The sequence below is a fragment of the Canis lupus genome, chromosome 8 (assembly GCF_003254725.2).
Source record: "Canis lupus dingo isolate Sandy chromosome 8, ASM325472v2, whole genome shotgun sequence".
Lineage (NCBI taxonomy): Eukaryota > Metazoa > Chordata > Mammalia > Carnivora > Canidae > Canis > Canis lupus.
This window is the reverse complement of record NC_064250.1, coordinates 5,735,500-5,807,588: the sequence shown is the minus strand read 5'-3', so window position 1 is coordinate 5,807,588 and position 72,089 is coordinate 5,735,500. Positions and strand designations below refer to the sequence as shown.

The following is a 72,089-nucleotide window of genomic DNA, read 5'->3' as shown; positions in this document are numbered from 1 at the left end:
AAAGGACATTGTGATTTCCAAAAATGGAATATTTTGCCAGGAAGCACTTTTTTTCTTCAGACATCTAATGGACCTAGACAGTCATTTTAGGTAAAGCTGTTCTATTCTTATACCAATTACATGGCCACAGTTCCAGAGTCTTTTGGAAGGCTCTTGAGGGAATCACCTTGCAGTTCCGTGGAACTGGCACGTAGTTTTAGTAACATTTTTCTTTTTTAAAAAACAAAAACCAGAATAAATTTTTACCCTGTAAACTTGCTTCCTTTTTTAAAAACAAAAATTATTTATTTATTTGAGAGAGAGAGAAAGAAAGAGAGCGAGCATACACAGAGGGTGAGAGAATGAGAGGGAGAAGCAGATTTCCTGCTGAGAAGGGAGCTCAATGCAGGTCTTGATCCCAGGACCCTGGGATCATGACCTGAGCCCACGGCAGACGCTTGACCAACTGAGCCACCCAGATATCCCTTCCTTCTTTATTTTTATGTTTAATTGTAGTAAAACCATACATAACATAAAATTTACCATCTTAACCACTTTTATGTGCATAGTTCAGTAGAAGTACATTTACATTGCTGTACAGCCAATCTCCAGAATTCTTTTTATCTTGCAAAAATGAAACTCTATACCCATTAAACAGTTCCCCATTCCCTTCTGCCCCCAGCCCCTGTGAACCATCATCTTCCTTTCCATCTCCATAAATTTGACTACTTCTGGATATCTTGCATAAGTGGGATCATAAAATATTTGTACTTCTGTAACTGGCATATTTCACTTCGCATCAGTCAGCATAATTAACACTAACCATTGCAGCAGACAAACCAGAAACCTTCACTGCCTGACATAAGACAGTTACTTTCTCACTCATTTAGAGAGACCAGTATGAGTCAGAGGATCCTCCTATGTCTTATGGTTATGCCCTTTAGAAGACATGGACTTTAAAGTGATTGGGCGGGAGGTTGGGGAGTGGGGTGGTGGAAATGAAGAATGGAGTAGGCATCAAGACTCCTAAGTGCTCTGGCTGGCCCTGAAGCAACCCCTGGCATACCTTCTTATAGTCCAGTGGCTTACCTTAGTTACATAGCACTAATCCATCTGGAGTGCAAGTTGGGAAATATAGAGGAACCCATGGAATCTGGGAGGCACTGACTCATGAGAAATGTTTAATGAACTTGTCACAATAGTGACTATTGAGATTTTGCTAATGTTTATTAAGTGGAGCACCAGATGCTGGCTGGTAAGTTGCAGTTCAGACCACAGGAGGTCCTGGAGGAAGGACAACTGTGAGGGGCTGCCTAGAACAGCCCCTGGAACATCATGGAAGAGCGCAGAGGGAAAGCAGGACCTGGGGCTCATGTCTTCATTAGGGTGAGTGTGTCCTTTGGGGTTTCCCCAGCTGGGTCTGGATTGACCAGTTCAAACTGAAGAGTTGGGTTTTGGTAAGCTTCATGGTGGTATTATTATAAGGCACATGGGTGCTGGGAGGTAGGGAAGACTGTTGAAATCACATCAGAACCTTACGTTTGCTTGTGACTGACGCTGCTATCCAGGACAGGAGCTCGAAGGAGAGGCTAATGTCAGTTTCAAGTCCCCGCAGACTGCTTGGCCAAACAGAATGCATGTCGAGGCAGCAATATCATGGATTAGTTTAGCTCTACTCTCAACACTAACTGTATTTAAAAAAAATAGTGTGCATGAGACTTATGTGTGCATGACTTATTTAGTCCACAAAACTGGTGGACATAGGAATTCATAAACCTCTTGCGATAACTGTAAGGTGTGCACCAGGATTTTGTGGACAAGATGGTCTAGTGTTTATCATTAATCAGGACAATACTGTGATTTTTAAAAAGCAGATGATTAGAAGCATGGATCTTATGACAATATAATTTCTAGATAAGAGCAGCCCTGAATTCAACAGATGAATGTATTTATTGTTTTTAAAATTCTCCAGAGAGAACATTAATGGTGACATTTTCTCCCATAACCACTCCTGTGATAAGCTTAATTTCAGTTATTTTGATATGGGATTTTGGAATTATTCTTTACTGTGTATTCTTCTTTGCCTCTATTGTGCAATAAATTAAGCTTACCATTTCGATTTGAAATTGCCATGTTGATAATAGTTGTCTTGACTAATTGATCATGCTTTAAGTGTTTTTTTTTTTATTAAAAGGATATTCATTAATTCTTGTATATACAACTCACTCAAATTCAGATGAGATGGGCAGCCTGGGTGGCCCAGCAGTTTAGCGCCGCCTTCAGCCCAGGGTGTGGTCCTGGAGACCTGGGATGGAGTCCCACGTCAGGGTCCGTGCATGGAATGGAGCCTGCTTCTCCCTCTGCCTATGTCTGTGCCTCTCTCTTTGTGTCTCTCCTGAATAAATAAATAAAGTCTTTAAAAAACTTCGGTTGAAAAGCCTATGACATATTAAGTATTCAATAACGTATGCTTTATACCTTATGTTTGACTGTCCACAGTAATTACATGAAGACTGCCTGCATTATACCCAAAAACTCAATTAAAAAGTGCTAAGGCTGTGAAACTGTTTAGCATCACACATATAGACAAAGTAAAAAAAAAAAAAAAAAGTTGTTTGACTCTAACTTATAAAAACTACTGAATTCCATCAAAACACATTATATATTGAAACATAGTGACAGCGCATAACAGTATTGCCTTATGCTTTATTACGGTGGCTAATTTTAGCCCCTAACATGGTTTCTGGTGGCCTTGTCTAACACATTTGAGAAAAATAGATATTACTTTCCACCTTGCTGTGAACTCACTTGGGAAGCCTCAACTTCTTTTTCAAAAATAGAGCCAATAACCAGTTATTTCAAAAATATATTTTTTGCAATGACTGGAATTTATTGAAATTCTATTTCTACAGCAACTGTGAGGATCATCTTGCATTATCAGGGGTTCTTATGCATTTTGAACATACTTAAACTTATATGTAATATTTAATTAATACTAGATCAGATCTTTATAAAGTTGTAATCCAGAGTTATGATTTACAAATCACTCTTTTGATATTAAACTTGGAGAATGAATATCTGTAATGGATGAGATGTGTGTAGGGTTAATCACAGAAGATTTGCATAGATGTAAAGATGTCTAGAAGATTCTCCAACATAAGGGAATATGGGGATCCAGAGTTCCTAGGAGAAAACGGGAATAATAAAATCATAGTTTGAAGGAAAGAACTGAGTTCTATTATATGATCTTCAGGGGTTCTAATTACAATATGAAAGCTCTGTAGCTCTCATAGATTATTTTAGAAATGCATTTCTCAGCCAAAACTAAGTATTTTGGTTTCTGGTAGATTCATTCATTTTCTTTCAGTTAGACTGGCTCACACTCATTTATTCACTTTCATCATTAAAGAAAACAGAGCAGTGGCTCAGTTGGTTAAGCATCCAACTCTTGGTTTCATGATCTTTCAGTCATGGGATGAAGCCCCACATTGGACTCCTTGCTCTATGCAGAGTCTGCTTCAGATTCTGTCTCCCTCCACTATACCCCTTCCTGCTTGCACCCCCCCCCCAAATAAATAAATAAAATCTTAAAAAAATAGAGCAAAATGATATCTCTCAGTTCATGCGAGTCAGTGGTAGAAAAACAATACTAAGATCCTTAGTCTGCTAGCTTTCAGTTTGGGTCATAGCATGCAGAAGTACTCTATGTCCTTTAAATCAAGTTATTTAAAATTCTTCCATGATGTTTTTCCTTAGTAATATGTTGTTTTCCCAATACATTTTTTTTTGCTAGAGAAAAATATGAATTAATTTCTTACCAGTTCTGTGCATCATTCCACTTTCATTTATATTAAATGCATTCTATAAATCCTGCAGGTTTGTTTTGGATTGTTTATAGAAATATACTGGGAAGGAAAGGATGATTGCTAAGCTGGATTTCAGTAATGGAGTAATCAGAGACTTTCATAGAGTTCATTTTATTCCTTATTTATGATTTATAGTTGTTTCTTTAACTGCCTGCAAGGTACATGAAGAAGCATAAGCCAGAAAACTATGAAAACATACATAAATATTTATTCAAATGTGTTATCTTTTTGCCTGATAACAATGCTTTTTTTTTTTTTTAAGTTTTCTCTATTGGAGCATATTTTTCAGAGCAACTCACTCAAGTTTCTTCTGTTTTGTTTTGCTTTTATTTGTTTTTGCAAATTATTAGGGAAGAGTCAAGTTTTATTCTCCCAAAAGAAATTGCACTCACTGCAACTTTATCACACCCTAAGTTGAAAAGCATGAGAATGTGATAATGATGCTGTTACCATTGTTTCCCAAGGAGCACAGGTGAGAGGCAAAGCAAGTAGACAATCAGGTCACACTCCCAGTCTCACCTTCTACATAATCTGAAGCATAAAAGGAGCTTTGCCCAGATCCAGAATTTATAATACCATTCTCATCTGTGTGTAGGGATGTGTGTGTGTGTGTGTGTGTGTGTGCACACGTGCCCACCTTTCATTCCTTAGCAATCTCTCTAGGGATGTTAATATTGTGCCTAAACAATGGATTGGAAAGTAAAACATTCAAACAGCTGCAAACACTGAATAACTGTTTTGACTCCAGTGTACCAATTTTACTGGATTCATCATTGTTTTAATGTTGCTAGAAAGAGCCAGAATAAGGAAATCTATGGGCCTAATGATAAGCCCGAACATCCCTTTCTCATTAATATCAAGTGCAGACACTATGAAAAGTATATTTGTAACACTTATTCCAGATATCAGCTGGATGGCTGTGTTAACAATAGTGGCAAAGTGCTTGGGTTCTACAATCAGAATGCTGTGCTTCACGTTATGGCTCTGCTCCTCTCCAGCTGTAATCCTATGTGAGTTACTTAACCTTTTGGGACTCAATTTCCTCCTCTGTAAAATGTGCGTATTCTACCCTAGTTTTGCTATTGGGATTATATGTACTAAATCATTCAACAACTATAAAATGTGTTAAAGATCTCAGTACAATGCCAGACACTTGGTACTTGGTAAAATTAGCTAACCTTCGGTATGTAACGTCTCACTGAAGATTCTACAGTTGACTGACATTGTCATCAGAGAATATTAGTTGGGTATCGAATAATTATGTCTAGAAGAAGAGTGAGTCCATTCATTTTGAAGACACATTGAAGATGTTTTAAAGGTGATAGGATACAAAACAACCCTCTTCGTGATTGAAGAAAAGATCTCTATTGGCACACTAAAGCAAAAAAAGGAAAACAGCATATGATTTACAGAAGGAGATAAAATTGATAGGCGTTAGGATTGTTTAACAATCTCTGATTTTCAGTGGAAGAAAAATATTACCTTATCTAAGGCAGAAACAACTTGGCTCAGAGCAGACTCATTACATAGGACAGACTGCTTATGAAATCTTTGTGACAGGAATCTCAAATTATGCATCAATTCATTTAACAGCCAGAATTCTGGAGGGAATGGAATTTATTGGTTTGTTTTTTGTTTTTGTTTTTGTTTTTAGAATGTTAAATGTATAATGCTTGAGTACACATTGCTTAGTATTTGCTATTTGGCCTTGAATGATGTATTTAATGGATGCCCATTTTCATGGAAGCATGATCTGAGAGTATATATTTCGACACCAATAACAGCAGCAGAAGCAACAAAACAGTCCCACAGAGAGTTTGTATTCCTAAATACATGTGGATGTCAATAGCTTCATTATTTATTTGTTTATTCATTCATTCATTTGCTCATTCATTTATTTATTTATGCATGCATATAAGCAAACAATCTGGTCAAAGTTATTCTGTATTTTATGATGGTTGAGATTATAATCAGATAATAGTAATAGTATTTCATGGTAATAGTTAACACTAAAACTTAGAGCGGCATCTATTTTCTATGATAAAGACAGTAAACATTTTTGAACATGCAAGAACTCAGATAATGTAGTTACCATGAGACCTTCTTGAAGACACTACTGGAGGCTGATATTCAGGCAATTTAGAGATGAACAGAAAAGCTATGGAGAGAGGTTGGTATAGAACATTAGGAGAGTAGGGCTAAGACACCAGAATTTAAGATTATGATGGAAGGGCTGCCATCGAAAGACTAAGTATTAAGATTTCAGGATTAGTAGGCAGACCAATGTGAGAATTATGGTTTCAGAACACAATACAACTGTCATAAATCTTGATAATGAATAATTCATGTAATTAGGAAAAGTTGGGAAGAAAGGGTAAGTGTGTACATGAAAAGGAAGAGTAAGTGCGGTTGTTTCTTTATATTTTACAACAATGGATCAAAATATATACTTAGAACTGATAAATCTAGTAACAGGAGTATAAAGCCATTTAACAGATAAAAGCTAAATGTTAAGGATTTTTTAATCTGCAAAAATTGATGGTAAAGGAAGAGAGGAAATGGGATAGCAGAAAATCATTCTATATACTAACTTAATTACTGCTCACATAACATTTTGAAAGGAGCTATATAAATAAATAAGCAGATAATTTTAATAAACCACTGCATTGATAACTGTTGGGAAATGGTATAAATTATAATTTATATAAGGGGCAAAACAGTGATATATAGCAAAGATTTAAAAATACACATATTCCTTGATTTAAAATTCCATTCAAAAATGTATCCTGTAAACTCCAACATGGGTGAAATGATGTATATACAGTTATCATCATTTGTAAGTGAAAGATTAAAAACACCAAAATAGGATGCCTGGGTGGCTCAGCAATTGGGTGTATCTGCCTTTGGCTCAGGGCTTGATCCTGGAGTATGGGGATCGAGTCCCACGTCGGGTTCCCTGCATGGAGCCTGCTTCTCCCTCTGCCTGTGCCTCTGCCTCTCTGTGTGTGTCTCATTAATGAATAAATAAAATCTTAAAAAAAAATTAAAACACCAAAATGTCCATCAGTAGGGGACCAATGAAATAAAAATTTAAAAGTACACAGTAGAGAGGTAAAGAAGGATAGGAAATTTTATGTGCTGATATGGAGTGATATCCAAGGTATAATAAGTGAAAAAAAAAATGAGAAGGGTGCATACTACCATTTTTAAAAAATGTAAAAAAAATGCTTATATGTTTATTAAATATCTCTATCTATTTACCTAAAAATTTCATAGCATTTTAAAGGGGAGATCTGAGAGGTGGGGGGGAATTCATTTTAGATCTTCTTTACTCATTTTTAAATGTTGTAGCATTAGTATTCATTCAAAAATGAATTAAAAATGTAAATTAAAGAAAAACAAGAAGTATTCATCTGGGTCATTTGTGACCTCAGTGAAAATGGCTCTTTGGAATGGTTTGAACGGAGTAAGTTGAGAGGAAAATGAGGGTTGAGAAATTGTAGAAAGGACAATAAACACATAGACATATTTTCAATAAGTTCACTTGTGTTTGTAGTTATAGATGAGGGCAATAGAGTTATAGGTAATAGATATAGATAGACCATAAGATAAATATAGATAATGGAAAAGATTGACAATACTTCAATATATTTGCATGGTAGTGAGGGGGATGATCCAGTATCTAGGATGTAAATTTTACCCAAAGTAATGACTTTCATTTTAAAACATTAGATTTTTTTTTTTTTTTTTCTGATAGGAACTATATCCCAGGACTTGCTATTAAGGCCGCCTTCCTTGGTGGCAATAGGTACATTTTATCTCTATTTCTGTGATAAAAGGAGGCAGAGAGGATAATTGAGTAGATGGAACAGAGTCACATGATCATGGGAAAAGGCAGTCCTGCTGGGGCTGGCAGGCAGCATAGTATACTATCTCCACCTTGCTGGTCTTGCTACTTTCAGATTCCACCATTATTAGTATGTGCTGCTTGGGAGAGTTGAAGGGAGGAGCAAGTGACAGGACATTTTGGTCTAGCCCTACAAAACAAATGGAATACAGTTATTGTGTGAAAAAGAGAGATGGAGAAAAGTTATGAAATATTTCTATTTCAAGATCTACAGTTCTGTAGAGATTTATTTTGCTTTCCATTCCAACATATATTCTACTTTTGTAGTTTATCTGTAATTTTGGGGAAAATGTATTTTGTTTATTGTGTCTGCCTCTCACCTCCCGCTCATCCTGCAGTTCACACCCAATCCAAGCCATGGCCACCTACACCCAAATGTCTTCTCTCTTCCTATTCTTTTCTGATGTACTCTTCTATGGCTTTCTATTTCTATCATGTGGAAACGATTCCACTTTCTCACCAATGGGCTCTCCCCCTTATTCTGCTCTAACTTCATTTTTTGAAGCTCTCTATTGACAATACAGACAAGTAGGTGGAGTTATTGCATATTGTTTTGGTAGATGAGTGAGTAGAAATTCTAGCACCTACAACGGGGGCCTGTGAATTGAACACAGGGTCAGTCAATGTTAATTAAATTAATAGCGCTTGCTTTCGCAGCACATACACTAAAATTGGAATGGCACAAAGGAAATTAGCATGGCCCCTGTGCAAGGATGGTGTCTACAGTAACAAATAATACACTTTCAAGAGAAGTGGACTGGTTTAATTGAAGGCAGCTCTGTTAACAGGACTGTCCAACAAGAAACGGGACCAGACTTTTCTTTCAAAGTATGCCAAGTTTTCATTATGATCACCTAACTCCCAATTTGTTATAGTGGAATTTCTTCATTAGATAGGCAGTTGGGTCTGAAGATGTCTAAAATCTTTCCAAATCTTAATAATTGATGATCATTGGATTCATTCTCTACTTTTCATCAAAGCTCATACTTGTGTCTGCATTGCTTGTGAAGAAGTCAACTTACTTATTGTAAAGTGATTCACTTTTTAATAAGATCTTAGTTCTGTATAAAATTGAAAATAATTGTATATTAAAAAAAATATCAACCTGCCTAGATACTCAATCAGCTTTTGCCAGAGGGCTTTTTTTGAAATGAGCTGAGACAGAGGCACATGACTGCACAGGCCTCTAGCACAGTGAGGGCAACCAAGTTGAGAGACAACTTGCTCAGCTGTTCAAAAGAAGGGAAAGGTACTGGTTCCAGACCTGCTCCAGAGAGAAGCTCAAAGGTACTCAGCACTGGCAGAACAAAGAACCCTAGGAGGGAAGCTTCGCTCCAAAAAGGAGGCTTTTGCTTCAGGAGAAGACTGTTCCAGGAAAAAGAGACTGGCTGTTTCAAACTCAAAAAAAAAAAAAAAAAAAAAAACAAAAACAAAAACAAAACAGTAGCAGCTGATCTCATGGCTCTTAACAAAATAGTGAGTAGAAAAGAAATATTAACTTGAATCCAGCTGAGAGAAGTGGATCAAAGTAAACCTACTGCATACCTAGGAAGAGAAATGACTGTTTCTTGTATTTAGCTTTGGCTTTCTTTTCATAAACAGATTTTGTATTTTTCTATTATTTGTGACTGACAAATGTGCTTTGAAACTATAAGCTCTTTTTGTTTGTTTTCTCCATATCATTCATATTTAATTCTAGGGACATTTATGGATTGACTCTTATAGAGCAGACAGTATGTAAGGTGATGCAGTTTAAAAATAATAGGACATGGTTCCTTACCATATAGGAGTCTGGTGAGATAGCCGTACAACTCATGGTGATAGCAGGGAGTGGCTAAAAAAGTATAGGTTTTGGAATAAGATGGGATGAAATTTAAATTCTGATTCTATCATTTCTTATCTATAAGGACAAAGAAAAGTAAAATGAATTCTAATCTTCAGTTCCCTTATCTTTAAAATGTGGATATATCTCATGGGTTGTTGTGAAAATTAGATGAGGTTATGTATATTATTGACTAAATTGGATCCCTCCCCAATTTATATGTGGAAGCTCTAATGCCCAATGTGACTGCATTTGAAGATAAGGGTTGAAGGATTAATCCATTTATTTGTGGGGAGAACGGCAGAAGTATTTCTAGCAAAAACATGAGGAAACATACTTGGGAGATTTCATTCACTAAACTGAATGCTAGAAGATGTGGTTGGAAAGATCCAGATCTCAGCTGTAAATGTTAAGCTGCACGGATATCTCATTTCCCTCTGGCTTCATTCTTTACTTTTTCCTGTCTTTCTGGCTACCTCAGAGTTGACCTGTAAGGACTGTAAATAGAGGTTCTCATGTATTCTGGCTTTTCCTGCTAGTAGAAAATACCAGAGGGAAGTATAGACAGAGATCAAGATATCTATCACTCTGGTTCTTTCTCTGGGGGGTAGTCTCCAACTGACTGTGTCCACTGATTGATAATCACTACCACATATAAGTTGACCAGTTCTAAGTCTCTTTCTTTCTAGGTTCTAGGAACCTCTCCTTTACTTTGTTGCTTTATGCCTAAGGAGGGCAATGAATCTTCCTTTGAGACTTCTGGATTCTTGCATTTTCCCTTTGTAATTTTCCATATAGCATTGTGATTCATTGTTTTAGGACAACAAACAAATGGGGCACTTGGGTGGGTCAGTGGTTAAGCATCTGCCTTTGGCTCAGGTTGTGATCCCAGAGTCCTGGGATTGAGTCCCATATCTAGTTCCCTGCAGGGAGCCTGCTTCTCCCTCTGCCTATGTTTCTGCCTCTCTGTGTCTCTCATGAATAAATAAATAAAATCTTTTTTAAAAGAAAAACAAATGAAAACTATCCTAGAGTTTTCCTGATTTAAGTATAATCTGTTTCCTGTTAGAACTTTACTGATGAGTATTGGTTTCTGTATTAAGACTTTACTCATTAATTCATTTATTGTATCATAGACATTAGTTGAATGCTTATAAGGGTACTGCTGCTGAATGCTATGTCTGGTCTCATGAGCTTAAAGTCAGGTGTGAGATATATACAAATAAAGAGCAATAACAGAATAGCATAATAGGTGTTAAAATGAAGAAAGTTTACGGTGCTTTGGACTACATTGCAATGATACCTGACCTGAACAGGGTTTGAGTAATAGTATGCAATGTGAGATTGGCACAGTGGAAGATAAGAATACAGAAATTTAGTACATAACAAGATGGTACTACATTCTGGGAATGAAAATGGATGATGGGGCAAAACATTGTAGATCTAGCTGTATATAGTTTGTCTAAAGAATTAGTCACAGAAGCACTATGGTGAGAATGGTCCATAGCCTTGGCCTGGACTGATCTGGATGTGGTCTTGTGTTAGGAAGATTTAGGGATAATCTGACCTCATTAGATGACATCAATTTTGGTCCTTTATAAAAAAAATTGAGGTAAAATTGACATACAAAATTATATTAGCTTCAGGTATATGACATAATGATTTAAAACTTGTATATATTGTGAAATGATCACCACAATAATTCTGGTTAACATCCATCATACTGCATTACAGAATTTTTTTCTTATAAACGTTTAAAATTTATTCTCTTAGCAACTTTCAAATATGCAATATAGTATTCTTACCTATAGTTGTCATGCAGCACATTACATCTCCATGACTTACTGATTTTATAACTGAAACTTTATACCTTTGACTTCCTTGACCCACTTTGCACACCATAATCCCCACCTCTGGCAACCATGAATCCTATAAGCTTTTTTTTTTTAGATCCCACATATAATGAGATCATATAGTATGTGTCTTTCTCTGACTTATTCCACTTAGCATAATGCCTTAAGTTCTATCCATGTTGTTGCAAATGACAAGATTCTATTCCTTTTTTATGGCTGAATAAATATTCCAGTGTGTGTGTGTGTGTGTGTGTGTGCGTGTGTATCACCTCTTCTTTATCCATTCATTAATGGATACTTAAGGTGTCCCATTAATGGACACTTAAGTTGTCCCATGTCTTAGCTATTGTAAATAACACAGCTATGAGTATGGGGATACCTGTATCTTTTCAAGTTGGTGTTTTCATTTTCTTCAGATAGATACCCAAATGTGGAATTGTTGGATCATATCGGAATTTGATTTTTAGTTTTTTGAGAAAATACTGTACTGTTTTCCATAGTGGCTATATTGATTTACATTCAACAGTGCACAAGGATTCTTTTTTCCACATCTTTGCCAACACATTTCTTAGTTTTTCAACAATAGCCATTCAAACAGGTATGAGATGATATCTCATTGTGATTTTGATTTTAATTTACTGGGTGATTAGTGATGTTGATTGTCTTTTCATGCACCTGTTGGCTCTGTGTATGTCTTCTTTGGAAAAATATCTGTTGAGATCCTCTGCCCATTTTAAAATCAGATTGTTACTGAGATGCATGAGTTCCTTATATAGTTTGCATATTAATTTCTTATCAGATATATGATTTGCAAATATTTTTCACATTCATCAGGTTGCCTTTTCATTTTGCTGATAATTTCTTTTGCTGTGAAGAAGCTTTTTAGTTTGATGTAGTCCCACTTGTCTGTTTTTGCTTTTGTTGCCTTTGCCTTGGTGTCAAGTTTAAAAAATCATTATCAAGACTAATGTCAAGGAGCTTACCACCTATGTTTTCTAAGAGTTTTACAGTTTCAGGCCTTATGTTCAAGACTATAATCCATTTAGACTAAATTTTGAGCGAATATTTGTGTATGGTGTAAAGTAGTGGTCCAGTTTTTTTTTCTTTTTTCTTTTTCTTTTTCTTTTTCTTTTTCTTTTCTTTCTTCTTTTTTTTTTTTTTTTTTTTTTTTTTGCGTGTAGCTGTCCAGGTTTCCCAACACCATTTATTAAAAAGACTATCTTTTTCCTGTTGTATATTCTTGTCTCCATTGTCATAGAGATTAAGCAGCCATTTGAGTGTAGGTTTATTTCTGGGCTTTCTATTCTGTTTTACAGATCTGTGTGTCTATTTTTGTGCCAGTACCATACTGCTTTCATTACTACGGATTTGTGGTATATTTTGAAATATGGGATTGTGAGACCTCCAGTTTTGTTCTTCTTCCTAAGACTGCTTTGACTATTCAAGGTCTTTTATTGTTCCATACAAATTTTAAGGTTGTTCTATCTCTGTGAAAAATTCCATTGGATTTTTGACAGGGATAACATTGAATCTGATGATTGCTTTGGGTAGTATGGACATTTTAACTATGAATCATTCCAATCTATGAGCATAGAATATCTTTAATTTTTTGCATCATCTTCAATGTCTTTCATCAGTCTCTTATAGTTTTCAGTGTACAGGTCTTTCCCCTCCTTGGTATTTATTCCTAGGTATTTTATTATTTTTGATGCAATTGTAAATGGGATTGTTTTCTTAATTTCTCTTACTGATTGTTCATTACTAGTGTATAGAAATGAAACAGATTTCTGTATATTGATTTTGTATCCTGAAAAACTTTACTGAATTTATTAGTTTTAACAGTTTTTTAGTGGTGGTCTACATATAACATCATGCCATGTGCAAAAAGTGATAGTTTTAATTCTTCCTTCGTTCTTCCTTCCAATTTGAATGATTCTTATTTCTCTTGCCTAAGTGTTCTGGGTTGGACTTCCAATACTATATTGAATAAAAGTGGCAAGAGTGGGCATCTCTTGTTCCTGATCTTAGAGATATAATGCCTGACAGAGTGAAACATAATGACACTAGATACACACAATTTGTTTAAAGAATTATGATGAGAATGGTCCATAACCTTGGAACTTATCTGGATATGGTCCTTGTCATGGAAGGATTTGTGGATAATCTGACCTCATTTACTGAAGTAATTTTTGGTTCTCAATTGTTGATGGAAGTTTAGGTAACAGTGTGTATTTGCAATATGCAACTGGAAGTCATCTTGCTCTCAAATTTGTCTTCTATACCTCAGAAATAATATTTTGATTTCCCCCAGACACAAGGCTGGTTCAACACTCGTGAAACAATCAATGTGATTCATCATATCAGCAAGAGAAAAACCAAGAACCGTATGATCCTCTTATTAGATGCAGAGAAAGCATTTGACAAAATACAGCATCCATTCCTGATCAAAACTCTTCAGAGTGTAGGGATAGAGGGAACATTCCTCAACATCTTAAAAGCCATCTATGAAAAGCCCACAGCAAATATCATTCTCAATGGGGAAGCACTGGGATCCTTTCCCCTAAGATCAGGAACAAGACAGGGATGTCCACTCTCACCACTGCTGTTCAACATAGTACTGGAAGTCCTAGCCTCAGCAATCAGACAACAAAAAGACATTAAAGGCATTCAAATTGGCAAAAAAGAAGTCAAACTCTCCCTCTTCGCCGATGACATGATACTCTACTTAGAAAACCCAAAAGCCTCCACCCCAAGATTGCTAGAACTCATACAGCAATTTGGTAGCGTGGCAGGATACAAAATCAATGCCCAGAAATCAATGGCATTTCTATACACTAACAATGAGACTGAAGAAAGAGAAATTAAGGAGTCAATCCCATTTACAATTGCACCCAAAAGCATAAGATACCTAGGAATAAACCTAACCAAAGAGGTAAAGGATCTATACCCTAAAAACTATAGAACACTTCTGAAAGAAATTGAGGAAGACACAAAGAGACGGAAAAATATTCCATACTCATGGATTGGCAGAATTAATATTGTGAAAATGTCAATGTTACCCAGGGCAATATACACGTTTAATGCAATCCCTATCAAAATACTATGGACTTTCTTCAGAGAGTTAGAACAAATTATTTTAAGATTTGTGTGGAATCAGAAAAGACCCCGAATAGCCAGGGGAATTTAAAAAAAAAAAAAACATATCTGGGGGCATCACAATGCCAGATTTCAGGTTGTACTACAAAGCTGTGGTCATCAAGACAGTGTGGTACTGGCACAAAAACAGACACATAGATCAATGGAACAGAATAGAGAACCCAGAAGTGGACCCTGAACTTTATGGTCAACTAATATTCGATAAAGAAGGAAAGACTATCCACTGGAAGAAAGACAGTCTCTTCAATAAATGGTGCTGGGAAAAGTGGACATCCACATGCAGAAGAATGAAACTAGACCACTCTCTTGCACCATACACAAAGATAAACTCAAAATGGATGAAAGATCTAAATGTGAGACAAGATTCCATCAAAATCCTAGAGGAGAACACAGGCAACACCCTTTTTGAACTCAGCCACAGTAACTTCTTGCAAGATACATCCACGAAGGCAAAAGAAACAAAAGCAAAAATGAACTATTGGGACTTCATCAAGATAAGAAGCTTTTGCACAGCAAAGGATACACTCAACAAAACTCAAAGACAACCTACAGAATGGGAGAAGATATTTGCAAATGACGTATCAGATAAAGGGCTAGTTTCCAAGATCTATAAAGAACTTCTTAAACTCAACACCAAAGAAACAAACAATCCAATCATGAAATGGGCAAAAGACATGAAGAGAAATCTCACAGAGGAAGACATAGACATGGCCAACACGCACATGAGAAAATGCTCTGCATCACTTGCCATCAGGGAAATACAAATCAAAACCACAATGAGATACCACCTCACACCAGTGAGAATGGGGGAAATGATTTCCTATTTCTCATTGTTTTTCTTTTTCATCTAAAGATTTCTGAAATGGGTAATGCTCATATTAGGGGTGTGTGTGTGTGTGTGTGTGTGTGTATTTTGAGAAATAGAACCAATAAGACGTAGATATAGATTCTTATTTTAAGAAATTTGCTCATATATTGGGCCAAGGGGAGGGGGATTAGTACATCTAAAATCCAGAGGGCAGACCCAACAGCCTGGAGTCCTAGGGAAGAATTACTGTTTCAATCTAGAGACTAAAGGCAGACCAGAAACAGAATTTTTCTTCCTTAAGAGACTTCAGTCTTTTCTTTTAAGGCCTTTGGCTGATTAGATAAGGCTTACTTATATTAAGAGAGATAACCTGATTCACTGAAAGCCTACTGATTTAAACATTAACTATAACTAAAAAAATACCCTCACAGCAGCAAGTAGACATGTGTCTGACCAATAGCTGAGTACCATCACCTTGTGTGATGGCCAATCATTATGTGATTACCATGTGTGGTAGCCATCACAATCAATGTACATGACCTCCATATCTTCTCCCCCTGTTCCCTGGCTCAGCCTTTAGTAACCCACATTCTAATCCATTACTAACCTGAAGCACAGCTTTCTCAAAGGGCATACAGGATTTTCTCATTAGTAAGTCTAGTGGCTTTTTGACTGCTTTTGACCTTTTGGTAACATTTGTTGTGCATGGTCACCTCTACCCTCATGGAACCTCTCCTTTCTTTTGACTTCTACACAATATCAGATCTTTCTTCCTGTTTCACTGGTTGTGAGCATTCCCCAAGGCTTAGTTCTTTGTCTTGGATTTCCTTCTTCTAATTCTCATTCTTGGAGATCACATTTATTATACTCATTTCATTGCACAGGTTTGTGTCTAGGGCTTCTGAATTTCCTTATGATGTGATAGTTCAGCTAGGAGGTGTCTTTGCTTTATTACACTTCTTCAATTACTAATGAAATTATCTCAGTTTGTCCCTATAGCTTCTGGCTGTCTCCTCTATCTCGTAACATGCTGTTAGACCATTCCATATTAAAAATTTTGATTATATAGCTCTTCTGATCCAAAATCACCATCACTCTTACTTTAAATATAAGCTACCCTACCTGCTTCCTAAGGACTTTCATAGTTTTGTCAACTGTTTGATCATTTATCCTTTACTTTCCAACATGTTCTGATTAGGCAAATATATTCATGGTCATCAAATTCATTTTATCCTGTCTCACTTAGGTAATCAGTTTGTGCTGGATTCTTGGAATACAAAAACAAACAAACAAAAAATACAAGGCATGTCCCTGTCCTTCATATATGGAGATCAGTACCACAAATTCAGGAAGTAGGTGGAGAACTTATCTGCACACAACTCATGCTAATATAATTCAGCCCATGACTAAGTATTAGTTGTATTAGTCAGTTTTAGTGGACAAATGACTTACTTGATGAGGGAGTAGGGTATAATATGAAGGTCAATAGAAGCCAAGAATCAATGTGTGACCATAAAAAATAAACATAGGTTTCTCTCTTTCTCATTCAAAATCTCAGTCTTCACTAGCCCCATGTTGTTTTAATGGGTTAAAGAGAGCAGCTTTGCAATAGCTCTAGAGAGATTAAGCTGAACTTCAGGGGTGACAGTTTATGGATGGCTATTCAAAATTGTGTAGCTCCATATCTGCAATGATACTCAAGTCAGAGAAAGTGCTGCTCTGCCTCATCTGTTTTCAGTAAGGATTCCCTCATTTGGAATCCTTTACTTCTGCCAAGCATGTAAATTTAAATTATCCTTTATGCTTCAGCTCAAGAATGTTTTCTTTAGTGAAGCATTTTCATCTGTTATTTATTTCTTGATTAGTCTAGCTGTCATTGATCTTCTCCTATAATCATACATTTAATATTATTCAATAACTTTGTTACTATTTGCAACTGTTTTATGTATGTTAGTCCTATTCAAACTAGGTGGTCAAATACTCTTTAGGGAAGGGATCATGTCTTGTATTTATTTTCTGACATTGCTAGCATAATGGTTAGAAGGTAGCAGATGCCCAACAAACTCTTATTAGCTAATTTTCTTCTGTTTGGAAGAAGTTGGGAGAAGCATAGGGCAAACACTTACTACATATCTAATGTTGTAGGCACAGTGCTAGCACAAACACACTATATTTATATATATATGTATATATACTATATATAGTATAATTATACTGTATGCATATAATATATGTATATAGTATAGTTATACTATATATGTGTATGTAGTATAATATAATTATCATAAAATTGCTGTAAGGAAGATATTCTTATTTTCCAGTTTTTATAATAAGAAGCAGAGACTTCTAGAGGTAAAATAATTTGGCCAAGATTACAATAATTTGTCATTGTCTGATACAATCTTTGAATTTAGGTCTGTCTGAATTTAAAGCCCATGTAATCCCTAATCCACTGTACTATCTCCTTATTACACACAGTTCCTGTAGTGGATGCTGTGATACAGTGTGCTGATTCCTCATCCAGGACTGAGGCACTTGTTCTTCCAGGAGCTGGGAGTATTGGTGGCTGAGAGCAGAGTGTTAGCTGTACTCTTCTGTGAGACTTGTCCCCAGCTGAAGAAAGCAGCCCCACCTAAGAGGATGCCTCATTTCCAGGAGCAGTCTGTATCCAGTTACGGGTCCCTGTTGGGACTACTCTGAGCAGCATTACAATTCAAGAGCTCTCAAAAGGAATGGCTAAGGCAGGACTACATTATAGTTCAACTTCTTCCTCTCCCAATCCTACTTTCTTTACTATGCCATCCCTTATGTTTATCTCAAGACCTCCCCTTTAATAAAATTATGCCATGCAAATCTCTGCTCCCCAAGTAACTGACATGGCAACCTGTTTCATATCACAAGCTACATGGTTATCAGAAGAGTGTGACCTGTTCTCATCTGTTACTCATGAAGCAAACCAAAAATTCTTTCACAGAAGACTTCCAATATAGACTATAAGTGACAAAGTTTGCAGTAAGGTATTACTACTACTGTGTCTTCCTCCCTCCTTGCTTCTAATTCCAAGCCAAAAAGTTTTTACCATGAACAAGGAAGCATAGATTTTGTTATCCTCCTATAAAGCAACTCTCTTAAACTCATGCAAATTGTACAACTGTTAAGGTTGACAATATCCATGAGCATTTTTTTTTCAGAAAATGGAAGTTTGATTCTACTTCAAATAATTTGAGACTGCCCAGAACACATGAGAGAAACTATTTTGACTTACTGCAGTTATAAAATATACTTACACTGGTCCTAAATGTACCTTTCATGTGGCAAATTATAAAAGCAATCTCTAAGTCATTCCTTGTGAATCTAACAACCCTTTGATTTCAGCTCTTTCATGCTTTTGTTATATCAGAGTAATAGAACACTCTCATTGTACCTGAATACTGCTGTGCATATGTGGCCACTGTTTGGACTATGATTGGAATATTACTAAAAGCAGGCAAGTCATTTTTGGTTTTTAGTCACTATGTAAAGCACAGCTTACTGATAGAAGTTAGCTGGTGACTATTAAGGCACCAAAATTTAAACACAAGGGAAAGCAGAAATGTGTACTGAGATATTACTTTCTCGATTCTTAGGGAGCAGTGTACTCTGCCCAGACACAGCCTCTCTCTCGGGAAAATGTGGGGCAAGAAAAAAGACTGATGTAACTGGGGAGTGAGAAACAACCTTCCACCTATAGCAACTCAACTCAACTGGACAAATAACAGGAATACAGTGAAGATGGATAGAGAAGGCAGCAAAAAGTTAACATAAGTGTATGTGTTTCTATAGTTATTGATTCTGTTTACTATATTCTCCATGTAGTTAAGTGTAGCTGAAGAAGCTGATGAAAAATTTCCCTCCCATTGCCCATTTCTATTTAATCTGGGAGCTTCTGATATCTAACTGGTAACTTGATGATCCCAGGACCTTAGGTTTCATTTTGCCAAGTCTTGGGGTTACATAGTCTTTTCTCTTGCAATTTCCCTTCTTCCAGCCATCCTACAGGAGCTCACAGCTGCACTGCCATCCCCTGATACTGCAACACCAGCCATCACAGCCAAACTGTAATACATAGCAACCCCATTCCATGTAGCATAATTGGTAATCAGATTCAGTATCAGTGAAGGGAAAATAATAGAGGGGCTCATTGTGCATTATTATATGCCAGACAACATAGAACAAAGGGTACCTCTCTGGCTTGGTTATTGTCGCTAGAGCTCATAGCTCTAAAACTTTCAGCACCTTGTTCGGAAGTGAGAAAAGAGCCCACAGAAGCTCTGGGAAGCAGATGGGGGTAACAAGCATTAATAGTGCCATTATCTCGAGATAATGCTAAACTGATAAAATATTTGGCCATAGCCTAGGCTTTTATTTCCCATGGAAATATGGGTTCCAAATACCACAATCTATCACAGAATCTCAAGGGGACTGCACATTTTGTAATGTATTAAATTCATGTAAACTGCCACCATGAAGACAGGAAATCTAATTTAGAAGAAAATATTCTGGCATAATAAGGAGGCTAAACTGAGGTGGCCACATTAGGGACAAACTGGCTTTCTGGCTGACTATTTTCTTAATCAAAGAACATGTCAGTGGGAAGGCCACCAAAAATGATGTGGGATTCAGAGCTGTCAGTTATTAGATGCACACAACAGGTAAATTAATATTTGCTGATAAGCTTCTGGTGCTTGGGGCTTGACAGCTTATGCAATGCCACTTTGGCACTCCAAATAAGGGGAGATCAGATTCTTTGTCATAGTCAACCAAATATCACTATTCTCAGGCTGTCACTAGGCTGTTTAAGAATCTACGTTAACTCTTTCAAGCTGTTTTTTAACAGCTTCTTTAGAATTTTTTTTTTTTAGAAATTAATCAATTACTGTGAGAATTAGTTGAAATAGCTATTGGCCTGTATTATATAATCAGGACCCTGGGCTGGAAGAAACCACATGGACTGTCTTGTCTGACTCCCCCTTCTCTCCACCTGCTTAGAGAGGTAAGAAATTGCCTCAGATCAAACTTCTCACCAGTGGCAGAGTAGAAAGCAGAATTCATTTCTCTTCCATCAATGTGATTTACTAAAAAACAAAAACAATTTGTGAAATACTTTGATATACACACTCTACTTTGGGTGTAATCAAACTGTGAGCAAAGTGAGGAAATAAGGACCCAGCAGCAAAGTGACTTACTTGCCTAACATCAGGAAGAGTTGTAATTGTTACCTGGTTCCAGGGATTCCAGGCTTTGTGCTCTCCTCACCATATCATATACTGCTTGTATTAAAACCAAGATAGTTTGCTGATAAAAGTTTCCCTTTGATTAATACAGTTCCCTTATTCATCTCTTTTCCAAATTTAAAAAATATTAATGTTTCCAATTTTTTTCCACAAAAATCCTGGTGTGATGCAACTTAAGTTTAAATACAGGTTTAGGTCAGCCCAGGTGGCTCAGCGGTTTAGTGCTGCCTTCAGCCCAGGGCGTGATCCTGGAGTCCCAGGATTGAATCCCACATCGGGGCTCCCTGCATGGAGCCTGCTTCTCCCTCTGCCTGTGTCTCTGCCTCTCTCTCTCTGTGTCTCTCATGAATAAATAAATGAATAATTAAAAAAAAAAAGAAAAATAAATAAATACAGGTTTAAGGCGCCTGGGTGGATCAGTTGGTTAAGTGTCAGGACTAGGCTTGGGTCATGATTCCAGCTGGGGTCCTGGGATCCAGCCTCACATCGGGCTCCCTGCTCAGTAAGAAGTCTGCTGTTTCCTCTCCTTCTGCCCCTCCTCCTGCTCATGCTCTCTCTCTCTCACTTTTTCTCTCAAATAAATAAATAAAATATTTGAAAAAAAAGCAACACAGTCTTCACCAAGTTCTTCTCTTCCTCCCTCCCCAGTGACTCCTCACTCCTCCTCCTCCCTCCACTCTTCCACCTCCTCTTCCATCTTTTTATAAGGGAAAGGGAAAACAATACTTCCTACAGATTAACTTGTCCATTTTGTGCTTACTTCCTGCATCATTCCTTTTGGAATGTATATATAGTCTTCGTTCTTTATTCGCACATCATTTAATGTCTATTAACTTCTAAAGGTTATTGAGTCTTACAGACTGTTCTTTAATAATCATTGTTCAGGTCAAATGCAAATGTGGTTGTTATTTTTGCAGCCATCCAGAAAAAGTAAAAATGAAAAATTACCATTTTTATTTTTTATTATAAATGAGTGACATCGCTTACCATAACTGTCAGGAGCCCTGTAGTACACACTATCAGATTACACCACAAAGAGGCCAGAACGCTCATATTAAGCTCTAGTTCACTGAATTCTATCAGTCATCAGTTATGAAGGGACAATTTCCCCACAAGGGCCTGTTTAGAAAATGAACCCTTTCCTATTTAGAAGCTCTAGCTTAGACTACATTACCATCAAGGCCACTAATGATAAGATTTAATGGACACTTAAAAAAAATTTGCTTAGATAAAAGCTCCTGTAATTGTTTTTAGACAATTCAAGTGAATTCAAGCCTGGCGGCATCTTTTTTTTTTTTTTTTTTTTAAGTGAGAAATCTCTGATACAGAAAGTATTCTATGAAGATAGCACTGTGTCATATTGTATTTTGAATAGGATTGGGCAAATTTGAAAGGATGAAGCAAGCCAGGCGCTTTATTTGTAAGATTGAGAATGTTCTGGTCTCTTCCAAATTAAATTTTCAGGTGTGTTACCACCCACTCGCCCTACCTCAGCTCCAAGTTCTAGAAGATTAACCAAAGCTCAGGCAGGTAGCTATAACGTTGATGGAGTTTCCTAGGTTGTTGCTATTCCTAGGGTCCCCAAGGAAGCATCTAACTGCAGCAGCAACAAAACCATTCCTAGGACACACTGGTGTTTGTTTGAGTCTCAGCAGGTGGAACAGTGGGGGCCACCATAAGAAGAAGTTTAGAAAATATTCTTAGGCTTGATAAGTTTGAATAAACATTAGGCACTGTCTATGTGCTTCAGAAACAAATACCAGATTGAAAAACAGTCTATACGAAAGTCTGACCACTAAAGTGACCAAAGCGAATCCATCATGGTGGGGTTGCATTCACACAGCATAATAACTCTACATGCTCAGTTAAAGGCAATGGGAGTGCATTCATGCACTTGATATAGGAATTCTACTTGATGTAGGAATGCCCCTATGGGAGTGTGCCACGAGAACATAGTCCCCATAGCCTTCTCCTCATGCAAGTATCTCATGTTATGAGTGTGCTTCTTGTGAATGAAAAGCATATTCCTATTAACAGGGCCTTAACTTAAAAATGCATGTGAATTATTACATCTGATGCCCAGACAAGGAAACAGAGATCTATTGTTATAGTGAAAGAAACATTGGCTGTGCTGGACTTCTGAGAGAGGGTATAATGCTAGCACTTTGTAGGTGAGTGAAGAGATTCTCAAAGGTAAATATCACATTGGAACCCTAATTCCATCTAAGACATTACTCTGATGATGCTCACTCCACATACTTAACTATGATGTTCAGGAATTGCTTATTAAAGCAAATACAAGAACGCCACTGAAAAATACTTAATCCATAGGTCACATTAGATATATACTATTACACTGCCAAGGCAAAATAGTAAAAAAAAGTAAAATGCAAAATATGGGTACTATTTACTTCAAATTCTCCTGGACTGATACCTATAGAGTTCATTTGCCTGATATTAATAGGGTATTTCTTTTTTTTTTTTTTTTTTTTTAAGATTTATTTCAGGGAGCCCGACATGGGACTCGATCCTGAGTTTCCAGGATCACGCCCTGGGCTGAAGGCGGCGCTAAACTGCTGAGCCCCCCGGGCCGCTCTAATAGGGTATTTCTGTCTCTTAAATCCTTACACACTAAAACACATAAACATACACACCATACCTTAACTAAATAGTTGTGTCTCAAATTAACTTAGAAAATGTTTAAAATAATTAAGTAATTCGAAAAATAAGCATGTACTCAAAAGAATTATTGCTGGAATTCTTTCCTATGGAATTATTCTATAAGGAGAGTTGTGAGCCAGAGATCAATTTTGAGTGGCTCACATGAGTTTCTTTGGCTGGTTTCATAAAATAAGTAGAAGTAGCATAAGTAGAAACAGGTAACACAGGACTCTCTGGAAGATGAACTCTCCTTGTTTGCATAATTCTAGCACCAGAACCTTCACTTCAATAATCAGGAGTCCCTGCCAGTCCAGGTAGCTGTAGTATTTCAATGCAAACAGTGAAATGATCCATTGGAACGGCTTAATCCATACTATAGAATAATATAAATGTTTCATTGTTCACTCAAGCAGAGTCACAGGTAGCAGATTAGAAAACATATATTTATTTTTCTATCATTCTTTATTTAAAAATTGGAGAAAACCATTAGATAATTCTGTTCAAGTGAGTGAGCTCAATGTGAGTTCAGTCTGGATGCCTCCTGTCTTTGCAATACCTAAATTCTGCTCATCTTTCTCTGTCCATCTCTATACCACTTCTTGCATCACACATATCTGTGCTTGGGCATCACTTTTGTCTACTAGGACCATTATGGCTATTGGCACATTTTTAACATCCATTTGCAGCCACTGAAAGTTTGCTTCAAATATCCAGTATTTACTGATTATTTTGTTAAAAGGAAGTTTTGTTTCTTCTAAAGAAATTCTAGAATCTTGTCAGTCCCTACTACCCTGCTTGCTTCGTCCTGTGCCTTTCTCAAACACAAGTTTTATGCCCTTTCATTTTCCAATACTATGTTTTTGGCCCCATTTCAGGATGGGGGCGAGATTATATTCTATCCTATTGACCAAAAGAGAAACTTCTGTATAACTACGTAAGTATCCTGTCTCAAGCAACTTGAGAGAAAATAGGTTACCCATCTCATAGCATTGTGTGAGTTGTTGCTACATTCACAACAGAGGAATGCACCAAAAGAAGCCAGAAAAGAAAACTGTTATAAAGTTAAAAATATTTATAAGGAGTAGTTGAATATATTCTTTGCCCATGCCAAATTCTCTTTGGCCTTTTTGCTTTTAATATTAATAAGAAGACTGAAATTTTGACCTCAGAATCACTATTATCTGTAGTAAAGAAATTAACCATTAAGGAACTCAGAAAACAGGAAAGATTTTCCATGATTATCTGCGGCTACCAAGAAATCTTTGGCATTCTGGAACCTTTATTAAGAACCTTAAATCTCTAAGGAACAGATTTGTAATGTTACAATTTTCTGTAGCTTTTAGGTTTTAGAGAGATTTCCCAGTGGGTTTGTTCTACCTAACCGTTTTTATCTTCTATTTCTAGGGGAAAGTGACATTAAAGATGTGCAAAAAGTTGGATTTCTAACTGGACTTCCAGTTGCTTTTTGACATTGAATGTGCAGCAGTGCCGTGAAAATGAAACTCCTCTCCTACATCTAAATTTCCAGCAGGCCTTGTGATAGGGACTGCAGCATCTTCTGTAATGAAGGGAAGGGATGCTTTGACACAAGACAGGATGGGATCTTGCCCCGATGTTGCATCTAGTCCAAAGTCATTCACAAAATCCATTGAGACAAAAAGGTAGAACTTCCAAACCTGATCCTAAAGCAAGCTCTAATGATCCCACCAGGGATTTGCTTTCTTCTTCACCTTTTGAGTGAAGTGGACCAGAGGCCAGTTTTTGCTGCTGCAGATCTGGCATTGATAGCAAAGCTACCATTAGTTTGTGAAATTGGACAATTTAGGGGATCATGCTGTTTGTATGTTACAGAACTATCTTCTTCCAAAGTCTAGTCATCAGGTCAGGTACTCACTTTCTCTACATCTTGGAGTTAACATTCCCAGGAAAGATCTGACACCTTTGATAAAATATGCATATTTACAGTCCTCTAGTTCCTCGAACATCTCAATGAAGCAAGCTTACTGAAGATGGTGTGGAGTGTAAATCATTAAGCAATGACTGTTGAAGTTTCCAAAGGCCTGTGGTGCTGAACAGGAAATACTCACTTTCAAAGTCATGTAAGGAGCAAAATTGCTCCACATGTAAATTCTGAATATTTTTACCATGTTGAGGACAACCTTCTTAGAATATCATTCACCCTGTTTTCAGTATTAATTGTCAGCAGTTTCCCTTGCTAATCTAAGAACTAAAATCAAAGTTTAATTAAGAAACGAGAACCTGGGGGGATGAGGAGTTTCAGTGATACGTTTCTCCATCTCTAGCAACTATTGGATTTTCTCTTTCGCTCAAAGAATGAGGAAGCAGGTGATTCTCCAAGGCTGAGTTTTTTGGGGTGTGATTTTTCTCACAACTGTACACCTAATTATCTGTGTGTACCATCCACAGAGAATCTGAAGGTTCTGCTATTGAAACTGACCTGGTAGGCACCCAGGTCTTAAGGATGAATGAATAAATAACTTTGCTGAATGCTGCTGAATATGTGATAATGTAATTAGTATTCCTGCCAACGGAATTGAAAATGAGATGTTGCATCTCTAGGGACTTTTGTACTTCTCTGTAAATAGTTTCTCTTAAAATGCACAAGACACATATGAGCTAAGCAAAAAGGTTCACTCTAAATTAAAATGCTATTATGCTACAGATGATGTGGATGAAGGGCTTACTGAATTGTCACTCCCAGATTGACAGGGAAAAAGCCATCATTTACATATTTTCTAAACGCATTGAGCCCCAAAGGCATTTGGTTTCTTCAAATGACAAAGAAAAAAGCCATTTGGGTTAGAAATAATCCACTAGAGGAACACAATGGTGACCCATTGCTAGTATCACCATAACTAAAAATAAGTCTAAAAATTTACTTGAAACTAGGGAAAATGAAAACAAACTGTTTTCAATCCGGTACTTTCTTCTATATTTCAAAATAAAGACCTTAAAAAATGTAATGTTTCTAAATAATCACAGATTGCTGCCTCAATTTGTTTAAAACATTAAGGCATTTACCATATTGGCACCAAATCAAGTTAATCTAATCAATTTCCCCTTGGATACTTCAGTAACTTAGCATTTTAATGTTAATCAGTTCCATTCGGATTATTTACATACAGGTGCATAGGAAATAATCCAATGGATTGTTGCCCAATATTTGCTAGCTAAAACTGCAAAGACACGAATTATTTTTCTTCCTTCCAGAGCATTTGCAAAGGATGAGTGAACTTCCTTCAGACTCAGCAGGACTTCCTCAGTCTGGCTGTGTTTCAACTCGAAATGATTTCCTCCTCAGAAACAAGCACAGGGATGCCAGTTCAATCTCTCACTAGAAACAAGAATAGAGATGTATGTCTCATGGCTAAAGACTCAAATAAGAAAATATGTTGAGAGCAGCTGCTAGTGGGTCCAGTCCTTTTAATGGAATCACTATAAACTTAAACAGAAGAAAACAGATCAAATACTGGGCCGAGAGAAAAGGTGACCTAACATTACCACAAAAAAACTGTGACTCTGAGCAAGTCGCATAAGTTCTCTGGGTTTCCATTTCTGCCTGTGTAAAGGAAAACAATTTGTACTGGTTGCTCCTTCATTTATTCAAGTATATTGAGCTCTTGCAATTTCCAGGTTATACTGTAGTAGCTACCAGGTTCCCTCCGGTGAGCCCCCTCATCTAATCTCCATCCTGGTTCACTGAAGTCGGTTTTCTGGGACTTTTTTGTTTTATTTGTATTTTTATATATTTTTAAAGATTTTATTTGTTCATGAGAGACAGAGAGAAGTAAAGACATAGGCAGAGGGAGAAGCAGGCTGCCTGTGGGGAGCCCGATGTGGGACTTGATCCCAGGACCCTGGGATCATGACCTGAGCTGAAGGCAGGCACTCAACCACTGAGCCACCCAGGTGCCCACTTTTTTTGTTTTAATTGACACCATCTTGGTTTATTACTTTCAAAACTGACTGTGAAGAAAAGATTACCACAAGTCAGTAAGAACTACCCCATCTAATCTTACAAAGCTGGGGTCATGCTTGCTTAATTAGGATCCAAAGTCACATGTGAATAATTAATGAATTTATAAGGCTTGGCCCATTTTCAGTATCTGTGGCTTTCATTAGCTAAAGATTCTATATCACCTTTAAAAATGGCCTTTTATAAAGGCTTCCAGTATTGGAGATGGGCTGATCAGTGATCATTTTATAGATAGTAACAACACTTACCCACACAAAGTATTATGCATTTTTTAAAGATTTTATTTATTTATTCATGAGAGAGACAGACAGACAGAGACAGACACAGGCAGAGGGAGAAGCAGGCTCCATGCAGGATGCAGGGAGCCCGACGTAGGACTCGATCCTGGGTCTCCAGGACCCGGCTTCAGGCTCCAGGCTTGCTAAACTGCTGAGCCCCCAGGGCTGCTCCATATTATGCATTTTTGACCTCTTGGTTCCCCAGATAATGATTTTTTTCTCTAGTTAGATTGCTGTCCTTTGCTAATCTTTCTACATCCTAAGCTAGCCTTCTTTTGTTAAACCAGAAAGTTTGTTACTTCCTACATAAATATTTGTCCAGTAATACTAACTTCCATTTTAAAAAGTAGCATATGTGACTCTTAACTAGACTCCTTAGATTTCTATAGCCCTCCCTAATGTCATTTCTCATCTATTCATTCTTCATTCATTCCATGCATATTTTTTAAACCTTTTCCCATGTGTCTGGCATTATTCTAAGTGCTGGAGATACAGTAGTGAGAAAACAGTCTCTCTCTTCATGGAGCTTAGCTTCTAAATAGATGAAAAGTTTCTAGAAAACGGCCCATTTTATTCTTTTCATTTGTTTCTGTTTTGCATGCAGTAGAAAATAAATATTTGTTTAAAAACTAGATTCTTGTATTGAAGATGCAAAAATATAGAAACCCGGAAGCAATAAGACTCACTTCAGGTATGTTCGAAGGTGATTAAGAATTGTCATGCAGGGCAGCCCCGGTGGCTCAGCGGTTTGGTGCCGCCTTCAGCCCAGGGCATGATCCTGGAGACCCAGGATCGAGTCCCACATCAGGCTCCCTGCATGGAGTCTGCTTCTCCCTCTGCCTGTGTCTCTGCCTCTCTCTCTCTCTGTCTCTCATGAATAAATAAATAAAAATCTTTATAAAAAAAAAGAATTGTCATACAGCAACTGTAGATAATTCGATTAAAACTAAGTGCTATTTGCATCACTGCCTCTATAGCCACATTGCAAGGGCTATGGTTAAACTCATCTCAGGGATAACTGAGAAATAAAACATGTGCTTTTTAGAGTTTAACTTTCCTTCCTTCCTTCCTCCCCTCCTTCCCTCTTTCCCTTTGTCCTTTCCTTATTTTTTCCTTTTCTTCCAGAATCACCTACATACTTACTATAATAACATTTCTTGTGAACTTTGCATTATTCATCTTAAAAGTATTATCACTTAACAGATGAGTGGTAGAGGGAGGTAACATTGTATAGAAAAGAACAGAATTCCAAATACTGTGATTCAGAAGTAGGGAAGTTTTATTGAGGCAAATGGGCTCAATAAAACTTAAAATTATACTACCTACAAGTGATCAATTGCTTGTAAAGAAAGACTCCACTGTTAACAATATAAAAGTAGAGAAATGGTGTAATAGTGGTAATGTCAAAATTTTACTTTTTAGCATAAGGATTTCTTAGCAAGCATTTTCTTCTTTTTTTTAGAGAGAGAAGGGGAGGGGGCAGAAGGAGAGGGAAAGAGAGAAACTTAAGTGGGCTCTGTGCTGGGTGTGGAGACTTGATCTCAGGACCGTGAGTGAGGTCATAACCTGAGCTGAAGTCAGGAATCAGATGCTTAATTGACTGAGCCACCCAGGCACCCCCTTAGCAAACATTTTCTAAACTCCTCATATGTTAACTTTCTGGAAAGTTAATTCCAGAGCCTAATGACCAAGATATCTTAAAGCTTATTGGTTGGAAAGTTTGCTAAGGACGACCAAAAGAAGGTGAAACAAATGTGTTTTTCTAGGGATATATACAACTGATCAAGCTTTCACTCCCAACTGCACACAGATTTCCTGACTTTCAGTCTGACACCCATAAATATTCCAGCTCAGTGGGTCTTTGGGTTCCCCTGTCTCTATAAATATACCGTAGCTTTTGATTGTTTTATGATGGAAGTTTATTTTATTTTATTTTTGCCTGCACAGTTGGCTTTGTTTTTTTCTATGCTTTATAGACCCTTGTCTTTTTATTAGTTCAGTGTTCCCTGTTGATTTTGTGTTTTATATTCCTGCTGTCACCACCAGAACCTCACTGTAAACAAGAATGTTGTATCTCAGTGGGTTATTTTCTGTTAATGACCTGTGATACAGTATATAAATAAACCAGAGAGTCATCCACAGGTGCAGTTTATTAGAGTTATTGCACTGTGGCTTGGGTAATGTTCCTCGGTTCTTTAAAACTTTGCTGCTTTGAGAAGCAAAGGGGCCAGCTAGCTGGCAGTTTTGAAAGAGAAAAATGAGCCCGTCAATTTGCAATGGATGGAAGCCCAGCCTAATAATCATCATTTTAATTTCTCAGTGTCAACATCTAGGTTGCAGTATGACTTAAAAAATTCCACTAAGCCAAATTACCCAGATAAAGCAGTCTGGTCTAATAGCTGTCTTGAGCAGGAGTGGAGAGAACACACAATGGTCCCTCCCCACACATAAAAAATAAAACCACAGGAAAAAACACACACTGTACTGCTCAATTAGAACAAGAGGGATTGTTTTGGGCTACACACAGGTGCATAATGAAGACCGATAATGATAGTTTATTAATGAATTCTCATAACCCCTGGTGAGGTAGGTGTTATTAAGATTCAGGTTCACATGGGGCAATGGAGGCTAAGTAACTCACCCAGGGCCACGCGGTGAATCAGTCCCTATGCGGGACACAGAGACGCCAAATTAGCTCCTGCCACACGGGCTCTAACGACTGGATCGTGGTTTGTCTTTGTCTTGGGATGAAATTAGCAGAAGCAAATTGGAGCTGAAGAGTCAAGAGATAGAAGGAATATTTGGTGATGGTTTCAGAAGGGAACGGAGAGGCAGTAAAGGGCTCTAAGGACATTGTAACATGCTTCAACGAATAGATAGGTAGCTTCTGGCTTTGAAATACATTAGGAACTGATTCTGCAACACATCACAAGCATTCAGGACTTGGAGCAGACGAGAGAAGGAGCAGAGGTAAAGTGACAAGTACAGAAGAGGAGGCTGATGTTCTGGACAGTCTATAGATATATTATGCAATGTGCTTACAACATAATGTTCTGGGTGAGCTATATACTATTACACAGTATTAATTGAGCTCTAGAAACTTACCTTGTTTGTCATGCTGTATAGAGAAGCTGCAGGCTTCTACCTTATTAACCGTAGCAAATATTAGGAGATATTCCTTTCTTTCTTTGTTTTCTTATTATTCATAATAATATGAATCATGTTCACTTATAAATATTTATAATTATCTATCACTCATATTGAAAAAAAAATCTAAATTTTTGCCACGGGTATCCAGGATGACTCAGTTCTGAACTTACAAAAGCAGTCCATGCATAACAAATCTCCAGTAATTTCAGATGGTTAATTAGTGCCTGCACAGCCATACCTGTCACCAATATGATGAGTTTCACTTTGATGCATCTCATTCTTCAGGTTTGTTATAGGTCCTTTATCAGACAGACATACTTTTTTCTCTTTGCCGTGTTTGTTCTAGAAATATTTCTGTTTAGTGGAACCCCATGATCCGTTAGCTCCGCTGTTTTATCAAATATATCAAAAGCATGAAATCTCATGCCATTGCACAAAAGTAGTTTGGTGAGTTAGCATTCCAGTGCAGTTCATTCAAATTTACTAAATTCAGCTGAGAGTGAACTATTGATGCACAATCTTTGAAGCAAAATACTAGTGTATAGATTGCACAATAGCCAAGTCCTAGCTATCCCCAGTCACATGTCTTATTGTCTTATTTGCCATCCATGAGATCGCCATTTTTTAAGTCTAGAGGCATAATTATTATTCACCTAGAGAATACCTGTTACTTGAGATGCTTGGATGCTTTTCCTTTGTTGTTATTTTAAATAAGGGAAGCAAAGCTATCAGTGTGAAAATCATACCTGGAGTTCTCTACTTCTTTACACACCTCATCACTCCAGTATTTCTCAACAATATATACTTCAGGGAGCTTGATAGTCAAGAAACCAGAGACCTGTGTCCATAAGCACTTCTTTCTATATGGGTTATTTATGGAGTTATATCTTTATAGTCTCCTTAGCGATTAAATACCAAGGCATGGTTAGGATCGTTATAGAGAGAAAGGACATTTATAATAATGACTTCAGACTTTCTCACTTTATGGAAGCTCTTAAATCATTATCTAATATTAAATCAAATGACCATTTGGTATTATAGTTTTTTGTTTGTTTTTGTTTTTTTTTCTGGCAAGAAGGAAGAAAAACCTATAATACTTGTTTACCACCAGGCAAGCTATAACTTTTTTAAAAAAGGGACAGATACATCAAGTATTAATTGTGTTACTTCTTTAACAAATGATATTTAAAACTTATAAATCACAGTGTCTGTCAGGTGCATGTGTGTGTCTCAGAACTGGCCAACCCAAGTTGTCATCCATTAGAGTTTTACATTTTTATTATTTCATCCCTAACTTTCATTTTTACTAATTTAGTTTCTAACTTACTAAATAAGAACAGAGAAATGAAAAATCTTACCTTTTGTCTGCTTTGAGAAATGACTTCAGTGACATCTGAAACAAATGTTTGTATATGCTGGATTAAATGCATGTATGGATGTATATTGACATACATCATTTTTTCTTAGTGACGTATATAACATACTATTTCATTAAAAAATTAAAACTTAATAGAAAAAAAATATCAGAAGGGCCTCCAAAGGTTAAAGTGGCAAGGTAAGTCATTGAGGGAATTAAATGGCTCCTCCCTATTGCTTCAGTTGAAGGTTCTGGGAGCACCACACACCAGGAGGTATAGGGCAGAGAGTCTGGAGGTCTCAGGAGAGGTTGGGAGGAAATGACCTGCCAGAGGGAAGCATCTAGGTGGACCAAGGGAGAGGATGGACTGATGCTGCAGATGAGTCCAGGATAGCTTGTTCTATTGTTCTGCTGCATAGTGCCTGTATAGTTTTCTTTTTCTGCCTTTATGTTGCTTTATTACCAACATGCCTGGTTTTCTCTGGAACTGATGAGGAATTTTGGTCCCAAAAGCTTAGCTTTTGAAGGGAAATTAGAGATTTATTCAAACTGGCATCTAATACCCAAATCCTTAACATATTTTTCTTGCTATTTAGAAACCTACCTCTACCTGAATACTTGCAGTGAGAGCAAATTTACTGAATTTAAATGTAATGTTACGAATTCTGCCTCCCTTTCTTCATCTGTCTAATTCTGCCTTATGCAATAACTACAGCAAAGGTCATTTCAGGTGTCATGCTTCAGAGTTTTGAGGGAGCCATCCCTGGTGAGTTCCTCCTTTCTGACCTGAGATGCCATGTTGTTACCAGTTCTTCAGGTCACATGGTCCTGAAACCATCCTTATCTTCCTGGGTACTGTTTCCTGAATGCACACTGATTCAACAAGATAACAACATAAAGATATTTTCTTTATTTTTAAAATTTTAAAAAAGTTTTCAAAACATTTGAGAGAGAGAGAGAGTAAGAGAGAGAGCATATACACAGAAGCAGGGAAAACGGCAGAGGGAGAGGGAGAAGCAGGCTCCCTCTTTAGCATGGGAGCATGACTTGAGCTGAAAGCAGACACTTAACCCACTGAGCCACTGTGTGCCCTACAACAGATGTTTTCTATGAATGGAGATAATCTTCCAGATATGGTATAACTCATATAGTGTATAATAAGGATATCAATTGCTAAGGTTTAGATATCACACTCCTACCAATGACATTTGAATTTGCTTAAATGGTGATGAGCCGTATTACAGAATTGACTCAAAGAAAACATAGGGGAGGAAGAATAATGTTTCCTCTACCCTTCCCAGTTTTTGGCTGAAACCCCTTCCATCTCCCATAATGGAGGAAAACAAACATATTTAATGACATGTATATCTCCTATATACATGGGAGAGACACAGGAAAACTGAGTAACTTCCTGAAATGGCCCAAGCTTATAATGTAATAAGCTCATGAAGGGTAACAAAATCTACCACCCAAAAATGTGTCTCTGGCATAAAGTTTATCTTGAGCTGATTGTTTTTAAGTAACTGCAGACATAGGAAAAGCTCCGAAACTGGAGTAAGCTGGCCTTTTGTGCGACACCTTTAAATTACAAGGGAAATAAGATCTCACCTGAATGTGTGTCAATTTCTGCATCCTACACTTTGAAGCATATTGGTATACTATGGTGTTTCTTGGGTGAAAAACAAAAAGTAGTTAGGGGATTTAAGCAATGTCCTGTGAAGAACTGTCAAAGGAATTGTGGAGGCAGCATGAAGAAGAAATGATGTCTAGCTATTTCTTTTGAAAGTTCTCTGCAAATATCTGGACAACTGCCATCCGGGATGGTAAAAGTGAAACTTACTGATACATGTTAAAATAAGGCAAAACTGAACCCAATATCAAGAAGACTTTTCTTATTCTTATTTCTTATTATATGTATATTATTTTATATATATATAAAATATATTTTTGAATATATATATATTTTTTGAATATATATATATATATATATTCAAAAGTGGTATAGGCTATTTGGGGCATTAGCTACCTGTCCCAAATAATTTAAAGAGTAGAAAGTTACTGACTGAAGATACTGTTAAAGGCATTAACCTGTCTGGTATGGCCCTGGACTAAATTAGTTTTTCATATTAATGAGTTTACAAATATTTTTTGGAAACAAATAACATTAACATTTTTCCTCATTAAATGTTATTTTATTACTTTGGCCCAATAATTATTTTGTCATATCTTGTAATTTGGTGTCAATGTTGTTTTTATGTTTTTATTTAAATTATTGATATACAAGTGGTAGTAATATATTTCGGCATCACTTATTCAACACTTCATAGCATGTGAAAACCTATAAAGGAAACAATTGTTAAGGACACATTTTACCATTTTATTCTAAAGATATGGAAGACTTTGCTCATTGTTTTTCAATCACAGTCTTTGATCTACCATCTTATAATGATATAGTAATCCAAGGACGAAGCAAGAAGGCTAGAGGAAGGTGGTTTGGTATGACCCTATCTGCCCACTTGTGCTGACTGGTGTTACCAGACAAGGGACTGTTGCCCAATGTGCAGTAAGCCAAACATTGACACTGGTTAACCAGCTTCAGAGAAAAAGAGTTTTATTGCAGGGTGTCAAGCAAGGAGATAGGAGAAAATTTCCCAAATCCACCTCCCCTAAGAGTTAGGGTGGGCATAGATTGAGGATAAAAGTGTCAAAATGTCCTGGGCTTGTAGGTTGAATGGAATATGCTGATTGGATATAGGGACAAAGGGAGGTGTTCTCCTTTTTGGACATGTGCATTAAGGAATTGCCTCCTTATGGCATTCATGTTAAAAAAAAAATGGCAGCATAAGCCTGATGAACAGGGGGAGATTTTGGGATGTGCCATCACAGAAGTTACTTTTGTTCACTCCTAGTCTCTTCTCAGTTGAAAAAGACTTTTCAGTTTGCTCCAGTCTTAGCTGGTCTTATCAGTGGTTGGTCTATTTTGGCAAAACAGGCTTGTAAATCAGTCAGATTAGCCATAGTTCTCTCAGGGTAGGATAGTCAAGCATTTGTTAATTTCACATGTCGATATATGTGTGTTAATCTCTGACATAGGACCCATTGGAAGATGTGGCAGAGGTTGAGGGATAGGGTCAGGGCACAATGGACTTCCAAGTCTTGGGTTGGCTAAAGGGGGACAGATCTTTTCAGAAGAATCCTCTGGGATTAAGCTGTGACTGTTTAGTCTGAGATGTGCAAATAATGAAGGGAGGATAGCTAGGATTGCAAAATGAAGCAGTGGTTTGGAGGGGGTTGAAGATATAAGATGATAGAACTTCCACATCTAGAAAATGACAGAAGTAAGAGTGGGCATAGGGTGGTAGAAGCTCTTGGTCAGCTCTGGAGTGGACAATGTAAAGGGAGGGTTCTGTTTGGGAGATGTGTTCAAAACAAAATTCATGATCAAATCAGCTTCTGCTCCAGCATTCACATAGATATGGACTTATTGACCCTCAGAAGACTGAGAGTGTGTCTAATGGCAGACACAATTCATTTGTTCTGTGATGTTTTGTCTGCAATATACTTTTCCTCCTTTTGTAGATTAGGATATTTATACATTTCTGATCCTAATTATCATCTTTAAATATCCAAAGCTTTTCAAATATTCTAAATAGTGACATAGATAGCATTTTCAAATTCAGTCCATGATGTATAACATATTTTGGACCTAGACATTTAAATAATTTGGTTAAAAGATCCCACTGCATCCTAGAATCCCTCAAACATAAAAGGTGCTGAACTACTACAGTTTTTTTCTTAAAGTTAGTGCTAACTTTCTCTTTTAACATGAACCTGAGATAAGCCATTAGTTATATCTCACTGCTACTACCACATCCCCTATGTCTCTACTGAGAATGAATATTTTGTGGCTTTATTATTATTTTGTGACTTGAGTGTAATTACATAAAGAAATGTCAGAAGAGTAAAATATCACCTGTGGTTAAGAGTGGGAAGAAGAAGAAAGGGAAGCATCTGTCAATAATCGAGAATGGGATTATGGTAGATACTTCAATGTGGTACATCTATGAAGCATGTTACTTAAGGGTAGAATGTTAGAATCACCACCAGATAAAATGTGTGTGTGAGGAGAGAAGACAAATTGTTGAAAGTTTCTAGTGATCATGATGAATAAAAGCAATGAAAAAATAGAGAAAAATTGCATAGGGCAATACTTGAATATCTTAACCATGCATTGATCAAGTGGGTTTCAATTAGGAAGAGAATATAAGTATTGACTGAGATGTTGGTCATGAACAAGCTAGAATACACCAAGAAAAGCAGAAAGTTAAAGATAAATGAAATATTAAGAAAGTTGTTTCCACAAAATTTAAGGAGCATCATGGTATAAGGTTTTAGAAAATCTATTGGAAATGGGCTTATATAGGAAATGATGCAGCTGAAAATCACATTGATGGGTTTGACAGGATAATATAAAAAAATAAACCCTACACACTGAGGAAGTTTATCACGCTGATGTGCTAGTGCTGTTTTCCTACAAAAACTTTAAACATAGCCCATGAGAGAATACCAACAGAATAAGAATAATAAAAGATCGGTTTTCTAGAAGTCATTTCTGTGGACACACACCACCTGAAGATGTCAAGGATTGCAAAAGTTACCATGAGATATCTAAAACAAATGTGCAATTTACCTATATATTATCATATGGACAAGAAATATTTTCTAGCAGCACAAGCACATTACAGGAAAGATAGAATGGAAAAAAATCCATAAAATTTTATTGTTTCTGAATGCAAATATCTCTCTTGAGCCTCTTATAAAAAGAAATTTTTTGGCCTTTAATCTCTCTCAATGAGGCACACAGACTTGTGCCTACACAATCTTCCTCTGTCCCACTCCCAACTGATACGAATGATAGGAGGGGAAATAATGTTTTCCCTTTACTATCTTAGATTTGTTAGCTGGAGTCCTATAGATTAGACTGCCAAAAGGTAGAGTACCTAGAGAAAAACAAAGACAAGTTACATGTGGATCACACATGCACAGGGGAGCACTCAGAGATGAATAACTCAAAGGGGTAGTTAGAACTCGGGCTTATATAGCATCTTAGCAAGAGAACAATAAATGTTTAGCAAAGTGACATGACAAAGAAAAAGGACTTGAGTTTTTAAAGTGGCAAATTGTGGGAAGGTAGATAGATGAGGGAACCGATGGACAATAAGGGCAAATTAGTAAAGTTTATCAGCTAGATTCCTTTAGTATCCTCTCTGGGCTGATAAGGTTAGCTTTTGTGTATATATACATCTCACCTTTATAAAATCTAAAAAAAATTGAATTTTGAAATATGTCTGGCCTGTTAGTTTTCAGATGTAGAGTTACATATATTTATTTTCTATGCAATTATTTATTTATTATCTCACTACTAGATTATAAGCTCTGGGAAAACAGCAACTATATCTGCTTTGTTTTTATTTTATTAATAGCACATTTCCACATTCCTGGTAGGAAATAAATAAGAATGAGTTAAAATGAGATGATACTCAAATTTTCTTCTCTCCTATCCTAAGGTATAATTCCTCTTTATCCTATTTTCTGACCCCAGTTTGAAGGCCACTCACGTTCCTGTAGATGATTATTGGTTTGTATGCTCTCAAACACTGATATCCTGATGTCCTTTTCCCTGAGCATCAGACACATCCCTCTCTTTTTTTATTAGTTCTACTGTTGAGAATGTGGATTTTGAAATCTTGTTTTCCTTTTTTTTTTTGAATGCTTCCCCCACTGAATCTTAGATCATGTTGCGTTCATTTTTAAAAAATTATTTAAAAAAATTTTAAAAATAATTCATAAGTTAATGCCAATCTTTTGTGTGTATTCTTGGTTTTGTGTCCCCCTTTCAAATTATGCACGTCAGTTTAAAATTTAAATTAATCAGATAGCCTTCTGAGTAACTGCAGGATTTCTTGAAGTACTTTTTTCTCACTGATCATTTACAGTTGTATAATTTCAATGCCATTTTCTTGAATTTCTTGCATAAATCACATTCTTTCCCAGTCTCTTATCATGGTGCCATGCTAATCTTTTCTTTAAATTTTTGAAATGTATGTTCCTAACATGAAGAGAGAATTGAGTTGTTAGTATTCACTAGATAGTTCCTAGCTTTTACCAATAGTATCTCATTCAATCCTTATAGTGACCTTAAAAGTTGGTATTCTTATTTTTGATGAGGAAACAAAAACTCAGAGAGATTAAGCAAATTTTCCAGGTCTTCTTAATTCCCAAATCATGTACTTTCACTCTGTTACACACTACTTATACATTCTGCCACATCTAGTGTTATCTTCATTTGTTGTCATGAATTCCTCATTAACTATGTCACTCCTACCCAAGTTCCTGTATCCTTGAATTAAGCCTGTTTTGTTTTGTTAAAATAATACCCATATCCAGGAGGCTTTTTGCATTATTTCTTTTGTCTTCTGTGAGATTGTAACTCTCAAAAAGTTATGAATTTCACTTATTTTTGTTTATTTTTCCAGTAGAATTGAAACCTCTTGTCTCTGTTCAAGTTTGCAAACTATTTGAAAAGGAAAATTGGGAGTAGGAAACTATCAGTTGTTGAGGTTAACTATGGCAAACACTATACTAATTACTTAATATTCATTAGCTCCTTCATTTTTTAGGAAACATATATTATTTTCTACTAGCTGTTCTCTTCCTTTCCATTTAATTGAATTAGAGTGCTTCTTTCAAAGAAATGTGATTAGGCAAATCTCCTTCCCAACATTGCCCCCACTTCCTCTTCCTCATACATACTCAATAAACAAGAATACTACTACAAAGTACCAACTCAGGATTTCTAAGAGTTGGCATAGAGAATAAAGGACCCTTGCTATGGACAACTAGAACTTAGTTGTTGCTATGGACAACTAGAACAACTTAGAATATTAAGGTGATTCTTAAGGAAAACACTGAGGTTTTCCTTTCACTCTTAAAAAATATATAATGAAAAGGTAGTATAGGTAGGAGATAATATTTAGAGAAGACTCAGAAATGTATTTTCATTTAGGTAGTAATAAATTTTTTTGTGAAATCTCTCTGTTACCTTTGGTACAGGACATTATCTAATCCGTGGGCATAGAAAATATCAGTAGGCCAAAAAAAATCTTCTTAGGTTCTGTTGGCCAAATGGCCTTTTTCTCATGTGGCCATGGCTACAGAGGTATTGGATTCTGCTAAATAACATTCCTCTACCAAATCTGTATCTTTGGAAGAGGTGATATATTTCCATTGTCTCATTACAAACAAATTTCATGTCATCAAGTTTCAGAGGGTGTAAGATAAAATACATTTCCTTGTTCAAAATTTCAAGTTAACTTTGTTACCTATAGAATGGCATATATTCAAAGAAAATCAGAAATCTATTTTTCTATTATATTTTCTGATATTGTTACCTGAGAATCTGTGAAAAAAACCTCTACTATGCTAATAGAGTCAATCACATTTTGTCATCCATTGTAGCTAATGTTTCAGATTTATTTATGAATGTAATGCATTGTTCTTTCCTGTATACTAATCATCTCCCTTTAAAGTTTTGATCAATTGAGCAACTTACTTGCCAACCCTAGTGCTCCTTCTATGCTTTCTCTTATATCTGGGAAACAATTTTATTTATTTATTTATTTTTTTAATTTATGATAGTCACACACACACAGAGAGAGAGAGAGAGAGAGAGGCAGAGACATAGGCAGAGGGAGAAGCAGGCTCCATGCACCGGATCCCGATGTGGGATTCGATCCCAGGTCCCCAGGATCGCGCCCTGGGCCAAAGGCAGGCGCTAAACCACTGCGCCACCCAGGGATCCCTATCTGGGAAACAATTTTACTTTCAGGAAGATAAAGCTCTAATGAACCCTTAGGAATCCTTTGTTCAAAGATGTCCAGTCCACCAGGGATCAGCTAAGAAGGTGTCTGAAGTGTGAATTACTTACTGATTAGAAGCCAACACTAGTTTTTTTTTTCCCCCTATTTTTTGAGGTCAACAATCAAATTCAAACCCAACATCATGTTTTAAATTCCACACAGCACCAAAGCCCCCCTTTTAAACAAAGCCACTTGTTTTTTTCTTGCGTGCTGAGAAGAATATTTCAAATTCACAGCTTTCAAACTTTGTGGTAAATGAAAAATAATGCTTTAATAAACCTTGACCCTTTCGCAAATAGTATACCATTAGTTGGTTTAAATAATGCACTTGCTGACTCCTAAGATCTAAAACGCATTTTATGGACAATGTGATTATTACTAAATGGTAGTTGAATTATTAGGAATTAGAAGGTTTTAAAACATTTTAAAGCATTTTAAGCAGTTTTAAAGCATTTAAAATACAAAGAATACAAAAGAGTGGTGAGTTAACCTCTTTAGTTCTTCTTTTCATTGAACTGAAGAAAAATTTAATTAACTGGCAAAAATATGGGAAAATCCATAACCATATATACCTTGAGCTTCTTTCTCATTAGACAATAAACAACACCAGCTGAGATGCTATTTAGACCAGATGGAGCTTAGTATGAATGAGGAGTCAGTTTTCTTAGGTGGCATGATAAACAGAGCAGTTAATTTTTGTACATGTGAAGATACATCTCCAAATCTTTGTCATGACTTGTTTCTCCACTCCTGGCATGAGAGTCCTTCTTAGGAAATCGTCAATACTTATTAAGAAAGAAATTCTTTATGTTGAGGTGAGAAGTGAGGGAGAAGGAGAGAGGGAAAGAAAGAGAGAGCTAAATCAATTATACAAGGAGGCCATTAGACTGATGTGGCTCTAATGCGCTGGCAGCCTACCTGAGTAAACAAACCAAAATCTAAGCTTGTAAATGTCTCAGGGCTGTAAAATCAAAACAATATGGACAACCAATCACAACCGCCAACTAGGCTTCAAGGTATAGCTAATCAATAATTTCCTTACTTTGCTTCTACCTTTTTGACGTAAAAATTCCTCCTGTAGATAGAGAATTCCTAACCACTTCTGGTTTGGTGCTGCCCAATTCAAATTGACTTTTGCTGAAAAAAAAAAAAAAACTCTCAAAAATTTTTAATATGCTTCAGCTTCTAACAGAAAGAAGGAAGGAAGGTAGATACAATGGGAGGAAATCATTAAAAGGTAACAAAAACACTGATAGTTTGCTTCTTTCCCTCTCCTAAATAGAAAATAATTGTTACTTTGTGTCATTAACATATGGAGGTCACCATTATTTAGTCAGTTTCATTTTCATGTTAATGGCTGTTATTTAAAAGTTTCAGGGAACTCAGAGTTTGGTGTCATCTGAGGTTAGGTTGAAATGTCCTAAAAGCACTAGTTTGTAAAGCTGCTATAATTTAAACTAATACCACTGGTTGGTTCATCTTATGCAAAAGAAATACAGATCTCCCTGAAACCTTCTATTTTTCTTTCCTGCCTACCTTCTGCTTAGGGAACTGAATAGAAACTTTAAAGCTTAAATTAAAAGAATCTTCTCTCATTCAATTTGGAGGTGGGAAATTGGAGATTGCTTCGACTGGAGAATTTTCAAAGGCTTGATACCTAAATGTATTCTTTGGGTTGATTTTTCCCGATGATGCGACATCATTTGAATACACTGAAGCCTCATCATTTACCAGGTTGGTAATAATTTTGATACAAAAATAAGTCTCCGTAGGAATGCAGCTTGAACCAATAACAAGCAACAGTGCTTTCTTTGTGATAAATTGACACTAAAGCCCAATCCTGAAAATCTCTTATATTATTTAGAGGAGCAGTGATCAAAGACAGAAGAGAAGAAAGAGCTGGCAGCCTCGTATATTCTCCACTGATGCTGAGATAGTGTCAGTAATAGGTAATGCAGTTACTACCGGGGAGAGCTGGAGAGCAGCTTTAAACTTCACATTCATATATCTTCTGGAAAAGTCAGGGCAGGAGTGAAAAAAAAAAAAAAAAGCATAGTATCTTCCTGAAGTTCTTTAAAACTAGCTATACAAATTGCTGCTCCCCAGTAGGATGAGGGCAAATATAAATTTAAGTAGAACAAAACAAAATAATTGGAATGTCACTGGAATGCTGATGGGAATGATAAGAAAATTCTAAGGGTTGGCTAATGAGGATGGTTTTAATCCAGAGAGAATCTAATCACTCTCTTTCCCAATTTATACAACACTGTTGTCAGGCTACTCTTCCTAAAGTCTGATTTTCTCCACATCACTTTTTGCTTAAAATTCCCTGTGCTTTCTCATGACTTTATAGACTCTAGTGTCACAGGTAGCTCCACCAATTTATTGGACACATTAAAAAATTAATGACCAAATTTAAATCTCATCATATAAAAAGTTTATTTACTTATTTATTTTTATTTTAAAGATTTTATTTATTTATTCATGAGAGACAGAGAGAGAGAGAGAGACAGGGAGAGGCAGAGGGAGAAGCAGGATCTATGTAGGAAGCCTGACGTGGGACTCGATCCCGGGTCTCCAGGATCAGGCCCTGGGCTGAAGGTGGCGCTAAACCGCTGAGCCACCCAGGCTGCCCTAAAAAGTTTATTGACAACAATCTATACTATAGCTTCCTAAAAATTTAAAACATTATAGCTCGTGTAACATATACCATTATAGCAGATCTTAATCATTATCAATAAAATATTAATTCATTTATATATTCGCATTTTAATTATGAAAATAAATATTTTCTTTGCAGATAGGACAAATGATTCTATGATCCAACCCTCCATAACACTCATTTGGCAGTGCTTACAAGTAAAACATATTCCCAGTTTATTCTTCTCTATATATTGCAGCTTAGTAATCATTTGAAGTGACTAGATCCATTCAATTATTTTTATAGTGTTGTTTCACTCATGTTCTTTTTTTCAGTTTTTCTTTTTTCAGTATTTTCTATTGATTTTACAACAAAGTTTCCATTTGGTTTTATAATCTATATGATCATATTCCAACACTTTGCTTCATGTTTTCTCAGTAGTCTTACAAAGGTTCCATTTATGTTTATGCTTCTTAGACATTAAAGCATTTAAGTAAATAAAAGTTCAGAAATGTATGCAATTTTATATGTCATATTCAATTAAATTTAAATAAACTTGTATAAATAGTATAAGATCAGGGGAATCATTTTACAAATTGGAGTATAGACTCTACCGTTTGTACTTATAACATAATAGTCTTTTAATTAAAGGGCAGAGGCACATACATATATAAGTACATGTGTATGTATCTGTATATATCTGTTGACATTAATTGATATATATTTTTCTTTTCCTCCTTCTTTTCTTCCTTTTTTCCTTCCAGTCAATTGCACTGGAAGTGTGAATTTCGGATGACTCATGACTTTTGAGTCTGTAAGCCACCTAGTCCAGCTTAATGCTAGTTAACTTTTCTATATAAAACTTCTACTTTAATTGGAGTGTGCTGTCTCATAACAAGACAGTCTTCCTGCTTCTCCACCTTGCCTATATTATTTCTCCCATAGCAGTACCCAACTTTCTGTTTGCTCTTTCCAGAACTACCCAGTCTACCTTGGTCCCATCTGTCACACTCCAGTCTCATAGATGCCTTCTTTGATCTGAAATCATGTCATCCATCCCATTTTACACGTATTCAGAGTCATACACATGTGCTTTGCTGAAGGCTTGCTTTGTTATGCAACTACCCATACCTTAATTTCCTGCCTCCCCAGCTATATTCTGAATCCTAAGAGGACAAAAATGTGGGCATTCCACTTTTATAGCACCTAGTAATAATTGGTAACTCATGGGGAGTAGCTGTTGTAGTAGTAGATGACTGATAGAATAGCAATAAATTTTCCAGGTTGTGTGGGGGCTAATCAAAGTTGTTAAGATTTATTTGTTTTTGATATTGTAGTTCTTTCTTTAAATGGAACAAATAAAAAGGAAGAAAAAGCAGAGGACTATTGCCTCTAACATCATGAGAATGTTCTAGGCCTTTGCTGGAGATATTCTACAGTCTTGAAGATTAATCCTTGTCACTGGCTGTTTTAATCATACCACCATCCTGGGTTTTATTTTCTTATGCTGAAAGCTGAATAAGAACATAGTCCTTCCAGAATAGTAGCAGAATAGGCTAGGTAAATAGTATAACTTTTATTTCTCTATTTTTTAAAAATAAATATTTTATAACAGAAGATCTAGATTTACAAAAAAGGTGCAAAGATAGTATAGGGAGTTCCTATATGCTATACACCCAAGTTTTGCTTCTTATTAACCTCTTATATTAGTGTGGTACATTTATTTCAACTAATGAACAAATGTAGATATATTTTTATTAACTAATGCCTTCTTTTCTATTCCAGGATACCATATAACATTTAGTAGTCATGCTCCCTTAGGTCCTTATTGGCTGTGATTGTTTCACAGACTTTCCTTATTTTTGATTCATGATAATTTTAAGGAACTGGTCATGTATTTTGTAGGCTGTCCCTCAACTGGGACTTACCTGTTGTTCTGATTAGATTGGTGTTACGTGCTTTGGGAGGAAGACCACAGAGATTAATGTAATTTTTATCATGTCATATCAAGCGTACATGTTATTAACATAACATCACTGTTGATAACGTTGATCACCTGACTGAGATAGTTTTTGTCAGGTTTTTCCACTGTAAAGTTAGGGGATAATTTTTCAAAGAGGAAGGAGAATTGAAGGATGGAAAAGACCACAAGAGATTAACTTGACGATTTATTTTGGGCTCTTTGGTTAAGGCATATAGCCACTTTCCTACCTAATTTTGAGAATGTACAAATGATTTCCTGCTTCCCTAGTTTGATATTCATTGTCGATTTGAGCTCCCTTATTGTTTTTGAACACCCCCTATTACCTGCTGTGAATATAGAATTGCCTTCTCAGCAATAAGTAGGCCCTCCAGGGTTATAGTCCTGAGAATATAGGCGAGATTGCAGCACCCTCAGGAAGCAGGCAAAGAACCTTCTGAAGCTACTGCTCTCTGGGTAGAGCAACTTAGAAGATGACTGGGTGACAACAGCCTTGAAAATAGAAGTTTTCTTTAGTTAGGATGGTGCTAATAGTAGGAAGGTTCTGGTTGCTTTATTTTGTTTTGTTTTGGATAAGTATTTTGGGCACCAGAGATATTGAAAAGGTGTTTGAGGGAGCTCCGTCACAGTAGCTAGGTCACAGTAGCTGAAAAGGACAGCAAGAACTGTAACTCTTTGTTGATAGTTCCTATGCCCCACAGGTTCCCCCGGTGTCCTCTTTGTGGGCTTTGAATGAAGCAGAACATTGTTTTCCAAAAATACTCCCACTTATATTATGATCATCATTGCCATTACCATCATTATTGCTATTCTCTGAATCACCCATCAGAGCAAACTTTCACATATTGACAGTGCCTGAGTATAAGCACTTTAGTTACTTTTTCAAAACAAGTGTCTGCAGGGTCATCCAGTCTTTGGAGCTTCATAGACAGGCCCTCCAATTATAGACAATGTTCTGAAATTACCTTTGTGTTACACAGATGCATTTTTTCACATTAAATGCAATTCCATGATGAGAGCAAGGCAAAGGGGGACATATATATTATTCCACAGAAGGTAAAATGATACTCAGAATGTCCTGATTCACTAGATGAGAAGTTAGGGTATTCTGGGAGCAGATATATTCCATGGAAGGCCAAGGTGTTTCTGTACACTCAAAAGTTTCAAATCAGGTGTTTATTGCCTAAAACATGTCTGAGAAAATTAATGAGGTAAGTTATTACCTACCCTGTCTGCAATTTTTCCATTACCAGCTATAAAAGCGGGTAGCAATCTCACTCTTCCTTGAAGGCATCATTCATTATAAATTACTTGCTTTCAATCATGAGAGGAATACAATGAAAAGGAAAGTACCAAAGAAGGTCTTCACTGTGCTTTGTTAGGAGACAAAATAGGAGCATTGAGCATTCATATTATTGTCAAACTTCCCCGAATGAGATGTTTTGAATTCAAATGATTAGTTGGTAACTGGATCCTTGGTATTATCTGAAACCAGACTGGTTTCTTTCTTATATTTTAAAAACTAATAAGAGCCGGAGGCATATTCTCCTATCTAAAGCAGTAACTCATGTTAGGATAGGATTGGAGAAGTATTTTCATTTGTATTTTGGCTAAGTCCTGCCTTTGTTACAACCAAGTGTTATTGAAGATGAAAAGTATGAGTAGGGAGAAAGTGTTCTCTATAGTTAACTCTGCTCCTGACTTGTCAGAGAGAACCAAAAGAGAGATTTATATTCCCTAGTATCATGCTTGGTTATGATTCCAGATTTCTCTTACAGTGGGCAAAAATCATTCTCTGTTCATGGCTGTCTGTGATCATGAAGGGGTCTTCAAGATGGCCAATCTATAACTTTGATTGCCATGACCAATCATGTAGATACCTCAACTTTGATCCAAATACATTTGTATGTACAGATGAACTTTGCTACATGATTGTCAGATTTCTTCCTTATCTTGTGCTATTTAAATCCAGACTTAAACTTCTATATTACATTTAGGAATATACAACTGCTTTACATAGGACTCCTAGGTAAAATAGGCAAGACTTTGAGACCAACATTCAGTCCTATGGAGACAACAAACTTGCGGAGATCATGGAGCACAGAAGTTCCTCAGGATATTGCTTGTGATGAGATGTGAAATACTAATAATTTAATATTGAAATTAGGGAGAAGAAATAAAGATACTCAAAGAGCTTATCAAAATTAAGTGCAGGACTAATTAAGGCCAACTTGACTGCTATTATTTCCTCTTACACTGAATATAACCTCCCACAGGCAGTAGGGCTGCCTGATGAATGTTCTCCTTAGGAAATGTGTGGTCATGTCTGATAAGCATAGGCAGCACAACATCATTTATTTTTATCAAAGCTCCCCAGGCAGGAGAAATTGATAGAGATTACCATTTAATCTGTAAGAACCAGGATCTTTATTCAGCAGTACTTATAATTTATGTACTTGAATATTTTGCTGTACTTAAAACCTTGAAATCTCCAAATATAAAAATTGCTGCTAGTTTTCTAAAGGTACTAGTGGTAGTAACAACTTACTCTTAAATCGATCTCCACTTTGGAACTGAATTCTTTATCCTAGTGACTAGAATACATTATATCTCTGCACCAGTAGTGCTTCATGAAGGATTAAAATATTGTAATTAACACTGTTTCTCTTTCTGGTTCATTTTCTCATTCAAGAAACTATCAGATTCTTCGCACCATACATTCTGCCAGAACTGGAGGTTATATAGCTTTTATTAGCTTAAGGTAGGCTTCACTCCAATAACAAAGAACTGCCAAAAATCTTTGATGCCTTTAATGACCAAGGCTTATATGTTGCTTGCATATGTTTTGAAAACTTGCTTAGATTCTGCTCCATGTCAATCTACATTTTGTAATTTAAACTGAAGGAGCAGCCCCCATCTACTCATGCCGGACTCATTCTAGTCAAAAAATTGCATGGGCAGAATCATGGGGAGAGCTTTTAAAATTTCTGCTTGGAAGTGCATATGTTACATTGATCAACATTTCATTGGCCAAATTAAGTCACATCTACAAGCCAATTGTCAGTGAGGTGGAAAGAATAATCCTTCTGTTAAGAGGTTCTGGAAGTGAGGGCCAGGGAATATTTTTGACAATAAGACAATTTACAACACTACCCTAGGGAGCTTACTGTCTAGATGGAAAGTTATGATACAAAAGTGCTGCAGGGCATGCAACAAGCAGAGTGCCATATTAGCATCTAGGTTCTTCGTCTTTCTCCCTATTAAGCATTTCAAATAAGTGCTTTTTTGGTAAATGTTTCTGTTTTTCTCATACTGAGTTAAGGCAGACATTTGCTAAAATAAAGCCAGTTGAAGCCAGGTTTCATGGCAAAAACATAGCATTTAGAAATGTGGAACAGACGACTAGTGATTATCCATTTCCAGGCCATATTGACTTAGTATACAATCCAACTGATTGTGCAGATATTGGCCATCAGGATCACAGGATGAAAAAGCTCTGATCTAATGGAAAAATTACTAATTTAATAGTCACATATCAATTAGGCCTCTTGGTCATCCAATAATGATAGATGTCCTTAAAAAAACAAGTGAAAAAGGGCAAAGAAGTAGAAGCATATTAAAATTCTCATGAGATCTCTCCCAGATCCTCATTAGTCCAGACCTGGTTTGCTTTGGGCTTAGGCCTTTGTAGAAGTCCCTCCAATTCCAGATGGGTGCATACCATACACTCAAGTCTAAACCTCATTTGAGAATTCTCATGCAATTTCATTTAATATGAAATGCCTCTAACATCTAATAATATTTGATAATATTCAGTTGCCCAAAGGGGCTGATTGTTAACTTGTCAGAAAACTTGTGATTCAGTTTAGTCATCCTTAGAATTTATATTGTCAGTAAGTATATCATATAAATAATTCAACTGCTAACGAAAGATAGAATCTGTGAAAATGGTGGAATTTGCAAAACTTTCATTATCTTGTTTAACATTTGATGAGCTCTTAAAACTGAATACAAAGTACAAAGATTCATAGCTTAATGAAAGCTATTTTAAAAAATAAGTATAATATAGTGCTTTGCTTGAAACTAAAATTACAGTGAAATTCTCATTTGTTCTAGGAGAGGAAACAGAAAGACTATTTTGATAAATTAGGCAAATTAAATAGATTTAAGAAGTAATAGTATGTAGGGGGACCCTGGATTGTAAATAAAGTAACAGTGAACTCCAAGACAAGGACATGAATTACAGTCAGCTCTTCCTTCAGTGAAATGTACCGTCAGAGCATATAACTTGCTGAGCCCAGGTATTTCTAATTTTGAAACTGATTTGGATCAAGTGCTGGTAAACTTGCAGAAAATCATATTCCTTTCTTCCTTCCCTCATTGATTTAAATATAATCATTGAACCGTTAAATGTTTCAAGCACAAAAGTAGGCACTAGATAATGTGTTAATGAATAAGACAATCATGGTCCCTGCTCTCAGTAGCTTGGAACAACTAATGGAGACAAAATAAACACATTGTTGTAGTGGGTACCATGAGAGAAATAAAGCCCCGATATCTAGAAATCTATGTAGGTAGTAAGGAATGTCTTCTTGGAGGAAGGAAGACCTGTCTGTTGCCTAAATCTAAAGAATGAGAATTGGAAACAGAGAGCTATAGGTGGAGAAAAGAGCTCCAGCCATGTAAAGGATTTGGATTTTATTCAAGTGCAATGGAAAGTCATGGATGAGTTTATAGGCAAGGAAGTGAGAGGAGGTAATTTATGTTTAAAACTGTTGGCCTGGCTGTTTTAGGAAGAATGGATTTTAAAAGGGGAATTGTACCCATCCAGACAAGACATGATGGGGCATTGGACTAGAAAGAGTAAGCGTAGAGATCAAGGCAGGCAAATGGATTGGATTTTAAATACATTTAGGAGGAAGACATGTCCATATTTGTTGATAGTTGAATGTACAGAATGATGCAGAGTGATTCTTAGTCTTTTGCCTTAAACAACAGGATAGTGGTGCCATGTAGTAAAAATATAAGTCTGGGGAAGAAATTGGTGGGATAGTAGGTAGCAATCAAGAAATCCATTTCAACCTGCTTAGCAGAAATGATCATGAGCTTTCCAATCTGGAGATGTCAAGGTGTAGTTGCATATTTGAATATGGAGCCCAGAAGCAGTTTTGGGCTGAAGATAAAACATGATATTGAAAGCCATAGAAATAGATGAGATCATGCTGAAAAAAAAACACAAAAACCTATTGTGAGAGGTATAGAGAGTCTGGGACCAAATACTGGAGTCATTGGGAAAACAAACAAAAAACTGAGAGGGTGAGGTCAAAACAGAGATAAACCAGGAGAGAGAGTACTGTCTTAGAATCTTCAAGAAGACAGTATTTCAGGAAGGAGAGTAGGGGCAACTACACTGAATATTGATGAGAAACAGATGAAGTTAGAACAGAGAAGAAGCCTTCTTAGCAGCATAGACATCATTGGTAACCTTGGAATAAATAGCATTTCAGTGGAGTGGGGAAGGGGGGGACATAGCCCAAACTGGAGTGGAAGGGGTGAGTGTGAAGCGAGGCAGTGGAGACAGCAGGTATAAACAATTTTTGAAAAGTCATTCTGTAGAAAGGAATAGCAAAAGGGGATATCTGAGGGGAATATGAGGTGTTAGGAAGATTCTTCTTGAATAGTAAAGATATGCATGTTCATTGCTGATGGGAAAGGCAAGGCAGAGGAAGAATTTGATGATGTAGCTAAGAAAGGGATGCAAAGCCTTTGGAAGGCTAGAGCAGGTAGGAAGCTTGAGCCTCAACAGATGGAGGACATTTCTTTAATAATAGGGAATGAGGTAGAGATAGACATAGATGCAGGGAAATGGAAAATGAGAACATTTAGATTCTATCATTGAAATATGATGCATAATCATGGCAGAGGTAGGCCAACTGTAGGGCAGGAAATCTGAGAGAAGAGAAACATCTAGTGACTGTAGGAAGCTTTAGGAAGAAGCATTTATACATAAGTATTTCTAGCATTTGGTAGAGGCTCAATACATGTTGTTGAACAGATAGATGAAAGCATGACATTTTAGTTACAAGAACAGGCTCACAATTCTCAGACAGAAAACTTAGACAAAATTGTGCATATAGAAGATTTAGTTCAAAACCACATTTTGGGGATGCCTGGGCGGCTCAGCAGTTAAGCATGTGCCCTTCGTCTCAGAGCATGATTCTGGAGTCCCAGAATCTAGTCCCACATCCACTTTTTTTCTTTTTTTGTGAGTAAAAGGAGTGAGTGGGCATACATAAGATTATTAGACACCCATTAACCAGTACTTCCAGGCATGATACAGAATGTTCCCATCACCCTAGAAAGTTCCTTCATGCACTTTTCCAATGATCCTTGAGCCCCGGTAGCTCAGTGGTTTAGTGCCACCTTCAGCCCAGGGCGTGATCCTGAAGACCTGGGATCGAGTCCCACATCAGGCTCCCTGCATGGAGCGTGCTTCTCCCTCTGCCTGTGTCTCTGCCTCTGTGTGTGTGTGTCTCTAATGAATAAATAAATAAATAAAGTCTTTAAAAAAAAGATTCAAAACCACATTTTGTAAAAACCTCTTAAGGGTTCAACCAGAAGAACTACACTTGCCAAGTTGCCCCAGCCATGGTCTAGAGAATATATTTTCAAGACCCTAGTGTACAAGAAAATTACGTATCTTCTCATCACACAAACCCTCTAATTTGTGTGAAAAAAAAAAAAAAAAGCTGGTGAAGTTAAAAAAAACAACAAACAACCCACAGGAAGTTTTGGATATTAGCACATCAGCAATGCCAAAATTACATGCAGTTAACCATTTCTGACCCTATTATATATGGACAAATGAGATGTTTATAACACTTATCATCCTCTATTTTTAAAATATATTTTTCTGTTATCATCATCAAAAAACTCCATTTACTGGTTCTACTTGAGACTGTTCTCCAAAACCATTTCCTAACACTGAGTAAAAATGTTCTAAACCTCCTGGTAAGCCTCAGAGTATTGATTATCTTCTAATCTAGTTTTGACTTGGCCTTGAAACTTCAGCCATAAAAGATTTAAAAGATTTTGCCCTTCACTAAAAGCTATCATCTGTAATCCTAGCACTCGCCCATTTCAGAATCCAGATGACTGAATGTCACATTCGGTTACCTTTATAAACCCCCAAATCAAAGCTTCTAATATCAACACTTGCCTTACTCATCACTCTTGCTTCTCAGCTCCCAATTTATTGATAATTCTTTACCACCCCTTGCCACTTACTGTCTGCAGGGCTTGAATGGTCAGAGCAGCTAAGCAGGCTGCTGGACTCAAACAGCTTTAAAAGTTCCACAAATTTCATACAGAAAATGGGAAAACATAAAAACCATGCATGTCAAAATGTCATCCCATGTTGACGGTAAATCACTTAGATAACATTTAGTTTGTCTTTGGTGTGCTATCCAGAACCACTAGCAGCTGTCGTGTGTATGCCTGTGTGTGTGCAGACATGTGTGTTTCAAAGTAATTTCTTAAGCCCTTAGAAAATGCTGCGGTTTTTGCCTCCATTCGTCTTTTTTAACCTTTTACAAATAGCCAAAATAATGTATGGATGTGCGATTTCACTGTCCTTTTCTCTCAAATGCAGGCAATAAAAGTTGATTTGCACTAACAAGCTAAAAGCTCTGAGTGCTACCAGACTGTGATGCATTCCAGGAGGGAGGGTACCTTTCAGATCCTATGATGGTAGAAAGCCTCTTCACAAACAACACTGCAAAGATTTAGAATCCAAGGCTAGGATCCAATCTATTGTTCAGGAGTCAGCCAGTATGGAAGAAAAGATCAACTGAAAATTGGTCAGAATAGAGACAATCTCCTGCTCTGGTTGCTTTTGATTTCAGCATAGTCCACAGGTAGTATAGCTGATGCAAATTAAGCCTTTCCTTCTCTCTTCAGTATTGCTCTGCAAGGATGCTGGTTATGGTAGCATTAGCAATACGGCATAAAAATGTTTGTGAGGAAATATATGTGGCAAATTTATATATGCGAGCAATATCCTATGTTTATGCCACTAGCTGGCAGTTGAAATTTCCATTAGTTACAAAGTAGAAAATATAGTAAAAAATATGTTAAAAATGAAAATATTCCTCTGATAATACGCATCTACCTTTTCCATTTTACATTTCATTGGCAAAGGTACTAAATTTGAAAAGATGTTAATTTGAAAAGCTATTACTGTGGTCCTGCATAGAATTTACAGGCTAGAAACAGCACTGCCATTTTGCTAAGGTAGATTTAGCCTCAAATAAATATATATAGTGTTTCTTAAAAGGTGAAAGTATAACCGGATAGTTTCAAACCTCAACCAATATACAGAATACACATATAACCACTATGTAGCCACCATGATTGTGCTGTTTAGGCAAACAAAAAGATGTCTCAGGAAAGGATGGAGCTCCCACAAGGAAAGAAATGTATCTAGAAAAAAATGAACATAGTTCATAATGACATTTTTGCATTTGGCTTTTCTCCCATCAAACAAAAGCAGCAAAATACAAGTGGAATATCACAATGAGTTTGGAAAAAATATATCAAACTATAAAGTTTCTTCATTTATTTATGGGCAGGAGTAGAGTGGTAGTGGTCTAAGAGCTTGGTCTTTGAAACCAAATACTGTCCATGTTCAAATACAAGCCATCGCTTACATCTTGTGCAATTTTGGGTAATTTATTTAACTTTGTGATGTCTCATCCTCCTTTTCTGTGTCTATATATTATACATATGCAATGTGCATATATATAAATATAGCCCCTTCATGGAATTGTGAGGATTACATGATTTATGTCTGTAGACTTCTGACTGGCACATCTTTAGCATTCAATAAATGTTAGATATTATTAAGTAATTGCAAATATATAATAAAAAAGAATAGCACATATGGCTTTGAGAATTTTTAACTCCACAAATAAATATCAGGTTTTCATGATTGGTAAGCACTTAGTAATAGTAGTAGTAGTAGAGGGGGAGGAGTGGGAGTTCTGGGTAGAGTAGTGGGATTGGCAATGCCTTAATGTTGAGGTAGAGATTTGTTTGTAGAGATTTCTTGGAAACTGCTTCCTAAAACAACACCTGTAATGACTTAGGAACCATAATTTGGCAGAGGGAGATGTTGAACAGTAATGTGGTTGCAACCGAGAACTCAGCCATCTCAGATTGCTCTCTGAAATTGCAAAGGCCCTTGAAAAATATCTCAGACTGCCTCATATTGAGGCAGGGGACTGGGGGACTTTTTCTCATTTCCCATTAGTCAGTGAGTGGCTGCAGGCTGCTCCTGGGGAGGGGCATCATCCTGGGCATGACAGCTCTCCTCGACCTTAGCAACTGTAGGGGAGAGGAAGTTCTGGGGCGCACACACTGCAGCTTTGACTACAGTTCACTGTCTATGTTGCTCAGATCCTGTTGCTTTATATAAATTCAAAAATCTAGGAGCAACCCTTCTAGGATTCTGGTTGAGGGAAAACTTAAAAAAAAAAAAAAGTAGTACAGTTCCTGTCATAACAATTGGTCTTGGCGCTATGAGTGATATTCATCAGCCTTCCTATTCTATTCTAGATTCCTGATACCCTTGGCTAGCAACTCTTGTGATATAAATATATTAGATCTACATACATTAGATCACAAGAGTATATTACTTATACTTAATATGGTGGTATAATCCTGGCTCTCAACCCTCAGGTTCTGAGGATTGGTCATCATACTTTTCAGACTGTGGCTACTGTACTTGTCCATTTAAAATTAAAATTGTGCAGAAGAGTATCAATCACCCAGGTATAAATAGTTTTCTCTTCTCTGCTAGGAACATGGTTTCTTTCCTGCCTGCTGGCCTCTTGGTACAATGAACCTAAAGGAATTGTTGGCAGAATAGCTTTAAGCTTAATAGGGCTTTGGCAACATTCCCTGGTAGAAGTACCTCCACCCCCTGCACCCGCCCTCCACCTCCCTGCCCTTAGGCTCTCTGGTCCTTCTCAGCTTAGAATTGCAGGGATATCCCTAGGAGTAATGATTAGTGAAGTCTTTACATCCTTGTATCTAATATTCCAATTTTTCTCTTTTCAGACCTGTGACCAATCTCATGAGGAAAATTAAAATTAGGACTGGCTCTTCAGAATTGCTCTAAATTAAAGTAAGTTTCCTGAGCTTTTGTCCTCCAACATTAACCAGTTGTCTTATCACTTAAATGAGTCAAAAAATAGTTTGATTATCAAAGGATTTATAAAGATTCTGAGAAAACTGATGTTATCTTGGAATATTTTTTCAAAAATATTTTCTTGTGATCACCTTGCGTTTAATTGATTCTTTGCTCAAAATACAAATGTATAATTGCAATTTAAACTTCGATGTTGTAAAACTAAAATAATCTTATTTAAGAATTCCTAGCTCAAAATTAAAGTCCCCAAGGTCTGCTTTAACACAGTTTACTGAATTTTTTTAAATAAATTTTGCTTACATATCAATGACTTCCCATTATGATTCTATACATAGGAGTGGACACAGATGTCACACGTGTGAAATTTATTTTTTCTGTAATTTTAGTTCTCTAGTCTTCCTCTATTATAGAATGGGTGAAAAGTTTATTCAGATTTTATTCTTAGAAAAAAAGTTTAAGCAAGTCTAAGTAAGCTACAAGTCCATTAAAAGTAATAGAAGGAGATAGAGATCAGCTCTAAGTAAATCCTGTGCAAAGGAATTTATCTTTCAAGCATTCACCTCTTCTGGAAGATAAGAAAGGTTTTCTTAACCAATTAATTGAGACTCAACTAAATGTCATGGCAAACAAATTCAAATTTTACAACATGAAGCCGTTTCTTATTGCAAACTTGGCAAGAACACTGTAAACTTGTATAAAGTGATGATATAGCACTTCCAGGATCCCTGCTGTGCTTCCTGATTAACAGATTTAAATCTATGGCTTATTGGAGAAAACAATGATTGGGAATCAAAACAGCTACTGATTCAGATTCTAGAATAGCTACTCCCCAGCCTTCTAATGAAAGATGAGACTGGTATTTGACTTTATGACATCATTATGGCACAGTAGATTGACAATAAGGGGCCAAGAATTTGTCCTGAGGTTTTCTTGGAAATGATGGGGCGAACCTGAAATCAGGATAGCAACATCTTGGAAGGAATCCGGGATTTACTTCATTTGTTATTCAAACTCCACTCAGTTATTAACTGGCTTCACTTGGTTATCAGCATACATATCTGCTTAGATCTCTAGATGTTAAGCTCTTAGAGAGAAGGAGTCATTTATTTATCTGTTTCCACACAGGGACTAGTAACATGCTTCACACATAGCCACCATTCATTTATTTGATAAAAATAGCATTTTGATTTTATATGGTAAATTTTGGCCACAGCATTTTTTAATCCACTAAAAAACCTGTATATTTCAGTTAGTCAAAATCATATTTATTGAACATTGACCATGTAGTCTCTATACTTAATGTGTGTATATGTGTCTCTGTGTGTGTGTGTGTGTGTGTGTGTGTGTGTGTATGAATTATCAGAGCTTTTTTAAAATTTTTAAATTATTTTTTAAAATTTATTCATGAGAGACACACAGAGAGAGAGAGAGAGAGAGAGAGGGAAAGAGAGAGAGGCAGAGACACAGGCAGAGGTAGAAGCAGGCATGGGACTCCATCCCCGGGTCTCCAGGATCACACCCTGGGCTGAAGGCAGTGCTAAACCACTGAGCCACTCAGGCTGCCCTCTCAGAGCTTTTTAAGTGAATAAACATGCAAAACAAATTCAAGGAGAGTTCATTATAGGCTGAATTTGTCAATGGATGCTCAATGGAAAAGGCAGAACTTGAGCTCCCCTCAGGGGGTAGAGAAAGATAGCAGCATTCTCCATATTTGGATAGGGACAATCTCACAGTAAAAGAACTTTGCTTTGATAAGGAGCTCATGTACAAAGTGTTCCCACTGTCATCCTCTGTAAACAGCTTGGTCCCCAAGGCACTGAAGGAGAGTTTTGACTAATTGTGACTTCCAGGAAAATTGGTAAGTTGGGTTCAGACTGATACTTGCTTATAACTGTAATCATCCCTAGGATTTTAAACATTACAAGATGTATGTGAAACCAAGGGAATCTGGGTAGTTGAATGAGGAACTCAGCTGTCCCTCAGTAGTTCATGCCAATATGAGAGTACAAAAACAATGATTATGTGGCTGCTGTTACTACTGTTACTACTAAACTTGATGAGTTTATATGTTGTTTTAATAGTGATTTTTATTGCCCAGCATCCAACTTAATAACTTCATTTTCTGGGTGGACATGACTCCTATTGCTGCTGGCTATTGTGGTCCACATGAAAAATGAACATGGTTGGTTGAGTCTCAATTCTAACACTTTGGACAAAAAGCTGTCATGGACCTGTTACAACAAATTTTAGGTCCTGAAGTCTGATTTACTTCTAATTAGTTAAATCTGTCAGTATGTATAAGGTGTAGGAAAGACAGGAAGGGATATAGAACTGAATCTATTGGATAAGCTTCATCGTAGGTTTCTGTAATATCTGCCCTAAGGGGCAATTGTGAAGATCTTTTTATTATGGGTATTTTAAACTATATGTAAACCTAGATAGACTATTAAAAACGTGTCCTCATGTGCCCATCAAAAACTTCAGTAACCATTGTTACTTGGCCTATTTCATCTGCATGCCCACCCACTCTCTCTTTCTAACTCAAAGATTATTTTAAAGCAAATTAGAGACATCATCTCATTTCATCTGTAAATACTTTAGTATTTATCTCTAAACCATTAGAATTCTTGTTTACATAACAATAATACCATGGTATGATTTTAAAGATCACAGTCAGACCTCCTCTATCCTTAACCTGTTTACCAATGTCTGAAATTCTACAAACTTTAAAGCTTTTTGTTGGAAGATAAAAACCAACACCCCATTAGAATTGTTACAACAAAACCTTTCCAGTTATGATTTATGAAAAACAAGGTACCTGAATTTGTGAGACAACAATGGGCCATTTTTGCAATTATATCTAGAATAGGCAGGCACAGTCATCTAAGAAAGTTTAGAAATCATGACAAATACCCCAAGATCCTAAGATTATTTGCTATCTGAGTGTATAATAATAGTCACAAATGTGCCAGATCAGAGAACGGTAGGATTCCAAGCCTGGTCTCCAAAGGCTACCATCATCTGGCTCTATCTTACCTTCTATGCCTTTCTTGGATAACTTTCCTGTGACTAACTAATCCTCTGTAACCTTGCCTGGTAAGTGTATCACCCAAGAATTTTTCTCCTTTCTAGTCATCCCTGCTCAACCACTCCTGTACCCCACTCCCATGTGAGATGTGTTGGATTTCTCTAACATAGCTAAGAAAATAAAACAGATGGATAGTTATGTTGTGTATTAAAACAGACTAAATTTCAATTCTTACTTTGAGTGCAACATGATTATTACTAGTTTCGGGGTTTGGAATTCTGAAAATTTCTACCAAACTCAATGGCTTCCTCAAAATTTCTTGAGTTCACTTCCAGCGTGTACTGATGACTTACCTTAAAGGAAATAACTAGAAGACATGCAAATTATTAGTCAGCAGCTGCCTGAAGAGTACTATGGAAGATGAAATTTGAAGTTCCTATGCCAGGCTGAGCAGCCCATCCATCCTGATGAGTTAAGAGAAAAGTCACTCTTAATTTTTATAGGGCGGATTTTGACTGCTCTTCATGCAAAAATTTTTCATCTACTGCAGGAGGGAGAGACTGTGGCAATGAAACTTATGAGCTATTGGCATGTGGAAGATGGATAATTTTGACAAAAACTTTATTCCTGCAGTTCACTCATGCCCCTATTACAATCAGGACTCCACATGGGGCAAAGAAGGGGATGAAAATTATGACCTATCATGGTTTGGTGAAAGGAGCGCTGATAGGATAATTAGAAGATACCTTATAATTGATTTGTAACAAGGTACCAAGTTAGAGAGCTGATTGCATGTAAATCTCTGCTTGTAGTGATTTCTTGTTATATAGGATATAAGAATTATTGATATTAATTTATAAAACATTGGATATAATATAAAGTCCTAGAAGGAATAAGTAAAAGTGGGCAGCGTTCTAGAGGGATGTAGCACTCTTCCACCTCTAGCAAATGATTTACTACCTGATGCCCCATGAGAAGCGATGGTGGAGGGCAAAGAGGCCACAATAAGTTGCCCCAGGCACCAGCCAGGGGAACTCAGTTGCCTACTACTGTGTCTGCACCCTTATGCAATGAATAATACTTTGTTGCATTGAAGACAAATGTTAGTCACAGATGAGTAGCCTAATTGTGATTTCAAGTAGTATAAAATTGAAACAGGCACTCATTTGACATTTAACTTATATTTTGCATTGGCTTTTTATCTAATGGGTGTATATTCTTTTTCCTTAACTAGATTGTAAACCCCACTGAAAAAACAGACTCCCCATTTTGCTATTCTCAATGCACAACTCATTGCTCCAGGCAAAATAGTCAATACGGTTTTCAGTTGCCATTGCAGATAATAGTCTAAGTAAACACTGACTCTGAGTGCTAAAATTTTTGCAAAGCTTGTTCTTGAGGAAAAACGTGGTTTAACCTGATAAATCCCCTTGTGACACATAATCACACATAGAAGTAAAATAGATTTCTAGATGAATAAGAAAACTCATTTAAAATGCCTAATGTGAATAATGGAATATTAAGTCTTTCACTTTCTCTACTGTGATTCACGATATTTTGGATCTATTCTAAGTTATCACAAGTTAGCACTACGCTAAACTTTTTCTGGAGGTTGTAATCTTAGATTATCTCACAGCTGTTTAGAATTGGCAGCCCAAAAGTCTGGAATATAATTCAAGTCTTGTACCATCTTTTACTACTCCTAGTCTTTCTGCAACTTATTCTTGAGCTAATTGAGAAAATAAGAGAGCTACATCAGTAAGCCTTTCTCGCCCAAAGTAACATATAATGAATTATGTCTCTAATTTTTGGAAGGATAATAACTTTTGCATTTCCCATGAAACTTCTATGGAGGATGTCGTAGATCATGTCATTCAATGTCTGCAGAACAGTACCCTAAAATCAGACACATCATTCAAAGTTGAGGCTAAAAAGAAATTTTTTACCTAGAAAATTATAAAAGCCAGAAATTATACACTTTCTACTTTTGTGCAAATTCTTTCCTTGACTGTGATACTAGGAAGCTTACATGGTTTTTATGTTCAATCCTAAAAACCATACTGAGCTTTGTTATTGGTACATGTGTTTTCTCTTTTGAGCTATGTTTATTCTTTAATTTGTGCTTTTCTACTTTTATATTTTTCATTTTCACGTCCTTTTTGAAAGGATGTGGTATACAAATATATTTTAACTGAAGTCACACTTAGCACTAAATGGGCAGCCAATATTCTGTGAAGGCTGCACTCATAACTATGTAAGCAACAGAGTGACATTTACCTTGCCTGAACTACACTGGATAGGCCTGTGAAAGAATTGGATGATAAGCTATTTAAGAAAGTTCACCTAAGCAAGCTAGAAGGGAGTTGTCTGCTGGATGAAGGAAATAGCTGAAAGAGATCTTGAAGATTAAAATTTATATAAGAAAATATGGCTTGCTCAAGAGGGCCAGGCAGCTAGTACAGTGCTGTGAGTGGAAAAGGTCTTTTGAATACCAACATAGTTTTCTATGACTTATTCTTGGATGACTTTTGAACACTTTTTAAAGATTCATTTATTTATTAGAGAGAGAGAGAGAGAGAACAAGCACATGAGCAAGAGGGGCAGAGTGAGAGAGAGAGAGAGTCCCAAGCTGACTCCATGCTGAGCATGGAGCCTGACTTTGGGCTTGATTTCAGGACACTGAGATCATGACCTGAGCTGAAACCAAGAGTCCAATGCTTAACTGACTGAATCATTCAGGCATCCCTGACCTTGGAACATCTTGTGACTTCATAGGCAATGTTCCCTGAAGGGCTAGGCCAAGACAGCTAGAGAGAAGTTCAAGATTTGCAAGGATCACCTGTTTGTCAAGGATCACCTGTTTGTAGCCGTAGATAGAACAGAAAGCATCAGGCTTCATTATTTTGGGGTCAGGGACCTGAAAAATAATTGCTCTTTCCTCATGTTCAGTGACATCTCTGGGTACCCCATAATGTGAGTGTCAAAATGAACCATGGATCATACTTAGTTGCCATCATTTTGAGGCATACCAAGATGGTCATGACAATTTATCATCCAGACAAGTTTGGACAGGAGAGCCCAAATCCAAGACTGATGCTTGGTCAGATGGGAAAGGGCTGGAAAGGGCAGTCTGGAGGAGTCAGTACAGAAAAACAAGGATTGTGGTTGTCAAGGACAGAATTTTGGAAGACAGAACTAGAGGCTAATTTTTAGTGTAAGTGGATGTCTGATCTTAGGGAAGAAACTTTTCTATTTTTAAAATAAATTTTCATTTTTGGAGCAGTTTTAGGTGTATAGGATATTGTGCAGAAAAGATAGAGCTCCCAAAAACTCATTGCTCCCAGTTTCTCCTATTGTCAACATGTTGCACTAATGTGGTATATTTGTACACTTGGTAAACTGATATTGATATTATTAACTAATGACCAAAGTTTATATGTGGATTCACTCTTTGTCTTATACAGTTCTCTGGGTTTTGGTCAAAGGCATAATCTCATGTATCTACCATTTCAGTGTTGTAGAGTTTCACAGCACTAAAATGCCCCATAACCAACCTATTCACCCCTTGCCATGGCCTCCTTAACTCCTGGCAACACTGATCTTTTTACTGTTTCTACAGTTTTGCCTTTTGTACAATGTCTTATATAATTGAAATCATACAGTTTTTTCAGACTGATTTCTTTTACTTAGCAAGTTTTCTCCATGTCTTTCAAGAGCTTGATAGCTTTTTTAAAATTCCTGAATAATACTTTTCATATGGGTATATGAGTTTATCCATTTCCTTTTGAAGGACATCTTGGTTATCTCCAATTTTTGGCAATTATGAATAAAGCTGCTGTAAACATTTGAGTACAGGTTTCATTTATTTATTTATTTTTTTTTTTTCAGGTTTCATTTAGACATAAAGTTTTCAGTTCATCTGAGTGAATACTAAGGAGTGTAATTACAGGATTATATGATAAATCTATGTTTGAGTTTGTAAAAAACTGCCAAACTGTCTTCCAAAGTGGCTGTTACTACTTTTGCATTCCTACCAGCAAAGATGACTAAGAGTCCCTGTTGTACCACATCTTTGTCAGTGTTTGGTGTCAGTACTTTGGATTTTGAACATTCTAATAGATGTAGTAGTATCTTGTTTTAATTTTTAATCACCTGAGTATATATGATGTCAAACACCTTTTCATATGCTTATTTGTCATCTATATATTTTCTTTGGTGGGGTTCTATTTAGATCTTTGGTTCACTTTCCAATTAGGTTTCTTGTTTTCTTATTGTTGAATTTTTAAGGGTTCTTTGTATATTTTGAACATAAGTTCTTCATCAGTTATTTATATATTTGGGAAATATTTTGTTTCAGACAGTGTCTTGTCTTTTCATTCTCTTGAGATTGTCTTTCACAGAGTAGAATTTTAAATTTTAATGAAGTCCAACTTATCAATTTTATCTTTCATGAATTATAATTTTTGTGTTATATGTAAAAAGCCATCACCAACTCAAATAATTTGGATTTTCTATTTTATCTTCTAGAAATTTTATATTTGACATTTAGGTTTTTGATCCACCTTGAGCTAATTTTTGTGAAGGGACTATAATAGTTCTAGATCCATCTGTTGAAAAGACTATCCTTTTTCTATTGAATTGCCTTTGCTCCTTGTCGAAGATCAAACACTATATAGGTCTATTTCTGGACTTTCTGTTCTATTCCTTTGATAAATTTGTCAACTCTTTTGCTAAGAACACACTATCTTGATCACTGTAGCTTCCTAGTACCTCTTAAAGTCAGATATTGTCAGTCTCCTGACTTTACTCTTCTTTAGCATTGTTTTGATTATCCTGGGTTTTTGTCTTTCATGTAAACTTTTGAGTCAATGTTGATATCCATAAAATAATCTGCTGAGATTTTGCTTGGGATGGCACTGAGTCTATAGATCAATTTTGGAAAATGTTTGTTTTAATATTGTCATCCTATTCATGAACAGGGGCTATCTCCTTATTTAGACCTTTGATTTCTTTAATCAAAATTTTATAGTTTCCCCTTAGATATTTTGTTAGATTTATGCCTAAATATTTATTTTTGTATTTGGTCCTAATTAAATGGTATTTTGTTTTAAATTTCATAATATATTTTTCATTGTTAGTACTATAGGAAAGGAACTGACTTCTCTATATTGACTTTATATCCCATAACCTTGCTATAATTGCCTATTAGTTCCTGCTTTTTAATATTCTTTTACTTTTTCTACATAGACAATCATATCTCCAAATAAGATAGTTTTATTTCTTTCTTCCTAATATATATACCTTTTATGTCATTTTCTTGTCTTATTTTAATTTCTAGGACGTCTAGTATGATGGTAAATGGCAGTGGTGAGAGAGAAGACATCCTTATCTTGTTCCTCATCTTTGGGAGAAAGCATCTCTTTTCTCACCATTAAGTATAAAGTTAGTTTTAGACATTTTGTAGATGTCATTTACCAAGTTGAGAAAATTCTCCTTTATTCCTAATGTTCCTAATTTTCTGACAATTTTTATCATGAATGGGTGTTGAGTTTTGTCAAATCCTTTTGCTGCATCTTTTGATATGATGATATGATTTTTCTTCTTTTTTTTTTTTTTTTTTTTTTTTGATTTTTCTTCTTTAACCTGTGGATGTGGTAGATTATATTAATAAGATGTCGAACCAGCCTTACATACCTCAAATGAATCCCAATTGGTGTATAATTCTTTTTATACATTGTGTATAATTCTTTTTACACATTGTTAAATTGATTTGTTACTATTTTGCTGAGGAATTTTACATCTATGGTCAGGAGACATATTAGTCTATAATTTTCCTTCTTAGAAATGCCTTTTCTGATTTTTTTAAATTAGGGTAATACTGACCTCATAGAATGACTTAGAAGGTATTCCCTCTGCTTTCATTTCCTGGAAGAGATTTTAGAGAGTTTGTCTCCATCTTTTTTCATTTTCCTGCTGGGCATACTTTTCCCTGAGCACAAAAGCACTAATGAGGGGAAGAAGACTTGTAGGCAGAGGTGATCCTCAGATGGGAAGATTAGCTTTACTACATAGTTTCTATGTTAGTGTCATTATAGCCTATTGATAGCATTACTAGTAATGGCTCAACAGGCAACATGCTTAATCTAAAAAGTCTAACTAGTTTATGAATAGAGACAGAGAAAGGTCTTGATTTACAGCAGCTATATTGGATCTATAAACCAAAGAAACAATGTTCATGTACATAGTGGGTAATGAAATACTGATTACACATTGACTTGGTAAGCTCTGCTTGCTCTGATATACCACCATCAACGAACTGTCTTAAAACATAAAGAGATGTTGTGTTCAATGATGCTTGAAAACAAAGTAAAAATATATATTCTTAAGTGTATTTGAACGACATTTGGAAATCAGCTACATGTTAGAATAAGATAAAACAACCACTCTATTTTATTTCATTTCCAGGTCTGAAATAAGAGGATCATAACCTTATAGAATTTATGAGAATAAAATAAAAATTTATTAATATTTTTTCAGCATCTACAGTTTTAAGTATTTAAGTGTATACAAAATGAGTCAAACAGAGCTTTTGCCTTTGACTAGAATGTACTTTAGAAAATGATAGTACAGTTACAAATATCATTCTAAAACAAAAGCCAGTGGGCAGCCCGGGTGGCTCAGCGGTTTAGCACCGCCTTGGGCCCAGGATGTGGTCCTGGAGACCGGAGATCGAGTCCCATGTCGGGCTTCCTATGTGGAGCCGGCTTCTCCCTCTGCCTTGCTCTGTGTCTCTCACAAATAAATAAATCTTTAAAACAAAAGCCAATGAGAAAAGTCACTTAACAGTGGTACCAACACAGAGCTGTAGGGCATGGCTCAGCAAACTTATACTTTAAAAGGCCAGATAGTAAACATTTTAGTCTTTGAAGGCTGTATATATAGTCTTTGCTGTACCTACTCAACTCACTTTTATAGCACAAAAGCAGCCATAGACATTACATGAAAAAAATGAGCATGGCTGTGTCCCAGTAAATATTTATAAAAAAAAGGTGGCTGGCCAAATTTGAGTCGTGGCTATAATTTGACAGCCCCTACCCTAGAGTCTCAAAGGAAAGAGAAAGAATATTGTGAAAAATAGTTTTCAAATTATAAAGCTCTGTACAAATGTAAAGTTATTATTAATTAAGTTTATTGAAGACTGATACAGTGTCTAACTTGATGTTAATGAACAACCAATAGTCCCTGGCTGATGAGCCAATTTGTTGCCAGCTGAATCAAGGGAGTTTGACTATAATAATTAAGGGTAATAAACCACACTCATCCTTTTCTTAGAGGAAAGGGAAGAAGAAATACATCCTTCATATTTCTTTTATCCTTTTTGAAGAGATTTACCTTCCCAAGAGTTTAGCAAATTTTAAATACATCTTTGTCACTTTTCCCTGATGAACTTGGGGATTTAATCTAATTCCCGACTTAATATGAGAACCTGTTATCCCCTTCCCCACCTCTGTTAATTGCACTTGAATTCTAACCCTTCCTGGTGCTAAGTTGGGAGTCAGGAGTTCCAAAAGCTCAGCCAAGGGCACCTCAATTTGGTAAGTCTCCCGATAATTGTAAGTCTTTTTTTCTCTTCCTCTTTCTCACTCAGTGACTTAAGCTCATTCAAGTCTGCCTCTCCTCAAAATGAAATTTCCATTTTTTAGAGTTCAGCAAGGAGGTCTTTTGTCTCTCAGATTTGGAGCCAAGTAGATGACGTTTAGCTGCTCAGTGGAACATTTTATTTTATCATCATGAGACCAAACACCTGAAGGTTTTTGAACTTGAGGGGTTTGCCCACCAGAGAGGAGTCTATGGCAACCCAATCCCTATCACTATATTCTCAAATCTGGCTCCTTGAAGTCAACACAAATCTGTCTTAACAGCTTACACATTTTGACAATTATTTTCTGTAACACACACAGAGTAGAGCAGACACACAAAATGTTAGCAACTTATTTACCCTATCATGGAAATCGTTGGCACCAAGTGGTTTCAATCGTTACCACCAAGTGGTAACTGGAGTTACGCACGTTTTTCACTCATAATCAGTTAACATGATTTAATTGTTTCTATCCCTTTAGGTGCAGCTCATTTGAAAGTATGATTACTACCGTTTTAAAATGACAAAGCTTAGCAGGGAATTTATATGTGAATGGTAGCAAAAACTTTCATTGCTATATTAATTACCCCTATGCAGAACTTCAGGATTCAACAAATCTTTTTGTCTGCCTCTTAGAAGCATCATATTACTAAGAATACATGTTTCACCTCTTTATAAGAAGGTCCATCCGTATGCATCTCATATTTATTGGCATTCACTTTACATCATCTTCCAAGGTTTATTTTTAAACATTAAAATGTATCTTAACTAACTTGGAATAAAAATCAGTAACCCATTTTCCAATTATTTGCTTGGTGATTTTTCACCAATATTTTTCATTATTTTAAGAGCTTTATTTCTGCCAGACAGCTAGGTGAAGTTCTGTAATCCATACCTCATACTTGACATTCCAATTCTGCAGAGTAAATTTAATGCCTACACTCATATCAGTAACTGATTATAATCTCTTAGTGGGTAGGAAGCAGAGCTGTTTAATTTTCTATATGCAGCTCTCAGATAGCAACAAGTTCAGAGATTCACCAAACACATATATTTGCAGAATGATAAATAGTTTTTGCAGCAAAATACCCAGTAAAGTGAAAAATTATCAATTTTATCCCATCTTAAACTCAGAGAGAGAAGAAACTAATAGAAGATGCATGTGTAGTTGCCTTGGTCCTGAGGCAAAGAGAGCCTCCATGTCTGCGCAGATGATAAAAAATAATCAGGTGGGCATCACCTTGGTATATGCACCATTATGATAATAAAATTTGAAGTCCTGTTCACAAGAAACATTTTCTGCTCTAGCATAGGAATATTGAATTTCATAACTTGGAAAGTAGGCTCAAACAGGCTATTAGAAGTTTTTCAAGTCTTAGCTAATGAGCCACATTTTATTTAAAGTAGGTTTTTAAATTTTTTTTTATTTTTTTTAAAATTTTTATTTATTTATGATGGTCACACACAGAGAGAGAGAGAGAGAGAGGCAGAGACATAGGCAGAGGGAGAAGCAGGCTCCATGCACCGGGAGCCCGACGTGGGATTCGATCCTGCGTCTCCAGGATAGCGCCCTGGGCCAAAGGCAGGCGGTAAACTGCTGCGCCACCCAGGGATCTAGCTGCACCACCCAGGGATCCCTAATGAGCCACATTTAAGTAAAGGATACTCTTGTCCTCACTTGTAAAAACTAGAATATGCTCTGAATTACTAAACCGTTAACTGTGGGCATGTTAGCCAGTTCCCTATGGCAGAAACATTCTAAATGGATATAATGAAAAACACCTGAAGTATTAAAACTGGCAAGAGGGACCGTGGACTGTGAGGGGACAAATGGTCAGAGGACTTTGTTTTTATAATTTAAATGACAAAGGAAGATTCTGGTTTTCCCTTGTTATTTGAATTCCCCCCCCCCCCCATTCGTCTCTGCTTCTCTTTCTTTCTCTTATGTTGATGCTTGTCTCCTTTCTCCCTCTCTCTTTTTTCTTTCTTTTTAAAGATTTATTTAGTTGAGAGAGAGAGAGAGCAAGCATGGGGTAGGGTGGGGGAAGGAGCAGAGGTAGAGAAAAACTCAGGGAGATTCCACCCTGAGCACGGAGCCCAGTGCAGACTCATCCCACTCATCCTAGGACCCATGAGATCATGATCTGACCCGAAACCAAGAGTTGGAAGCTCAACTGACTGTGCCACCCAGGTGCCCCTGTCTTTTTCTTTATATAAGAATTTTTTTAAATTACATATTTTAATTAAACATCTCTAAATAAGAAAATGATGTAAGGAATAGAATTTTGTTATAAAATTATCAAATTTGGAGGAGGGGAAGTAGACCAGAGAAACATCTTTTAATAATTTCTTATTTTTGATGGCAGAGTGATTTTTAGATATGTCATTTGAATCTGAAAAATTTTATCTTGGAGCTAGAAATTCGTTCTACTTTGTGAGAATTGGTTAGTTATTAATAAATTATCAACTTTTTACTGTTTTCATAAATATTTATTAAACTTGTTACTAATAGGGATAGTGGGCTTAATTAGACTCAGGTACTATGCTCAGGGAGCCTATGAATATTATGCATGAGTTCTAGTTGCTCCATATCCTTGCCAATACTGGTATGATCAGGTCTTTTAACTTTATATATACTCATAGATGTGTAGAAATATCTCATTATGGTTTTTAATTTGGATTTCCCTAATGAGTAATGATGATGAATATTTTCCATGTACTTATTTGCAATTAATTTACTTTCTTTGGTCTGTTCATATTATTTGCCTATTTTTTTTTAATTGAGTTGTTTGTTTCTTATACTAAGCTTTGGAAGTGCTTTACATATTACCTATATGTCCTTTATCAGAAGTGTGGTTTTCAAATATATTTCTGCAATCTAAAACTTGCCTTTTCACTCTCTTAATGTCTCTTGAAAGCAGAAGTCATTAATTTTGAGAAAGTTCATTTTCTAATTTTTTTGTGTGGATTATGCTTTTGTGTTATATTTAAGAAATCATTTCCTAACCCAAAGTCACAAAGATTTTCTCCTATATTTTATTCTAGAAATTTTATAATTTTAGGTCTTTTATGTATGTGTGCAATCCCTTCTTTAAGAAATTTATTTATTTATTTATTTATTTATTTATTTACTTACTTACTTACTTACTTATTTTAGAGAAAGCATGTGTGTGAGCACATGAGGGAGGGGCAGAGAAGAGAGGGAGAAAGAGAATCTCAAGCTGAACGTGAAGCTGGACTCGAGGCTCCATCTCATGACCCTGAGATCATAACCCCAGCTAAAATCAAGATTCCAATGCTTAACTGACTGTGCCATCCAGGCGCCCACATAATGTCTTTTGGATTAATTTTTGTATATGAAGCAAAATGGTAATCCAAGTTCAGTTTTGTATTTGGATACCCAGTTATTTTAACACCATTTGATGAAAAGACTATCCTTTTTTCACTGAAATGCTTTTGCAGCTTTTTCAAAAGTCAGTTGACAATATATGTGGATCTGCCCTCAGAATTTTTTTAAAATATATATTTTTTAAATTTTTAAAATTTATTTATGATAGTCACAGAGAGAGAGAGAGAGAGGCAGAGACACAGGCAGAGGGAGAAGCAGGCTCCATGCACTGGGAGCCCAATGTGGGATTCGATCCCTGGTCCCCAGGATCGCGCCCTGGGCCAAAGGCAGGCGCTAAACTGCTGCACCACCCAGGGATCCCCCCTCAGATTTTTTATTCAGTTTCCTTCATCTATTTGCATTGATGTCAATACCATACTGTCCTGATACAGTAACATTATAACAATTTATGGAGTCAAGTAGTGTAACTTCTCCCACTTTGTTTTTCTTTCTCAAAACTGTTTTGGCTATTTTGGTTCCTTTGCCTTTCTGTATGAATTTCAGAAAAGCTTGTCTGTACCTAAGAAAAACGCTGCTGTAATTTTATTGTGATAGGGTTGAGTCTGTAGGTCAAGTAGGAGAGAATTAACATATTGACAATATTGAGTTTTCTAATGAATGAACATGGTATATTCTCCATTTATTTAGATCTACTTTAATTTTTCTCAGCAAGGTTTTGTCATTTTCAGCACATACGAGTTCTATAGGTATCTCACTACATTTTTACCTAAATATTTAATACCTTAAAAGTATTGTAAATGGCATTTTAAAATTGTCATTTCCACTTTCTCATTTATTTTTGTTTGTATGATCTTATATTGTAAAGTCTTGTTAAACTGTCTTACTAGTTCCAGTGGCTCTTTTGTAAATTCAACTGGATTTCCTGTGCAGATGGTCATAACACCTGAGGAAAAATATAGTTTACTTGTTTCTCTCCAACAAGTAAACTAGTAACATGTAAACAAGTAAACTAGTTTCTCTCCAATCTTGATTTCTATTTATTTGACTTACCTTATTACACTGACTAGAACATCCAGTAAAATGTTTAATAGAAATGATGAGAGCAGACATCCTTGCCTTATTCCTGATCTCGGAATGAAAGCATTCAGTTTTTCACCTTTAAGTATATTAGCTCTAGGTTTTTGATAGATACATTTTATCATATTGAACAGGTTCTCTTGTCCTAGTTTTGCTGGGAGTTTTTATTAGGAACAGATTTGAAATGTTATCAAAAGCTTATTTTGCATCTATTGAGATGATCATATGGTTTTATTATTTTAGTCTGTTAATACCGTGAATTGTATTGATTGATTTTCTAATATGAAATAAGCCTTTCATTTCTTGGCTAAATCACGATTGGTTATGGTGTATTATATTTTTGTACATTATTGTATTGGTTTGCTAAATTAAAAAAATAACTTTTACATATGTGTTTATGAGGGAAATTTTCTTGTCTTAAAATATTTTTGTATATTTGATATCAGAATAATGCCAGTCTCATGGAATAAGTGGAGAAGTATCCCTTCCTCTTTGATTTTCTGGGTGAGTTTGTGTAAAATTATAGAAAAATTAATGAAGTCAAAGTTGATTTTTTGATGACAAACCTTTAGCTGGATAGACTAAGAAAATAAGATTCAAGTCAATAAAATCAGGGATAAAAGAAGAGACATCATGACCAACTTTTCAGAAATACAAATAATTTTAAGTGAATACTAAAACAAGTGTATGCCAACAAATTAGAAAACCTGGATGAAATAGACAAAATCCGGGAAAAACATAAATTGCTGAAACTGGCTCAAAATAAATAGAAAATCTGAATAGACCAATTGAATTAGTCATTTAAAAACTTCCCAAAAGAAAAGCCCAGGCCCAAATGGCTTTTTTAGTTAATTCTACCAAACATTTGAAGAATTCAGTCATTCAAAAGAAAGGGGGGGGGGGGGAGGAGCAAGATGGCGGAAGAGGAGGGTCCCCAAATCACCTGTCTCCACCAAATGACCTAGAAAACCTTCAAATTATCCTGAAAATCTATCAATTCGGCCTGAGATTTAAAGAGAGACCAGCTGGAATGCTACAGTGAGGAGAGTTCGCGCTTCTATCAAGGTAGGAAGACGGGGAAAAAGAAATAAAGAAACAAAGGCCTCCAAGGGGGAGGGGCCCCGCGAGGAGCCGGGCTGAGGCCGGGGCGAGTGTCCCCAGGACAGGAGAGCCCCGTCCCGGAGGAGCAGGAGCCGCACCGACCTTCCCGGGCGGAAAGGGGCTCGCGGGGAGGTGGAGCAGGACCCAGGAGGGCGGGGATGCCCTCGGGCTCCGGGGACAGTAACAGACACCTGCGCCCTGGGAGAGTGCGCCGAGCTCCCTAAGGGCTGCAGCGCGCGGCGGGACCCGGAGCAGCTCGGGGGGCTCGGGGGCGGCTCCGCGGAGGGGGCTGCGGGGCGGGAGCAGCTCGGAGGGGCTCGGGCAGAGGAAGTGCTCCGTGCAGAGGGGGCTGCGGGGCGGGAGCAGCTGGGGGGGCTCGGGGGCGGCTCCGCGGAGGGGGCTGCGGGGCGGGAGCAGCTCGGGGGGGGGGGCTCAGGCGGAGGAAGTGCTCCGTGCAGAGGGGGCTGCGGGGCGGGAGCAGCTGGGGGGGCTCGGGGGCGGCTCCGCGGAGGGGGCTGCGGGGCGGGAGCGCGAATCCACCAGCGCAGGCTCCGGAGCACAGGGCGCCGGGACACAGCCCAGGATCCGGCCTCCCCCGGGACAGGCAGAGGCCGGGAGGGCCCAGGACAGCAAGGACGCTCCTGCCCCAGCTGAGCAGATCAGCGGCCCCGCCCCGGAGCCTCCAGGCCCTGCAGACGGAGTTCCTGCCGGAGCTGAATCCAGGTTTCCAGAGCTGCCCCGCCACTGGGGCTGTTCCTCCTGCGGCCTCACGGGGTAAACAACCCCCACTGAGCCCTGCACCAGGCAGGGGCACAGCAGCTCCCCCAACTGCTAACACCTGAAAACCAGCACAACAGGCCCCTCCCCCAGAACACCAGCTAGACGGACTGACAACTTCCAGGAGAAGCCAAGGGACTTAAAGTACACAGAATCAGAAGATACTCCCCCGTGGTTCTTTTTTTTGTTTTTTTGTTTTGTTTTGTTTTGTTTTGTTTTGCCTTTTGATTTGTTTCCTTCCCCCACCCCCCCTTTTTTTT

General features: G+C 36.8%; 1 long non-coding RNA gene and 1 pseudogene across 1 annotated transcript; one reads left to right on the top strand and one right to left on the bottom strand.

Annotated features, from left to right (window-relative positions):
- Positions 1-8,397: 8,397 nt before the first annotated feature.
- On the top strand, positions 8,398-8,497 carry LOC112658118 (U6 spliceosomal RNA; annotated as a pseudogene).
- A 21,704-nt stretch (positions 8,498-30,201) lies between these two features.
- On the bottom strand, positions 30,202-58,352 carry LOC118355531 (uncharacterized). The gene is made up of 3 exons (XR_004818187.2): positions 58,240-58,352; positions 32,109-32,143; positions 30,202-30,373 (listed from the first exon to the last, which is right to left on the bottom strand). It is a non-coding gene; the product is annotated as an uncharacterized LOC118355531 (long non-coding RNA).
- Between the last annotated feature and the right edge of the window lie 13,737 nt (positions 58,353-72,089).